This window comes from Lolium perenne, chromosome 5 (assembly GCF_019359855.2).
Source record: "Lolium perenne isolate Kyuss_39 chromosome 5, Kyuss_2.0, whole genome shotgun sequence".
NCBI classification, from domain to species: Eukaryota; Viridiplantae; Streptophyta; class Magnoliopsida; order Poales; family Poaceae; genus Lolium; species Lolium perenne.
This window is the reverse complement of record NC_067248.2, coordinates 249,249,339-249,312,740: the sequence shown is the minus strand read 5'-3', so window position 1 is coordinate 249,312,740 and position 63,402 is coordinate 249,249,339. Positions and strand designations below refer to the sequence as shown.

The following is a 63,402-nucleotide window of genomic DNA, read 5'->3' as shown; positions in this document are numbered from 1 at the left end:
GGATAAAATCAAACGACAAGCAAAGATAGAATTTTTCATTAATCTCTTGGAATAATTACAAGGGCATTACAGTGGAGCTAAGGAAATACGTGTCGCTAAACGACTACTTTGGCGACAAAAGCAAAAGAAACAAAGAAAAAGAGGCATGCAACTAGACCTCCGGCCTTGACGAGCTAGGAGTCGACGCTGGCTTAATCCCGAGATAGGCCAAGATCTTCTTCGTGTTGGGCTTGGCTGCCTTGATCAGCGACTTCCACCTTGATTGTTCTATTTGCTCGGTGTCGCCAACTTTCATCCGATCGATAGTACGTCGATTGTCGGCAACAACCAAGGCGACAGGTGTTTTCAACGGCAACCTTCATATTCTCTTGGCGCATCTTCGGTCCAAGGTCTTCCGGTGTATTGAACATCTTGGCAAGGTTGAGGAAAGTCGCGAGGCTCCTCCTTCTTCGGGAAGAAGTAGGGGAACAATGCCGACAATACTGCATTAGCATTCGATACACCTTCCCGAATCTCGGACCCATGAAGCTCCAGATAGGAAAGTGCGTCAAGGACCGGATCATCGACAGGATTCGTCAGGTCAAAATCCTGGTTTGTTTGGACTGTCAAGGAAACAAAGTATTAGTGACAAGACAAGAAACAAAGATTCTCCTAAAAATAGAAGGGAGCAGTAAAAATTACCGAAAGTACGGCGACTCTGAGTCTTCAGGCGTTTAAGGATTCCTTCTTCACGAGAAGCTTGCGCAGCTTTGTGCTCATCTAAAGCAGCTGTAGCATCCTTAAGCTTTTTCTGCAGTTCCTCGACACCAGCAGCTTTCGCCTTGGCTTCATCAGCTTCGGTCTTGGCTTTGCTAGCAGCGAGGTCCGCTTTCTTGCGAGCCGCCTCACTTTGCTCAAGTTTTCGAGAAAGTGCGTCGACGCGTTCGTTAGCCTCTGCAAGTTTCTCTGTCGAGATATGAAAAAAGAGAGGAGAAAGATCAAAAATCGCGACAAGCACCAAGAGTAAAAAATCAAGGAAAAACAGCAGGTACAAAAGTCGTTACCTTCGGCTCTATTAGCATATTCACGGTACCCAACAAATTGGGAACCGATGCGGAGAAGATCCTTGATCATAGGCTGTTCAACGTGAACACAGAAAGAAAAACATCGGCATGAAAAAGAGAAAAGGTGTGAAAAAACAAAATAAGGAAAATATAGATGTCGACAAGCTTACATCATCTAGGAGCAGAGTCGACGAACTGCCCAACTGAGGGGCAGGTTCAATAATCTTTTCAACCCTTGTCCTTTTTGGCGAAGGAGCAAGGGGGCTTGATGGCGGAGTAGTGGTGACGACGTTTTGTTGAGGAGGCGAGGTTTCTTCTCCTTCAACTAGCGTGTACGAGGCAAGTACGATGCGTGACGTGCTTGTCCGAGGAGCCACGTCGATAGTTGGAACTTCTTCCTCGTCATCGCTAATAATCAAAAAATCGGCGGCATAAAAAGCAAGACAAGCTAAATATTTCGAGTACAAAAATAGAGAGAAATAAAGACGACTTACGAGCTGATGAGGGATTCGGCATAAAGATCGTAAGTTGCCTTCGGATGAGAAGGAACAACTTCTTCAGCCTTAGAGGTGCCGAGAATCTTCAACATCAGTCCTTTTCCTTTTGTTCTTGGGAGAAACAGCGGGAGGAAGGGATTGCGTCGATTCACGGCCCGGACTCAACTTCTTTTTCATGAGAAGCCGCAGATTTGTGAGAACCCGCGATTTCACTTTCACGAATAGAAGAAGCTTGAGTATCTTCGGCAACGATGGCCTGTTCTTCGACTTCTCCACCCTCCCGGAAGAGGAGGAAGGGAAATCATGGTAGGATGGTTCTGTAAAAATTAGTGACCGTAAGGAAAATTAAAAGAGATGACAATATAATGAGGTGCGAGAAAGTGCAAAATAAGGTAAAAACTCGGCAAGACAAAATACCTCGGGGAGTGGATTGGCGGCGCTGTACGGTTCCACGCGACAAGAGGAAGGAATTGGGTCTTTACCCAGACGAGAAAGTCTTCGAATCAACTTCTCCAAGTCCTTGGTAGAAAGATCACCGGAGATTCTGTTGGCGTCATTTTTACCACAATACGTCCAAAGGGGATTTTTGCGAGCACGAAGAGGCTGCACTCTAATCCTAAGGAAGTAGGCTGTGATTTGAACACCCGACAGCTCTTGGCCTCGAGTGTTTTGAAGTTGGCGAATACGGGACATGAGTGCCTCTGTCGCCTTTTCTCTTCCTCGGAAGCTTCGGCATCCCAGGAGCGGCGGCGTTGGATTCTGGCACTTCCGTCAAAAGGAACTATGTTGTGCTCAACAGAGGTGGCGCTGTCTTCGTGATTCTAGAGCCCCTTTTTGCGCCCTCCTTGGACAGAATCAGAAATTTGACGTCGAAATAGTCGACGTCGGTCTGACACAGATAACAACGCCACCTATGTTATAAGTGACGTTGTGGGAGCCATTGCGGCGGAGGCAGAAAATACGTTTCCACAGAGCCCAATTGGGAGGGATTCCGAGGAAACATTCGCAAAGAGTGATGAAGATGGAAATGTGAAGGATGGAATTGGGGGTCAACTGGTGCAGTTGAATCCCATAAACAAAAAGAAGACCGCGGAGGAAATCGTGGATTGGGGTCGAGAGGCCGCGGATAAGATGATCAACAAAACTAACCCGATACTCCATTGGAGGCTTGGGGTAGCTTTCTTCGCTAGGAAAGCGGATGGCGTCCTCCTTCTTCATGAGGCCAAGCCTCTTCGCATATTGGAGTCTTGGTTGGAGATTTTGGATCTCTCCCACTCAAGATCCTCGGCGGCCATCTTGGATTCCGGAGTCTTGTGGCGAGTCGGAACGCGTGCGCGGTGGCATCAACGGCAATGGCGAGTAATGTGTGTGCGTGCGGAAGATCGAGAGAAAGATTGGGCGCGGGGAGAGGTTTTGCGAAGAGGAGCAATTGAGCGGCGCAAGCAGGATGAACGGAGGTTGAAGAAAGGTTTATATAAGAATCGGGTGAAGCAGTGTGCCGTTGGATGAAGAGATCGTGTGGTGAGAATAGATCTTCTAGATACAAGGGTAAAAAGGTATTTTTACTGAGATAGGCGTTACTGTACGTGCGCCGAGAAAAGCGGAGGACGTGTGTCCCCCACTTGCACGACGTGTCAACATGGTGGAAGCAATGGACCCACAGGGCAGAAAAATCACGACTATTCGAGAAGGATGAAGTAAATTTGGTTAAGGGAAGCATGTCGACAAGAAAAGTTAAAAAAGATTGGCGACAGGAAGAATTATTCAATACTTCGGGAGCCTTTGATCAAAAACAAGTTTTTCCCCAAATGCTCGGGGGCTACTTCGACAAAAAGTAAACTTTCGACTATGGCAATATAGAAATTGCGGGAGCCTACAACCAAGCACAAGTTCTTGGCTGTAGCCTCGGGGGCTACTCCCATCGGGAGCGCTGTTCGCGCACCCGAGAGATAAAAAAAGAGAGAGAAGGAGAAAGAGATCATATTGGGAAGTAATGAAAATATAGCGACAAGGTGGATTAAAATGTTGAGCCTACAACCAAGCACAAGTTCTTGGTTGTAGCCTCGGGGGCTACTCCCATCGGGAACGCTGTTCGCGTGCCCGATGAAATTAACAAAGGAAAAAATAGAAAAGCAAGAGAGTATATTTCGAGTTATAATTAACTCTACATATACTCCCATCGGGAGAGCAATATAAGTCATATTTGACTCGATAAAATGTGCCATTCCAACAATGGAAAAGCACTCGACAATATATTCTCAGAACGCCGAAGTTGCGATCAATTTCTGAATGCCGCAAATTTGCGAAGGTAAGACCCCAGATCCGTTCTGCTGGGCGTGGCATCGCCGAAGACTGCGCTCTGCTACTTTTATCCGTATCAACAGATACGAAGAAAAATCCTAACGGACGCGTTAGGTACCCGATAAATTTGACTGGGACTCGACAGAATGGTAAGACCTTAAGCGGCACCTGTCGAAGTTTACACCAGTATCCCGAGATCATGTCTAGGGACGTGATTTTGAAGTAGGTTTTTGCGGATTGCCACTAGAGCAGTTAACTAGTACCTGATCCGTCAGATGAACTAGCCCCAACTACCATTATCCCTGTACAATATAGAATCTTATGTGAAGAAATATAAAAAAGTTAAAGCTTTCGAATAAAAATAAACAGTGGAGATTTTCCCTGATTCTACGATTCAAGCAAAATCTCGGGGGCTACTGACATAGGCATCCCAAATGGGCCTACCGAAGATAGTACCCGGGGTTTACTGAAGGCCCACTACCCGAAGAATAAGAAGATTCGGGAGCCCAAGATATATTAAGGAAAGTCAAGAGTTGTAATAGGAAGTGTTATTTGTAATCTGGCGGGATGAGTTAGAAACCGTCCCGGACTCTGTAACTTGTATAGCACGAATCCCTCGGCTCCACCTCCTATATAAAGGGGGAGGCGAGGGACGAAAAGGGAATCGAATCATTGTCTGCAAACCTTAGTTTTCATATTCGTCGAGTACTTTCCGGCTGAAACCTTCGGGATCTACTTACCCTCTACTTCCAACTAAACCCTAGCCTACAATCCATAGGCATTGACAAGTTGATACCTTGTCACCAAGTCTACGCCGAGGTCGCCATCTACGCTGAGAAATTGCACAAGAAGATAATCAGATTTTGTATGCTAGAGACTCCCCACAACGGAGTTGCGATGTTTAATATTCTGCTAAAAAGCTTGCAAGAATGGAATATTGAGGACAAGCATTGGGTTGAGTCGTACTTGGCAAACTGTATACCTGTGATCCTTGATCCACGGTTCAAAAAAGAATTCATTGAGTTTCGACTCAAGCAAGCCTTTGGATCAAATGCCACTGAACACGTGAGCAAGGTGGAAGCAACCCTCAATGGCCTCTTCAAGGAGTATTCTTCGCAAATGTCAAATTCATCGAATGAGTCATCACAAGGAGAGTATAATGACGAGGTTGGGATGGAACATAATAACCTTGCTGATTGGGACAAGCATTTGAGCAATAAGCAACGACAGCCTACCAATGAACTTGAAACATATTTGAAAGAGGATCTCTTCCCTCGAAGAGATGATTTTAATATTCTTGAATGGTGGGCGCTTCACTCTTCAAAATACCCTGTACTTTCTCGAATAGCTCGGGATATTCTTGCTGTGCCTGCTTCCGTGGTACCCTCGGAATCAGCTTTTAGTACTGGACAACGAGTTGTAAGCGACTACAGAAGTAGATTGAAGAGTACAACTGTTGAAACCCTGATATGTCTTCAAGATTGGTTAAAACATGTTCAGTCACTTGCTCATATTGTGGATGATGATGATCTGTGAGGTGGTATGATATACGAGGAGGTACAACGCTGGATTCTTTCATAGTCTCTGTACTGTAATATTCTTACTTTTTATGCAGCTGTTTTTGCCATGTTTTCATTCAGAGATAGAAGGTGTAGTTGATCTGTTCTCTGCTGCTCAGTTTATCTTTATTTGATCTAAGTTATCAAACCTGCCCTGTTTCTTTTGGCCACGAAATGTTTGTTTTGGTCAGGCATATATTAACTTCATAATTTGGGTCTTGTGTGTTATTTTTACTTCCGGTCAGGCCTTGTAGAGCTTTGTCGCTCAAGTAAAAGTAGGTTCTACAAAAACTTACTTTCGGTTCGGAACACTGGTTCAACAAGTAGTTAGTAAGAAACTTATGTTCAGTGTAAACATACATACAAACATGAGTATAGGCAGCTGCACACTGCACTTTGTAAACTGAGAGATGTACACGTGCTATAGTTTGCATTGATGTGTTTTCTTCTTATATGATCATTTCTTGCTTTCTAGCTTTAGAATAAGGCATTTGTACTGCATGTTTTTACCTGTGCTTCATTGTATTGTTGCTCACCTAGATTTTGGGTATTATTCATTGCCAGTGCTCCTGCTTTGCAGATTCACATATGCATAGTGATTCACATATGCTCCTGCTGTGCTAAATATAATTAGCCATTCATATTATTTTAGGTGTCAAATATGAACATAATGAAGATATTCCATGTTTACCTATTGAAAGAACATCTCTCATATTATGTTTTGAGTGTTTGATGTCAATGTATGTGATACACTAATGGTTGTTTAAGTAGTACAGGGATTACATAGATACATTTGTATGTGTGTTGGATGTGGTCAGTGCTGTCAAAAAGCATTTGCAGAAATGTTCATCAGGCCGGATAATCCGGGCCTGATATTTCCAAAATATCCGGCCCCCAGAATTTCGGCTAAGGACTTGGGGAAATGAGGCTTAGTATAGGGGCCGGATATTTGCCCGGATTTTGTCCCGGTTTTGTCCCAGGGCCGGATAATCCGGGCCGGACATTTCAAGAATATCCGGCCCCCTCGAAAACGGCTAAGGATTTCAGGAAAAGCAGCTCAGTATAGGGGCCGGACATTTTCCCGGACATTGTCCTGGTTTTGTACCAGGAGGCCGGATTATCCGGGGGGGCGGATTATCCGGCCCTAACTTAGGCCGGATTATCCGGCCCCCGGGAAGGCACAACGGCTGGATTTTGGGGAGGGGTATTTATACCCCTCTTCTTCTTCCTTCCCCCTTTGCTCAATCATTGCACAAGAAATCTGCCAAGCTTCACCTCCATTAGAGCCACCTCAAGAAACACAAGATTTGCAAGATCTCCTTCCTCCCCCAACCAAAGCTCTTGATCTTTGGAGATTCGAAGGAGAAGCCACCGATCTACATCCTCACTGAAGCGATTTTCATTTCCCCCTCATTTGTTTGAGGGATCTCATGCTAGTGTTCCTATTTGGTTCCCTAGTTGATTTGTGTTGATGTGTTGTTGTTGATATTGTTGTATTGTTACAGATTTGGGAGCCTCCAATTCGGTTGTGGATGTGTGCCTCAAGAACCTTGTAAAGGCCCGGTTTCCGCCTCGAGGAAATCCCTTAGTGGAAGTGGGCTAGGCCTTCGTGGCGTTGCTCACAGGAGATCTGAGTGAAGCCTTCGTGGCTGTTGGTTTGGCTTGCGTAGCAACCACACTCCTCCAAACGTAGACGTACCTTCTTGCAAAGGAAGGGAACTACGGGAATCATCTCCGTGTCATCGCGTGCTCCACTCTCGGTTACCTCTATCCCATTCTATCTCCTATATATTGCGTAGCTATATCTTGCTTAGTTGATAATCTTGTCATATAGGTAAATTCACTTAGTTGCATATCTAGAGAATTTACCTTTGTATCAAGCCTAAATTGAAAAAGAACTAAAAATTGGTTAGCATCTATTCACCCCCCCTCTAGGTGCGGCATACGATCCTTTCACCTATGTTCTAGCCTTGGGCATTGCTCGAGTGACTATCCTAGACATGTATTACTTTTGGGTTCCCTTTTATTCTCATATACTATACAGTCTATCTGATTTACACACAGAGAAGTTATATTTAGCATGACTCAAAATTTCAGGTGCATTTCCCTTTATTTTAATAAGATGTTTGGAAGGCTCCTGTTCATCTGCTGATGCTGCTCCCTGGTTTCACTTGAAGATGTAGATTCATGCCAAGTTGATCTCAGCTGCTAAAAGGGTGGTATATTCATGAACCGTGGTGACCTCTGTTATTTCACATTTGAACAAGAACTCTAAAATGCTCACAGTTTGTTGTTTCTAGAGGTTATCTCTACTGGATGCTCGTTTTTGTTTTGGCTGCATCAATTCCATGTATCGATATGCCTGCCTCATAGATTGTGCTTAAATTGTTGGACAAGATTATGTGTACCATGTATGTCAGTTGAATGCTTTGGTCATGACCTTGTATCAGTATGCAGACCTCAATTCTAATTTGGAAGATTTGTGTTATTTAATATTATTCTCTGTTATTTATGCCTGTCCAACGAAAAAAGAATCCTTAGAAAAAAATATGTGCAGTACACAAGAAAACTTATATTAGTGATACAGAGTTGTAGAAATGGCTACTGTTATGTGCTACAAGAGATGCACCGTAGAAATAGACTGGCATCAAAGTGGAGCTCGAGCCGCTAGAGCCTGAAACGGAAGCGTGGAGTGGCTATCGCGGCGCCGCAAAGCCGCGCAAAGCCGCCAGAAATGGTAAATGGCTGCCACAAATACAGCTAATCACTTATGTGGCTGAAGCGGCACTCCATTTGTGTCCAGCGGTTCAGCCATTTACATCCTGATGCAGGACGGAGCGCCACATAACAATAGATGATGTATTCTAACAATGTTGCGAGGCAGAGAAAAGTATGAACCACAAGGGTGTACCTGTAAAGTACCCGCCCGTCTTCTCCTACCGTCCACCGGCCAAAATTCCTCTCTACCGTCTTCCGCTTTGTCCACCATGGATGCCGACGGCCCCGCCGCTCCGCTCTATCCGCCGATTGCCGCCGACGTTCCCACCCCCGCCGCCGCTTCCACGCGCCCCACCTCCGACGATGCGTTCGTCGACGCCACCGACACCCTCCCTCATCCGCCGCCCCCTCCCCTCACATCGTCCTCCTCCACGCTCCGCCGCCGCCCGCGCCGCGCCAAATCTGTCAAGGAACCCGATCAGGTGCCCTCCCCCTCGGCTTCCGCCTCCTCCGCCGTCACCGCGGCCGACGAACCCGTCAAGGCCGGGCCCGATTCATCCGAGGCCACAAGCGCGGCTTCCGCCGCTTCCACCGTCGACGAGCCCACCAAGGCCGAACCCGAATCCTCCGAGGCCACCAGCGCAGCTCCCGCCGCCTCCACGGTCACCGCGGCCGACGAGCCCGTCAAGGCCGACCCCCATTCCTCCGAGACCACCATCTTTCCCCGTTCTCCACCGCCCCCGGAAGAGGAATTGGACAAAAAAGATTCTTCCGAGACCACCATCTTTCCCCGCTCTCCCCCGCCCCCGGAAGAGGAATTGGACAAAAAGGATTCCTCCTCCTCCTCGTCGTCAGACGACGAGGAGCAGGCTGTAGCACTGTATCACAGGCCTCCGCCGGCGGGGCCGCCGGGCATGCTCGAGTCCCTGGCCGTGCTCATCATCAAAGCGGTGGCGTTCCAGGTGAGCGCGCTCATCGCCTTCATCACCTTCCCGGTGCGGCTGCTGCAGTGGTGGTACCTCTTCGTCACGGACCCGGTGGGCTCGGCGCGGCGAGCGCACGACTGGGCGCTCGGGGCGGTGGGGCAGGCCACCGGCGCGGTGGCCGCGCAGCTCGGGGGCGGCGAGGGGGTGGGGCGCGTGGCGGGGAGGCTGGCGTGGGGGTCGCTCTGGGCCGTGTACGTCTGCGTGGTCCTCTGCGCGCTGCTCATCATGGCGTTCCTCGGAGGGGGGCTCCTGGTGGGGAAGATGGTGGAGGAGCCCGTTCAGGTGACGGAGACCCTGAATTTCGATTACACCAAGCCGAGCCCCGTGGCGTTCGTGCCCGTGCGGCGGTTGGTGCCGCCGCATCAGCGGATGCAGCTCGAGGTGTCGCTCACGCTGCCCGAGTCGGATTACAACAGGAGGCTCGGCGTTTTCCAGGTACCTTTCTTGCTGGTCCTTGTCATAGTGGTTTGGTATGATCGTCTCTTTGAAATTGGTCTTCGGTAATCGCTATCAAGGAAACAAATTATACTGGATTGAAGTTTTGTCAGATGAAGCGATGATTAGAACTTTAGGGTCCTGCCAATTTCTGTGTTTCATCGTCTAGTTGCAGAAGCATAGATATAGGTTAATAACTGCAACTTTGATGTGCATTCACATGTTCAACTCCAATTTTGTTAGAAAAGAAGCTGCCTATCATAGAAGGTTTATACATTGGGTTCTGCTATATATACACTTAATTTTGAAGTTCATCTGAACTATGCAGTGCGATTCAACCAGAAATTTTGCTCCACCTAATCTTGTTCTGTGGAATGAAAAGAAGTTCTGGTACAGTCTTGTGAAGTTGGGATACAAATTGAGGCGTAGTTAGCGGTTGATGTTTGGTAATGCGCTTACTATTACTGAATTCAGCAAACCGCGTAAATTTCACTGGTTGATGTTTCATCATCTCTTTGAAAATTGTATTACCCTGGGTTTGTAAGTTACACTAATACTATGTAAAGTCCATTATCCAGTGGTATTGCTCTTGACATTTCATCTCTGTCTAGGATGTTATGGGGAAAAAAATTCCTACCACTTTGATTTGTAAAATGTAAATTGGACTATACCTAGATAAACTCTATTATCTAATTTCTCTTTCATTTAGTGCAAGGACACTATGATACATATGTGTGCAAGTTGATTATGAAGAGAACATGTAGCCAAAAATCGATATTTCTAATATAATCCAAGCATATGAGATTATATAATCCACTACAATGGCAATGGGAGCCAGACTACAAAGTAGATATCTGAAATGCAAATCCGTGTTGAATAGGTAAACCAGTGAATCTAAAACATGTTTGGTGGGATAGACATAGTGCACTGTGTGTCTGTGTGTCAGGCTGCCAATGTTAATGGATTGACTCGGCTATGAAGTTCAGTTGATGATCTATTCTCTGGCAGCAGACTCCCAGCAAGCAAACTAGCAACTGCAAGAGCTCAAGCCTTAGTAACATAATAACCATGGTTTGCAGCCAGATTGACCCCATGTTTTCAATAAGACAGACCATTTCTGCTTCTGCAGTTCAACTTTGATGATGAAATTTCTGTCTCTCCAACTGATTGTGTCATACTTTTGAATAGTGTCAAGGCATTATATACCCGGTTCATGTTTTCAGAATTATATGTGTTGCAAGCTCGTCGTGTGTATGCATGCATAATATAGATAGTTCCAGTTGCAAAGCTCTTTATATTAGTTCAATGGATAATCTACAGACTCCCAAAAGCAAACAGGCAACTCCATGTGCCCAAATCTCATAAGGTTTGCAGCCAAATTTGGTCGTATGTTTTTCAACAAGAGAGACCGTTTCTACCTCGACAGTTAAATTTCATGACGAAAATGTCCGTTTCTATCCAGTTCGTGCTTTCTTGATACTTCTCTTCAGAATTATATGAGTTTCAAGCTCGTAGTATTAGTGTATGCACAATAATGATAGTTCAAGTCTCTCCATGTTTAGCAGTATCTGTAGAAAATTGTATCATAGCAAAATATCTTGTATCTCCATCTGATTTCCTTTTTTCCCCTTTGAGTTCAGGTAAGGGCAGAGTTTCTATCTGCAAATGGAAAAGTGGTCTCTGCGACGAGCCACCCATGCATGCTGAAGTTCAAGAGTGTCCACATGCATTTCATAGAAACTTTTTTCCAGAGTTTTTCTCTCTTGACGGGCTACTCGTCAGAATCCCAGGTCATCAGACTAAAAATGAGCGGTATCAAGGAGGCTTTTGAACCAATAACAGGAGTGACGATAATGCTCGAGCAGCGAGCCGAGTTTAGTCCTGGTGCAGGCATCCCGGAGATATATGCTGCATCGCTATTGCTTGAGGCCGAGCTTCCTCTGATCAAGAGAATACTCTGGAACTGGAGGTGGACTCTGTTTGTTTGGAGCAGCATGGGGTTCTTCGTTTTTGAGTTGTTGTTTGCCCTTGTTTGTTGTAGAACTTGTATATTTCCCAGGGGTGGGCATCATGCTGTAGCTCCTTAGGGGCAGCTCATGTAATGTACACTTCGAAATAAATGCAAAGATGGTGTCACGGTCGACTACTAATCATGCTGACGATGCTAGTTTTTTCTTCCACCATGCCTAGCATTGACAGTGCATACATGGTACTATATTCTCGCTGTAAAGAAAAATATAACCAATTCTACTGCTGTAACTCATATCAGAAATGTTTTTTGAATGATGGAAAAATGTTAAAGCATGCATCAATGCTGAACTCCAACTGCGTTTTATACAGCTTCTGTCATGAAACTTCACATCCTCTGAGTAAAGAAGTTCGGGCCCAAGAAGTTATGCCTTTGTTTTTCTTTGGTTGCTGCTAGTACCATGAGGATTAATCATGCTTGTTATTGCTGAGTATCAGATATTCCTTATAATGATGCTTCTGAAAGATCAGTAAGCAGAAATGCTGTTCTTTTGCTGCAACAAGGTTCAATACTTCTGTGGCACGTAGCTCTAAGAGGATTCATTTCAAGCTCAGCTATATCTTCCATTTCAGTGTTAACTTCACCAAGATGCTGTCATTTGATGCAGGATTGGAGTGCTCATGCGCTGTCTGCAATGTAGAATTGGTTGTGCAGTCGATTAATCGATTACTCTGTAGGATATCATTGTCTTTTTTGTTTGGCTGAATCAAGTGGTGAGAATTTTCCTGTATCTTTTTTCCTTTGAACCTTTAATCATTCATTCCTTTTATTGATTGCACGATGGATATTTCTCTTGATTATGGTGTGAATAATGGCATTGCAGTAACAGGTTGTCGCCGTAGCCAGAGTGCAGCCGTGCAAGATGTCAGGAACAGGTATATTTGAGCAGTTGAGCACCAGTTTAGTCATAAATTCCCTAGATCTATACAATTGGTTTACTTTCTGTCCATCGGTACATTCGGAGTGCATTTGTTAAAATTCTTAGTCTGAATTTATTATCAATGATACCATTCTACCAGCGATAGACTAGCAAGGGTCTGTTTCTTCGGTGAGTCTGTTAATGGCATCCATGCTAACAACCACGAGTGAGATCCTGTAATACTGTGTTCGGCGGCTTTAATTCTCTACTGGTTGGAAGGTCAGATTAATCTCGATTAAGATGCTAGATTGGATCATATGCAGTATGCAAGTTGGTAAAGAAGTATTGTTTCATCCACTCAACCAAATAAACAATTTGGTTCTTTTTTTGAGCCAAAGCACTAGAGTATATTATACACGGGGCAAGATTATAAGATCTATTCAGAACAACCATGTTAAAGGGTGGAAATTTCCATATGAGACTCCCAACTTTTTTTTTCTCTCGCCATCTGCAGAACTGACAGTGTATACATGGTACTACTTGATAACCAGTTCCATTGCTGCAACTAGTATCATACAATGTTTTAAATGGTGGAAAAGTGTTCGATCATGCTTCATGCACTCATGCTGAACTATTACTAAGTACTCCGTATATTTTATACAGCCTCTGACGTGAATCTTCCCATCCTCTGAAGTAAACAAGTTCTGCCCTTTTTTTTAATATAACGATGAGCTTTGCATGTGCATAGTTGTATCAGATATTCAGATTACCAACCTCGAAAAAAAAAAGATATTCAGATTACATGTTTAATATGTGTACTGGTGCTTCTGGATGGCCTGCAAGCAGATCTGTCGTTTTTTTTTCTGCAACATGAGTGACTACTCTGTTTCTTTTGACAGCACATGAATAAATACTTTTCTTTTGGACAATGAGTGCACATGAATAAATACTATTGTGGCAGGTAGCGCCAAGAAAATTCTTTCAGATCCAGTTATTCCTTGTAAACATTATAATTAACTTCACCAAAATGCTGACATTTCAAGTGGGGTTGGAACATGCGCGCTCTGCACTGTGTCATTGGCTTTTGCGTCGATTAATCGATTCTTCTGCAGGATATCATTGCTCTGTTTTTTTTCTCGGTTGGCAAAGAATCCTGGTGACCACTGGCATTAGTGGACAAAATACCCCCAGAAGGTTTGTGAAAAGAACTCATAAATTCGTAAAAATTGTCAAAACTATTTAAATTCGAATAAATTATATAAATTCCGTTGAATTTCGTCCTGTAGAAAGTTTTCTCAGCGGTATCTGGAATAACCGGTTTTCGGCGAGAAAAAAAACCCTAGGGCTGAAGAAAGTGGTGAGAACTTTGCTGAATGAAGGCTTGTGCAGCAAAGGTAAACTTGTCGGTTCGTCCGTAGGATCTCGTTGTTTGTTTGGTTGGTTTTCGGCTGAATCAAGTGGTGGGGATCTTACTGTGCATCTGTACCTTCGTCGCTTTGAACCACTGATAATTTGCTCTCTTGCTGATTACACAAGGAATGTTCCCGTAGATTAACGATTTAGAAGTTGGCGTTGCGGTAACCAGTTGCTGCTGGAGCCAGAGGTTGAGTCGTGCAAGATGTCAGGGACATGTAATTCTGCCAGAGCAGTTGAGCCCCAATGCTTAAGGCATGAGCCACAAAGTCATAATACTACGGATCCATACAATCGGACTTCCCGTCCAGCGTCCATCGGTACATTCAGAGTTCACTTTTCAAAATTCTTGGTCTGAATATCTTATCAGTAGTACACCCCTTTCTACCAGCAAAGGGTCCGTGTCTTTGGTGAGTCTGTGGTGGCTTCCAGGCTAACAACCACGAGGTGAGGTGAGACTTCATTGTACTTGTACCTTGCCTGCATCACCAAGAAATAAGATCACCGGGGCCTCTTTCCGTTGAGCTGTAACCCATTCTGCACCGTGCGAGAGGAAGTGGGCTTGCCACCCGCAGCAGAGCAGAGCAGAACGGTGGTTGCTTGCACGGATCCTGAATCGCTCAAATGGCAATATTCTCGTCGCGGTGTCAAGGATGAACAGAAGCCCCGGATCTGCTGCTAGCTATCTGCAGGCTCCTCATGGTGCGAGTGTGCTGTGCTGAAACTCTGGTGACGCTGCCACTACCAGGCCAGCATTCTATGGTCGAGGTGCACTGGCTGCGACTTGCTAGTGACACAGACGCGTGATCTGCTGCGAGCTAGGACCGAGGTAAACACGCCAAATGGTGACTGTCTGCCGATTTCCGGGATAATCAACCTATCGACTTCACCAGTGTCAGTGTGGTTCCCGTAATATATATGCATATTTACGCGAAGAATCTGCAACTGCAACGGCAACATCCAGCTGCAGATCGGCTTAACTCTGCTCTTCTGGATTGAGAGGCCAGCATTAGGCTTGATTAACGGTATGCTGGATGACATCACTACACACTCTACTCAAGTGGGAAAATAAAATTACTGCCGTCCAGTCAAGCAAACAATTTTGCTGCTGCGTAACCATTATCAAACCGAGTCTTGCGTCAGTCCCCACAACATGTTCCAAGTGTCTGCATTTTGTTTTGCGGGTCTAAGTGTATGCATTGTTTGATCCAAATCGTAATCACGTGCTCCCCCGCCCGTTAATCGCTTTAAGCACTAATAATTGCACTCTCAGTAGATAATGCTAAATAATGCTGGATTGTATCGGACGCAACGCAACGAGTGTAAATCTCACGCGCGTGCCACAGCTCACAGGACGCCTCATACAGCAATCATGTGTCTTGTGATGGATGTTCTAGCTAATGCAAGGTAGAATGATCACACCACGGCGAGATGCACATTTGCGGACAGGGCACTCTCCCGTAAACGAGAAGTCAAGTAGGAGCACATGGGATCCTCTCTCTCTCTAACATTACTAATTTCTCCGGATCAATTTAACATGCCCGCACATAGTTAAATAAATTGCTTTGACTGTTATTTTGGTCAACAATATATGAAATATATGTCACCCAAATTATATCATTGGAAACCTTTTTTAAATACGAATCTAATAGTATAGATTTTCTATACATATAAATTTATATTCTATTGACTAAATTAATGGTTAAACTTTATCTTAAACTGCGTGCGCATCTGTTAAATCGATCCAGAGAAAATAGTGTAGATGGGGTCAAGGGATGGAAGAATCAAGACCTGATTTTCCTAATTTAGTACTAGTGCTCTTTTACTAACTTCGGAATCTTATTTATTCATTTATGTATTACTTTCTTTGGTCTTCTAAATTTTGATGCTTTAGCCATCCGCGGAGGCTTTACAATATGGAAGCGGCTATCGATTAACGAGGACATCATCCTAACCTCGGTTGCATCTCGATCTTTAAAATATAGGTGCTACTATTGCTAAATTAGTTCTCACTGAGATGGCGTCACTTCAATCTCAATTGCAACCAATGTGCACCTCTCAGACATGCATCATGACATAAATCCAAATGTTTGCATATTATTTCCTAGCTGCAACATGTGTGCAACTCTTAACATAGAATTAATCACCGCGGGATTCAAAAGTAAAGGGCTTCATTGGGCTATAATTTAATTCTTGGTCGATCGAGAAAAACAATTAATATATGATTTTGATAATTAACCTCTCCTAATTATAAAACCTAGAAATTTGTTGTGTCATGAAATTTACTTCCTAGGTAAAATCTATGCATACTGATTTCGCACACCGGAGCTCCCGACCTTTCCCCAACCTCTCTCTCCCAGGCGATAAGGGAGGCGACTAGGGGAACCTCTTTCCTTCCGTCCGCCGCCGCTGAAGACAGGGGCTTTCTCCCCCTCCTCTCCTCGCCCCGGCGGCGGCGGGTGGGGGAGGAAGCCCCGGTGGTCTTTGGCCGGCGTGTAGATAGGTGTAGGCTAGGGTTTGCGGGCGGTGCTCGGTCGGTGTCGACGCCGTCGCCGCGAATAAAGTTTTCCGGGTCACCGTCTCGGCGGCGCCGTCGTGTGTCGCTGAGGAGCCGCGGATCTAGGCTTCCCAGGCGAGATCGTCGAGGCGACGGCGGGGATCTCGTCGGGGGATTTTGCTTCTCGTCTTCGTCCTCGTCACGTTGGCGTCCCCTCCGCCGCCGTCGGGAAGACGAGATCTGTACAGGAGTTCTCTTCGCCGGCCTCGTCGGGCTGGCGCTGGTCTCGGAGGTGGTGTGGTTCGTGCTGGGCTGCGGTTCCGTGGCAGGCGGATTTGGTGCTGCCTCTCGACGTCGGTCGATGAGGCTGGCCGGATCTCGAGATCGACGACAAGCTCGGGGCTGGGCCCCAACGGACGAGCCCCAACGACAAGGTGAGCATCTCCGGTGCTCCACTATTGAGGTTCTTAAAGCCCAAGTGTGGCAATGGAGCTGCGTCGACCTCGGGCATGGTGGTTTCTGCTGCTCCCTCTCTTGGTGGTCGCCGTGGCGGCGCCGGAGTTTCGGCGGCGGATCGGATCTGGTGCAGAGATCCCCGAGGACTACTCTTTATTTTTTCTCTTTTGGGGGTTCTTTCTGCAAAATGTATGGGCCTACGTGTCCTTCTGGACCGTTCTGTGTCGGTGTATACGTTCTGTGTACTCCTGTTTGATATAATGAAATACGTATGCATCTCAAAACTGATTTCGCACACCCAATTAAAAATCTTTAAAGTTGATGCTTGAATCATCAGAGGTTTGATAAAAAAATTTATCCAAAATAACTATCTGGACTCCGTCCCTTTGCCACATGCACTGAGAGTTGCCTCTTCTTCCTCGCGAACGACGCTATTTTTAGCTTTACTATTCGAATCCCGCCCAATGGTTGTTGTCACAAACATGACTTGAAGTATCGTCACGCCCCTTTCTCGTCTTTGTCTTCGTATTCTTCGAACCTATTTCATTATCTTCCTCCCCATTCGCCTTCATTCTCCTCTTGCCCCGCTCCTCACCCCCTTCGCCTTCCTTCTACCTGCGTTTGGGATTATAAGGCTAGCGTGTGTTTCTAGATTATCAATTTGACCAACATAATATGAATTATACAACACACAAATTATATCATTAGGAAGTAGAATATCTAAACTTTTAATGATACATGTTTCGTAATATATACTTTGTATTTTGTTGATCGAATTTTACAATCTAGAAAAACACGTGGCATTATATCCCAAACGAAGAATCAAGACCTGATTTCTCTAATTTAGTACTAGTGCTCTTTTAACTTCGGAATCTTATTTGTTCATTTACGCGAGTGGTGTTTTAAAACATGGGAGTACCCTATATTTTGAAATGCATCTTACACACATTTTAAACTCCAAAAAATTGGAAAAAAAATCCGCACTTACATCTTCACGTGCTACGAACTCATAAAGTCGTTTCATAGAAAATCGACTTATCATGTGACGTGTGTAAAAAAGACAAAATTCAGTGCTAAAAATAATGGTTTACACAAGATAAATTTTCTCTTTTTTACAGAGACCATAAAAAATGATGGTTTTTCGTAAAACTTGACGAACACACATATATTATGAAGATGTACATGTACAATTTTTTGACACTTCAAAATATGATTTTTTTTGGTAGAGTGAGCGTACGCACCTGGGACTGAATTGAATTTCTGTTCATTACTTTCTTTGGTCTACAAAATTTTGATGTTTTAACCATCCGTAGAGTCTTTAAAATATGGGAGCGACTATGGATTAACGAAGACATCATCGTAATCTCGGTTGCATCTTGATCTTTAAAATACGGGAGCTACTATTGCTAAATTAGTTCCCACTGAGATGGCGTCACTTCAATCTCAATTGCAACCAATGTGCTCGTCTCAGACATGCACCATGACATAAATCCAAATGTTTGCATACTATTTTCTACTTGCAACTTTTGTGCAAGTCTGAACATAGAATGAATCACCATGGGATCCAAAAGTACGGGACTTTATTCGGCTCAAACTTAATTCTCAGTCGACCGAGCAAAATCGTTAATAAGTGGTTTTGATAATTAACCTCTTCTAATTATAAAACCTAGAAACTTTGCTGTGTCATGAAATTTGAAAAATCTATGCATGCTGATTTCATACATCCAACTGAAAATCTATAAACTTGATGTTTGAATCATAAGAGGTTTGATAAAAAAAAAGTTATCCAAAATAACTGTCTGGACTCCGCCCCCTTTGCCACATGCACCTAGAGTTCCCTCCACCTCATGTTGTAGCCTCTTCTTCCTCACCAATAACGCCATTTTAGCTTACAAGTGTTACTATTCGAATCCGTCCACGTCCCAAACATTGACTTGAAGTATCGTCATACCCCACTCAGGTTGTCTCATCTTCCTCGTCCTCGTATTCTTCAAACCTCTTTCATGATCTTACTCCCCATTCGCCTTCCTTCTCCTCTTGCCCCACTCCTCATCCCCTTTGCCTTCTACCTTCGTTCGGGATTATAAGGCCAATGTGTGTTCCTGGATTATCAACTTGACCAACATACCATGAATTATACAACACACAAATTATATCATTAGAAAGTAGAATATCTAAACTTTCTAATCATACTGTACATGCATTAGGAATCTCAATTAATTATTTTCTATTTTGTATGGAATTATTTTACCTTACACGCATGGTAATTCTATTATGTATGGAATTATACAACACAAATTATATCATTGTAAGGAATCTCAATTGATGTTTTCTATTTTGTAAGGCATGATAATGTTATGTATGACTAGATATAGATAACATTACCATGCCTTACACGCAGCACTATACGGTGGGCTGGGACGATACTAGGATTTGCTACGTGTTGTTGTGAACTCTATCTTCATAAGTATCGTGTTGCGAACTCTATGTCATTTCGAACCATGTCTGTAATGCTACTTGTTGTTTGAATCTACGTGCTACGATGTGAGCTATGATGTGTTATATGTGTATGTTCTGAAATTGCTATTGTTGTGTTCAAAACTGTTTAACTAAGGCAAGAATTTTCATGGTTTTAACACAAGTCAACAAGTGGCGCCCCTCACACTGGCGCCACACCTCACTATGTGGCGCCCATGGCATCGGCGCCACATATGTTGATTATATGTCAAAAACATCCAGGGGCTCTGGACGCTTGGTCCTTAGCCGTTTTGGCGAGGCTGTTTATGTGGCGCCCGTGGCATCGGCGCCACACATAGAGCCTCGCCAAAACGCTAAGTCCCAGACGATTTGTCTTACAGTATGTTTGGGCAATTACAAGTGCATGTGTGGCGCCGATGGGAGCAGTGCCACATATCCTGCCACGTCGGAACGGCCCACCAGCTCAGCGTCGAGGGCACCACGTCGGCTGGGAGAGTAGCGCCGAAGGCACGGGCGCCACTCAGGCACGTGTGGCGCCCATGGGAGTGGCGCCACACAAAAGGGTTAGATGGGTGAAATAGTTTGCCGAAGAATCAGTCTGTGCTATAGTTGGAACAAAGGATTATTTTTTGTGTAAATCGCCGCACTGACCTTTATCAAATCCTGCTCTAAAAGGAGAAAAAAAAGAGGGTACGCGCGCTATACGAGTGAAATGCATCAGCAGTCCTCAAACTTACCGGTTATGTCTAAAACTGTCCTCAATCTCAGTACTTGCCTTACCGCAGTCCCCCAACTTGCTCCAAATGTTCATGTACGGTCCAAAGTACAGAGACCAGCGTATACTGCTGATGTGTCATTCCAGGCTGGCCCAAAACATATCCTAATCTGCCACACGTGTGGGTCCCACATATCAATAGTGGAAGAAAAAAAATAAAAACTCAAGCAGCCAGAGAGTATTCAAACTCACGACCATATGCATGGGCCTACTATCCCATACAGGAATGCCACAAAAATTACTATCGCTTGATGTTATAAATAGGGACGCCCCTTTATTTAAAGGTAAAAGTCAACCATTCACTACAGATTCCATCGGTACAGGATCTTCACAAGTATTCATCTTATTAATATATTAAAGCTAATATCCGGACAATACAGGATCTCCACATGTATTCAAATATTCAAGGAAATTTTATATTACCCAAAAAAGGAAATTTTATATCCGTCATTTCCTTGTTACTCAAACACATGTACTATTTGTGTATAATCAAAATCATTTGAAGAGTATATCCATCATTTCCTTGACACTCTAAAATGTATTTTCACATAACGAGTTCATATGCACCCGTGAGTCGAGTTGGATTTCCCGATAAATTGTAGTGTGAAACACCCAATCCAATTGCAAAATCCTAGTTTATACACTACCGAGAACAAGTAGAAGTATGTTTGGGAAGTCATTTACTATATTCTAGTTGTTCTAGTTCATAGGCATTTTTCAAAAAGAACGGCTGGCGCAGTTGCTCAACAACTCGAGAACGTTAAAAGTACCACATAAACTAAGCACGGTATAATAAATAATTAATGTTCTAGTCCCTATTTCAAAGCAGATTGGGTTATAGTGGTTCGCTTGCGTAGTCTGTAGTATCACCGGACGTGAATTCCTGATATCTCCGCATGGCTTGATTTTTATTTTTTTCTTCCACATTAACATGTGGGACCCACACATAAGGCATCTTAGGTGCTGTTGTGGGCCACCTTGGAACACCACTGTGGGACCGAATTCATGCCACATCAGCGGTAGACGGTGGGTCTGTGTATTTTGGACCGTAGATAGACATTAGGAGCAAGTTGGAGGATTGAAGTAAGGCAAGTTTTAAGTTGGAGGATTGTTTTAGACATAGCCGACAACTTCCAGGGCTATTGATGCATTTCACTCCGCGCTATACGGTCGTTATTACCACGTCATTCCCGAGGGAGGTACGGCAGCCCTGTCGCCTGTCGGTGCTCCACTACACACTACCGGACGCGTCCCGGCTATTCTACACTAGACGTGCGTCGCACCCTCCCACTGCCGATGGGACCCACACCCTCTCGGCCCCATCCGCAGTGACACAGAGGTCCTACCCCATTCCCCAGCAGCTGCCTAGTCGCTACCTCCACCTCACCTCACCGCACCAACCATCCGCCGCGCGGCGAGCCTAGTTAACTGCAGCAAGCTCACCGGCAACGGCCTAGCTCAGACCCGACCGGAGCATCCTCTGCCTCAGCTGCCCGCGCGCCGGAGGAGGTCGGGGAATGCGATAGGAGAGAGGCAGGCGGAGCGCGCGGAGATGGTGTCCAAGAGGGGGGGCTGCTGCGGCTGGCTGATCGTGGCGCTGGTGCTGGCGCTGGTGGCCACGGCGGCGGTGGTGGCCATCATGAAGCGGAAGCCCGGGGGCGGAGGAGGAGGAGGAGGCTCGAGCCGCCGCCCCAAGCCGCTCCCCGTCCCCGGCCCGCCCGGCGACGTCGACTCCAAGTACGGCGACTCGCTCGGGATCGCGCTCCAGTTCTTCCAGGTCCAGAAGGGTGAGTACCGCCATAATGCTCTCGCGACTCGACGGTTTTTGCTCCGAGACGTTGCCCGTTTGTTGCGCCGCGCCGGGATCGCAGGCCTGTTTTCTGTGTCGAGTTTGGCCGTGGTTAGATTCAGTCGCACGCCATCCACGCGATGGGTGGTGGAGAGGCCAATTCGCTCGCTTCGGCTGTTCTGCTGCCCTGTGATGAACAATTTCGCACCACCTAGTAGCTACTGCCGACGAAATCCGTGGTGGCCGGCGGTGGTAGAATTTTGGGAATTTTTTTGTGGCCAATTGCTCTGTCCATCACTTCCTGATGATTTTCACTTCAGAGAGTGCAGAACCTGTCCACTGACTGCAAAAGCTCTACTTTTATTGTGGTGCTTTCGTGTTGCTGCCAGTGTGGTCTGTCTTGCAGATTCCACTCAGCTGTTCTCATGTACCTCTGAATTTGAATGCTTTTGATTCGATGCTCCTTTAGCTACGAGGGATTGCTCCTTTAGATGTTCCTGGAATGTCGGCCGAGCAAAATCGCCAACCATTTCTTCTTCTCTAGCACCGATCCATTTCAGAAATTCTGTTTAATTCCGGTTCTCTCCTGCAGCGGGGAAGCTGGTGGACAACCAGATCCCGTGGCGGGGCGACTCGGCGCTGGACGACGGGAAGGAGGCGAAGCTGGATCTCTCCAAGGGGCTCTACGACGCCGGGGATCACATGAAGTTCACCTTCCCCATGGCCTTCACGGCCACCGTGCTCGCCTGGTCCATCCTCGAGTACGGGGACCAGATGACCGCCGCCAAGCAGCTCGACCCTGCGCTCGACGGGCTCCGCTGGATCACGGATTTCCTCATCGCCGCGCATCCGTCAGACAACGTGTTATACATTCAGGTATAGAGCTGTTGTGTACTACTTCTCTGGGTGCAGGTACGGAGCTTAGTGTGCATTTTAAGATTTAATTATGGGTTTATTATTGGGGGCTGACCTGATGGCTGTTCAGTAGAGGGCAGACTTTGGTTGGTACTTGGTAGGGAAGCAACAGTCCAGGTGAGATGTCATGATCAGGACACCTAATATTTAGGAGGCACTCAGCTGTCTGCTTCATATTCAAAATGACACATTTGTTGCGATCCTTGGCTAGTGATCAGACAAGGGAAAGATCCCATGTTTCTTTCAAAAATCTCTTCGAAGCTGAATTCAAGTTGGACTTCATAACATTCACAACAATAAGACTAACTTATTGTAAATGTAAAGTTGACCCTTGATAGTAGGGGATCTCAAGTGTTTTAGTCAACTGCGTTTAGTCAGGGATATTGGGTAGGGTGTAAAGTGCATGATCTACTGAAGCATAGAGCACAATCTAACACTGTAAACAAACTCTTTCCTGAAGAATTATGTTTTTTAGTCTGGTAAAATCAGATCGAAGCATTAGAAAATTAGGCAACTGAATCACTGTTGCTGTTTGTCCATCTAACTTGAACCATCATTTGGGTGGCCAATTTCAGCTTCAGGTGTTGAAAACATGGTTTATTTCTAAGAACAGAAAGCAATAGACCACCTGTCTTTTCGTTTTATCACTGGGGCTAGCTTTTGACAAATTGTTACCTTGTAGGTTGGTGATCCTGATCTAGATCACAACTGTTGGCAAAGGCCAGAAACAATGACTGAGAAAAGGCCGCTCACACAGATTAACCCAAAGTCCCCTGGATCAGATATCGCTGCTGAGGCAGCAGCGGCCATGGCAGCAGCCTCAATGGTTTTCAAATCCAGTGACACTAAATACTCGGATACACTTCTTCAACATGCACAGAAGTTGTTTACTTTCGCTGATACTTACAGAGGCATCTCTAGTGACACCTATCCAAAGCTCCAGAGCTATTATAATTCAACTAGTTATGTTGATGAGCTCCTGTGGGCAGCGAGCTGGCTCTATCACGCCACAGGAGATCAGACGTATCTCAGTTACGTGACTGTGCAAAATGGGAAGGCTTATGCTGATTGGGGAAGGCCAACATGGTTCAGCTGGGACGACAAGCTCCCGGGGACACAGGTTTGCATGCCTTTAGAAGGTTCTCATTATGACCCCCTTCGCCTACAACGATAAGAACCTTAAGTGATCTTTATCTATCCTGTGCAGGTTCTCTTGTCAAGAGTCAATTTCTTTGGATCCAAACAGACGTCTAATGCTGAAAACATGGGGCTCAAATCGTACAGAGACACTGCCGAAGCTGTCATTTGTGGGCTTCTACCCGATTCTCCATCAGCCACTGGTAGTAGGACTGGCGGTACGTATGAAGTTGGCTGTTGTTTGATTTGGTTTGATGAGTCTATGTAGAGATGCTTTATGAAATATATGGGTGCCTTCCATGTTCCCTGTCTGCGTAGAGAATTTCATGATATGCATCACAGTTTTGCATAGTTTCATATATACCAATTGTGATCTCAATGCAGGAGGGTTGGTGTGGATAAGTGGGTGGAATTCTCTGCAGCATGCCACAAATGCAGCATTCCTTGCTGTTGTTTACAGCGACTACATGCTGACATCTCAAACAGCAGCAGTGGAGTGCAGTGGAAAGTACTTTAGTCCAACAGATATCCGCAATTTCGCTATATCACAGGTGAACTACGTGAAACCTTGCAGACTATCTATTCCAGCTAACCATTTTCTTTATCTGTAGTTTGCTGTTTCCGAAGTTTTGCCAAGCATACAGTAAACCCTCTTTCTGTTGACATCATATCTTATTTATTTTTCCATTGTCATATGTCAGGCGAACTACATATTGGGCGACAACCCAATGAAGCTTAGCTACCTGGTGGGATATGGGAGCAACTATCCGCAGCAGGTACACCACAGGGGGGCATCGATCCCCTCGGATGCGAAAACAGGCTGCAAAGGATTCGACTACCTCCACTCGACCAGTCCGAACCCAAATATTGCCACAGGAGCCCTTGTGGGCGGGCCATTTCAGAATGACTCCTTTGTAGACTTGCGTGACAATGCGGTGCAAACAGAGTCAAGCACTTACAACAGCGGCACCTTGGTAGGCCTGCTCTCAGGTCTTGTCACCATGTCGTCCATCGCCAAGACATTCACATAGAGCTTTTTTCAAGTGGCGACCGCTTTCATCAGCCCAGGAAGCATGAACAGTCGAGAGATTTTCTTGGATCTGGCGATGGTAATGCACAGGCATTGAGACGCCTTGCGGTTAGGTGGTGATTAGCAATAGTTAATAGTGCCATATTTTTCTTGCTTGGTTTGCCGGTGTACCTGTGGTAGCTTACGAGTATTGTATTAGTAGGTCTGATTTCATTTGTTGATTCTGAGGTGTTTCCATCTTGGTGGCTTTGTGCCAATCTGTTATGGCTTCCCAATGAGACTTGCATTGGACATGTACAATCACATGTATGCGTTTTTTTTTACTGTATGTTCCATGCATAGAGAAGAACACCTGGCAATTATGCTGGGAAAAGAAACATGTGTTCATAGTGACACAGTATACTCCATGGCTGCTCCCATGTCCATGTGATTAGTGTTTGAAAAGCCACATACCACATGGAAGCACTATGGGAAGAAATGCATCCTTGAGCTTTTTGTGTGACTGTCCAGAACAAATACTGTATCACTTTATCTGCTTTGCGAAGTTTTAGCGTGAATCTTACTTGGAGCCCTTGTTTATTCTGAGTTAGAGCATCTCTCAGTCTGTGTCCCCTTAAAGCAATCCCCAATGCCTTTTAGGACGGACCCTGACATATAACCGACCCCAACCGCGTGCTCCAAAGGGCCATTCCGCCTGGCGCGGCTCAATACGGTATTAACAAAAAACATTTAGTACATGCCCTTATGTTTCTACACCCCGACATAACTTCTGTTAGATCGGAGAAAACTTAACGTCTAAGTTTGGATTGCAGTTTAGCAAAATAGGGATACATGGAAACTGTTGTAGCGCCGACCCTAGGAGCCGCAGCATTGCAACCATGCTGGTCCGATTTGAGTTCCGACTCGAATCGGGAAACCAATGGGCCAGTCCATATTATATAAGGAGGCCGGCACACAGCTCCCCGGGCAGAACGTACAGAAGAGAAGACGCACCACGGAACCCCGGCCTGTGATCATGGCAGCGATGATGATGGTGATGAGCGAGGAAGACGACTTGAGGGCTATGAGCGTGGATCGGTCGTTGGACGAGAACCTGCCGATCTTGCGTTCAGAGATGACAATCTCGCTGGGCGAGATGGAGCGTCAAATGGAATTCCCCGCCAACGAGCGGGACGATCTGTACGCCTTCTCCCAGCTGGATTGGGCAGAAGGCCTCGAAGACTACTTTGCCGCCAAGGAGCCGGGCCTCGCCGGAACCCTACGCTCGGAGGTCATGGAAATCGCTGCCAGCGCGCGTCGCCTGCGAGGCATGTGCCTGACAACGTTGGCGGCGATGGAGGAGGAGGACATCGTCTGCGTGGCCGCAGCACAGTACCTTGAGCACGTGGCCACGTACACGACCCAGGACGCAGCGGTGGCGGCGGGTGCCATGGATCCCGGCGTGCTGCTCTTCGTGGAGGAGTTCGTTGAGAGGGCCGGGATGCTCAGGCGAGGTGCAGCGGAGTTCGGGGGCAAGGTCGCTGCGCAGTTAAGGAAGCAGGCGTCCAAGATAGAGGCGCTGTGCACTGATACGGAGGCTTTGCTGCAGAAGATGGCGTCTTCCTCTTACTGGAGGTCGTGGAGGTGTCTTCCTCCCAGAGGACACACGCCGATGGACCCGACGCCGTTGGACATGACGCCGATGGACGACACGACGCCGCCGTTGGACGACACGACGCCGATGGAAGACATGACGCCGATGGACGACACTACGCCTCTTCTTTCCACCTCAGAAAGATCTGATCAACAATAACTGTAGTAGCATTTTGAACTTGATGTATGATCTGTCATGTTCTTTTTTAGATCCTTAATTGGGTTAGATCGACTTAGTTTTGATCCAAGATTATTGTACTGGACATGATATATATGAGCTGCAGTCATGGTCTTCGTGATCCATCAGCATTCACATTTTTATTTTTTATTTGAAACAAGGGCAAAAGTTTGGCCCTATTCAATTAATTAAAAATATAAATTTTACGAGAAAGTAAAAAGTGCCGAAGTTACAACAAACTCTACTCTCCTAGCATCAAGTTACTCACTTTATCCAAAAATCAAGTTACTCATGCGTTTGGCACCCGCCAAAACCCAAAGTTTGGACTCACATTTAATATTTTCTAGGATAACCGATGTTGGCGCATGCTTATTCTTGAAAACCCCCGCATTTATCTCATTCCAAAGTTCCCACGGAGTAAGAAGGGTGATGGAGGCCAAATCCTTTCGCTTCGTGACGAGTTTCCACCAATCATGGATATGAAGTGACGGCTATCGTTTTAGGTCGATGAAGTGGAGTCCGAGCCAAGGCTTGATAAGCCCCCAAAGCCTTATGGTGTAGCGGCAATTGACTAAGAGATGATCCACCGACTATGTAGTACGCTTGCATAGAGGGCACAAACCGGAAACCCTCACTTCTCCAAACGGTCCGTTGTCCAAAGCCTATTTTATATAGCTAGCCAAGCGAAAAATTTCACCTTGGGAGGAGCCCAAATCTTCTAAAGAGAAGAGCTAACGGGTGAGGAGGTGGTCCCAAGGAATTGGGCATTGCATGTGGATTTAGAAGAATATGTCCTATCATTAGTGAGGTTTCAAGTAATATCATCCGGCACATCCTCATGAGTCATGAAGGTATGCTTCCAACAACTAATTCACTCGCTCGGTGGAGCCATCTGTCTGCGGATGATAGGAAGAACTGAGAGGCAATTTTGTGTCAGCAAGGTGGAACAATTCTGTCCATAAACCACCGGTAAAGACACGATCACAATCTGATATAATCGACAGAGGCATGCTGTGTAATTTGTAGATATTGTCCAAGAACAGACCAGCAATCTTGCTACCGAGTAAGGGTGTAAAATAGGAATAAAGTGTGCAAACCGTGAAAATTTGTACACGACCACTATTACTCCATCATAGCGACCTGATTTGTGAAACCAACCAATGAATCCATAGAGACAATTTCCTAGGCACCACATAGAAGCGGGGCGGTTGGAGCATGCTAAGGTAGTGGACGTGCTCTGGTTTTGCCTGTTGACAAAGAGCAATGCTATACATACGGGAGGAATTTTATGGAATCACATTTACAGGATGATGTGGAGACATATGGTTGGTGCGGGTTTTTTTCACTCCCATGTTTTTACGATCCTGAACCACCCACGAATCACCAGGTTAGTCCGTAAATTTTACGGAATCACATTTACGGGATGACATGGAGACATATGGTTGATGTGGGTTTTTTCACTCCAATGTTTTTAGGATCCTGAACCACCCACGAATCACCAGGTCAGTCCATAAACAATTCCGTAACCAGTTTTCCGTAGGTCAGGATTATTCAAATTGAGCAATGCTACACATACGGGAGGAATTTTACGGAATCACATTTACGGGATGACTTGGAGACATATGGTTGGTGCGGGTTTTTTTCACTCCCATGTTTTTAGGATCGTGAACCACCCACGAATCACCAGGTCAGTTCGTAAACAATTCCCTCGTTAGTTTTCCGTAGGTCTAGGATTATCCAAATTGAGCAATGCTACACATACGGGAGGAATTTTACAGAATCACATTGACGGCATGACGTGGAGACATATGGTTGGCGCGGGTTTTTTTCACTCCCATGTTTTTAGGATCCTGAACCACCCATGAATCATCAGGTCAGCCCGTAAACAATTCCGTAACTACATACTAAATATCTTGTTTTGTTCTATCGGAAAAATGAAGAAATGAACCTAATTAGTAATACTGATGCCGGCTTTGTTAATCCCATAATGCCAGGAAACAAACTGGATCTGTATTTTTACATGGTGGAATTGCTATTTCATGTAAGTCAACAAAGCAGACTCTGGTAGCAACTTCCACTGATCACTCTAAAATAATTGCACTATATTAAGCCTCACGAGAGTGTGTATGGCTTCAGAGTGATTAATCATATCCAAACATCATGTGGTATTGGTACATTAGAATCACCAACAATTATCTATGAGGATAATGTGGCATGTGTTTCTCCAATGCATATAGGATACATTAAAAGTAATATCAATAAACATATTGCTCGGACCCCCCTTCTCCTTTCCTCTCTCCCCTGGTCGTCCCCTGCAGCGGCCGAAGGGGAGAAACCCTAGCCCCGCCTTCCCGCTCCCCCTTCTCCCCTCCCTCCCCTGCCGCCGCCAGCGTGTGCCGCCGGGCAAAGCCCGCGCGGCGCCGGCAGCGGCGGGCTCTCCCCTACCCGGCGCGTGGCGGGCCGCGTGGGACGGCTCTGCTTCATGGCAGCGGTGCAACTAGGCGGAGGTCGGCGGGGCTGGCGCGGCGGCGGCGGCGAGCCGCGTCGGGCGTCCTCTCGCACATGGAGGCGGCGGTGGTCGTTCTTGCTGCCGCGTGGTGGCCGTGGTTGGGCCTGGTGGCCGGGCTCGATCTGGGCCTGTGCGGGCCGGCGCGGGCCGCGGTTTCGGGGCATCGTGGCGGCGCGTGGAGCCCCGTCTCCGGCGTGCTGCGTGGGCGCGCCAGTGGTGGTGGTTGGCCGACAAGGTAGCTCCCTCCTTCGAGTTCTTGCTGGCCGCCGGTGAGGCCGGTGGTGGCCGGCTCTCCTCTTCGGCGACGGTGAGGCCGGTGTGGCTTCTTGCCTCTCTGGTGGTGGTCCAAGCCGGCGTCTGCTTCCCCGTCCATCGCCTCCAGTTCGCCGCGGTGGCATCGGGGGTGCGGTGAAGGACCAGGGTGAAAGCTCTGCCCGGTGCTTCCGGTGCGGATCACGGCGATGCCTGAGGGCGCCACTTCCTTCCTGAAGGCGTGATCTTTGGTCCCAACCGTGCCTTCCCTCTCCTTTGGTGCCAGGGGAAACCCTATGTCCGGTCCATCGGGCAAGGCGACGGAGGCGCCACGGCGTCGTTCTCTTCTTGAAGACGTTGTCGGGGCTTCTTGGGGAGAGGCCGATGTGTATCTGGAGGCTGGACTTTGTGATGCGCTGCCGGTGTTGGCTGCTGGCCAGGGCATGGGGCTTCGAGGCGCTATGTACGACGTGGTGGATGCAACCTAGTTAGCTGCTTCTTCAATTCTGAAGGATCCTGCCTTCTCCTCGCCGACTCTTCTAGGCTCATGAGGGGAGGTACGTTTGTCTGGGCTGCCTTGGAGTCGCGATCGTGCTATGGTGGTGTCTCGCTTGGTTCATGACGCGGTTCGGTGGCTCCGTGCTCCATCTCCTCACCTCTTTTGGTAGGATGTTGGGGGCAGGTCGTTCTCATCGGGTCGTTTGTAGCGGGGTGTTGTAAGCTGCTGGGCTATGTATCGTCTTGGGTGTGTGTGGAGTTGTATCGGCCATCGGCCTCTTCTTCTATGTGATTGATACGTCTTCCAGGACGTATTCTCGTTAATAAACATATTGCTCTAAAACTATTCTTTCCTCATGAATTACAGAAAAATAGAGAAATTGATATTTTCCAAACAAAATCATGTGACAATCTTGCATATTTGTTCACCAAGTCTTTACCTACTACTCCCTTCGTCCCAGTTCGCAAGGCAAAGTTTTCAAATATCTTGGCCCAAGGTGAATTCTCATTGGCTCTAAATTTGCACGTTAAAACATGCAAAAACTTTGCCTTTCACATGCATGGAGTACAAGTGTGCGGTGGTTTCACATACATGGAGTACTAGTGCGTGGTGGGAGATGAAAAGAGAAGTGTTTGCATGCAAAAATGAATTAGTTTACTCCCACATTAAATGCAAAATGTGCCTAGGAGGTGAGAGATTTTGGGACAAATATTTTTTGGGAATTTGCCTTGCGAACTGGAACGGAGGGAGTACTGCATTTCAAAAATGCATTTATGGCATTGGTATGAGATGACTTAGATTTTTTCAAAGTTTAGTGGCAGAAATCTCCGAGAACTGAACGTAGTATTTATCATCCGATATTAGTATATTGAACTTTTTCCTTGTGAGTTTTCCAACGGATTTCTCCTATAGGTTTTAATGATACAATTATTATACCAATGGTATATTGGATTCCTATATTCTCCTTATATTTTCTCCAGGACTTTTCGAGCATAAACTTTGGACAAGATCGGAGATTCTCAAATATTCAAGATTAAGGACTATCAAGATTTTCAAACACTCAAGACACTATGGAAAATTTCAAGACATTGAAGATTTTGTAGACATCCTTGTTCAAGGGGAAGTGTTAGGAAATAATAAGCAGATATATATTAGCGTCAGTTTTAGGATAATAGAGCAGTTAGGACTTTCTATGGGCTAACTCCAGTTAGCGTTGATCAAACGCTATCCTCTCCAAAGAGACATCACGTCTATACCAACATGCATAAGGTTGTGCAAGCCGACTTTGTACACCATCTGTTCAGAAACTATATATATAGGTGAATAGTTCCATCAATAAAGAGAAGTCCAATTTACCCCCTAAACTTGTCTCAAAGTTTAGCTTACAACTCTGAACTTTACTTTGGTTCAACTTTCAACTCTGAATTCTAAAACGGTTCACCCCTTGCATTGTCTTAAGCCGGTTTTTCTTGTCACGTAATGTATTGTATTGGTAAAATAGTGCGTACATGTATTCTATGTCTTTAACTCTTCATCTTAAACTCTATGCTTCATCTTCAACTCTTCACCCGTCGGAATAAAAATGCCTCCCCGTGGCTCGTTGCGCTGCGTGGTGGTTGCCCCGTGCTGGCGGAAAACTGGGTACGATAGGTGATGTAGAGGGTAGACGCCGGGTGTTATTTGTCCGATGGAGGCACCCCTCTATGGTTCCCATGGCCTCGTTCTAGAGAGGAAGAAGACCATGATGAGGCATGAGGTGATCATGCGATATGGAGAGAGAGGAAGTACATGTACCGTGTATGTTGTATGTTGATGAGTTGACACAGTATATAGGGAGAAAAAACGCTAGCTGGCAAAAAAAACCGGTTCAAAACTTGTCAAAAAAGGGTAGAAAGTTTAATTCTGAACGGTTTATAGAATTCATGTAGCACCCTACCTTTTAATAAAGGCAAGATACCTGTGTATAGTGCTATTCCCGGGATCACTGATAGCACACACGTTACAAAATATAGTAATCATTGCAATAGTATCAAATTACTACATCTTTGATCCAGAGGGTAAAGTAAAACCTTACAAATTGCATAGTCACATGGACTAGCTCTGTACAATATTCAGAACAAACACAGCGGAAATGTAAATCATCAATGAGCCTTCATCATCTCCATGTGCCACAGGCAGTCATGTTGGAATGTAGACTCGAGATCCTACCAAGTACTTCTCCTCGAAAAATCCTGCACGTTTGAATATGCAGCCCCACAAATGGAGGTCAGTACAATGATGTACTGGCAAATGACACTTATATGGTGGCAGTTTTTGGGCATGACTATCTACATGATATTTGGCAAGTGGAGTTGAGGCAAATTTGCATAAAGCCAATTTTATCATATATTTTATTTAAAACAAAATATTTTGAAATCCTTTAAATGACATTATGAAATCAAACCATGGTTAATCGTCCATGGGTTTTAGAATAATCACATGGTTACATCTCCCATGAGTTTTCAAAGGTTGATCAAATTTTAAATACATTCAGAAAACAATGATGAGATTCCTCCGTACATTCGCTGCCTAGAAGCTCAAATTGTCCATAACCGGGGACACGGCTAAGATCTTAGGTTTTTAACTCTCGAGAGGTTGCGCTCTTTACCCATAATTCGCAACCAAGCCTTTTTGCCAAAATTCTTCATCTTCATTAAGGCCAGAACAAGGTCACCACGAAGCTTTTCTTTAGTAGCCCCTCTACCTACCGGATCCGCCCGTACCCTGAAACTCCACCCACTGGCGGTACCCTAGGCGAGGTTTCCCACCAAGTACTTAGCTAAGATAGAGCCCATAATGTATTGTGGTTGCACTGGAAGCTATCTAAAACAAGGGCGACATAATAATCTCTTTAATCCTGGGTGGCCATCCACAAGTGAAACTCGCTGGCTTAAAACCCATTACAGGTAGTAAACCCCCGCACGATCCTCTGATGAAAACCAGAGGTGCAGTCCGGAGCAACCACTATTCAACTGCGCACTCTCAGGCACCCACCCGTCCACTGGTCCATCCCCAGGGATCGGAGCCCTGAGCAGCCGCCCACCACTCAAACAATCCACCCAGGCGATTCATTAAGGTTGTTAATTTTAATTCTCAATACTCACAATCTGAAACAATCAAAAACAGCAGTGGCATTTTGTTATTGCTAGGCATACTAAGAGTACTAGCAATGGTTCAAGGGTGGCTACACACTACTAGGGTTGATGAGCATAGCATAACTTTTGAAAATAAAACTCTACCATGCATACTAGTTTGAAAAAACACTAATGCATATATAAAATAAGTAGGATTTGAATGTCACTTGCCTTTTTGGTAGTCGAAGCGCGTTCACTTCTCTTATTCAAAATACGTGCCTCTCCGTACGAACTATAATATAAAATATAGCACAACATAAACACACCATTCAGAAACAACAAAATCAAACAAGACGACAATCGGAAATCGCTCTATGGTACTAAGGTGTGGCATGAGGTCTGGCTTGCAAGATATGGCGATGATAGTTTGGACGGAAAGTCACATGATTAGAAGGAATTGGATAATCTAAGATATAATTGAAGAATATTTATGCTTTACAAAAGCATGAAAAGAATTCGGAACGGCTTATGTAAATTGAGTCACATAGGTGAAAATAGTGCAACACAAATACTATTGAATAAGTGTGACAACAATTACTCAAAACGGTATAAATTACACATAGGCTTGGGTATGGAGTTGTGATATATTGAATTACTCAATTAACTCATTTGTAAATTGATTAGATTTAAACTAAGTCAAAGGAGTGAATGAAAATGAATTTGGATAAACACGATATTGGTTCAAGGTCAAGTGTCTAGTGGTATTGATGTGTGGATGTGATCATGAGTTTCACCTTCACAAAAGAATCATGTTGAGAAAGAAATATAGAAAACAATAATGGATATATAGTCAAATTCTCATTTTTTAATTTGAATATTTGCAAAGCGGTTCAAATATTTTGGACGGTGGTGCTATAGGATGAAGTACTGTAAAGCAAGGCTTATGCAATTGACATAGTGTGACAACACTTATCAGAATAGCACAAGGTCACACATAGCATTGGATATGAACTAATGATATATTGAACTACTCAAGTAACTCATATGAAAATTGAATAGTTCGAACTACGTGGAAGGGTCGAATGGCATGCGATTGTATAGACATAAATGATATCGGGATTTGGTTCGCGGAGCCTAATGGATAACAAAGGTTTATCTCATGTGATATGGGGTAGAGTATCTCCACCCTATTAAAGCAAGGTAAAAATCTAAACTAGGACATGTCACACTTTACTCAAATAACTGAGTTATTTGAATAATCATGAACCAGACAACCAGGGGTAAGCTATGCATTATCTGTGAACATGATAAAGATTTATAACTGGTCTTGGGAGATGGGTATGATCATAAAGATCGTTTGACTAAAGGAATTGAAACCAGTTATATGACTACACTTTTCGCGAAAAGTTATTAGAAAAAGTTTTCCGGATGGAAGAACTTTCTACACGGAAGTTGTAGAGAATTCCATTACAAGCGTATCGCCAGAAGAATCTTTCGGAAAAAGTTGGTATGATTTATTTTATAGACGATGTTGCAGATCAAAAGGATACCGCGAAAATAAAGTATGCGAAACTGGCATTGCAAAATGTCTAACATGATCTACGTGATTTGCCGATTCCAACGGTATAGAGTTTATCGAAATCCGACGGATAAAACTTAAGATATGAATTTTACAAAACTAAACATAAGTGGTTGCAGTTATAATGGTGTATGAAAAGTTGTCCGAACAAGTTGCTCGGATGGAAAAACTTTCTACATGAAACTTGTAGAGGATCTAATTAGAAACTAACGGAAGAACCACTATTCTAAACGGAGGTGTGGATCTAAGGAAATAAAATTGCGAAGTTACGTACAAGTGCGGAAATAGATTTATTACCAGGCGAGAAATGCGTCGAGTCGCCAGCGTTTCGCCAAATAGCGTTGGCGTTGCTGATGTTGCGTCGCGTGTCGCGTGTGTACGTCACAAAAACAGCAGCGTGTGCGCGTTTCCGTCGGCAAGCAACAACGTGCGGCTACGTGAGGGAGACAGAGAGGCGCAAGGCCCTTTGGTGTGCCTTTGGGGCTGCTCTCACGGGAGTTTTTTTTTTTTTTTTTGACAGTAAACAGCGCTTTATTGATCAAATCATATCATTACATATAGTTTATATAGGCTGTAGATTGAAACAATTTTCCTCAAGGAGGCGAGGTGGGACTAAGAGAAAAGGAAAAAGGCGGCGGTGCGGGCGTGCGTGCGCGCTATGGGCGTGGGCTGGGAAGCGGCCTGAGCGCTGGGGCGGGTAAATCCTATACACCGACCAGGTCGGCTGCTACCGCGCGCCGCACACCCCCCGCGCGCGGTATGGGCCGGCCTGGTCGGCCCAGTTCGCCTATTTTTCTGTTTTCTGTTTCTTTTTTCTTTTTTCTTTTTTCTTTCGTTTTTCTTTTTTATTTTATGTTTCTTTTTGTTTATTTTTATTTTTATTTTTTGTTTATTTTCTGTTTATTTTTATTTTTGTTCAAATTTGAAAATAGTTCAAATTCAGTTTTTTTCAAAATTGGAAATTGTTCAAAATTTTAAAAATATTCAAATTTGAAAACCGTTCAAATACAAAAAATATTCAAATTATAAAAGCGTTCAAATTTGAAATCCGTTCAAATTTGAAAAATGTTCAAATACAAAAAATGTTCAAATTATAAAAGCGTTCAAATTTAAAATCCGTTCAAATATATAAAGCGTTCAAATTTCGAAAAATGTTCAAATTCAAAAAATGTTCATAACTAAGAATGTTAATTTTGAAATAAATTTACAAAATTTAATAAATGTTCAAATTTAAATTATGTCTATATCCGAAAATGTTCAAATTTCGAAAAAAATTAAAACAAAATCTGAACATTTTAAAAATTTCGAAAAACAGATTTGGAAATTTTGTTCACCGAAAATATATTTTTTTAAAGTTAAATATTAAAAAAGAAAAATATTAACAGAAAAGAAACAGCAAAAAAAAAGAAAAAAACGTACCTGCTCTTAATGGGCTGCGGCCCAACCGACCGACCTGGTCGGTGGGGTGTGCGGTGGCCCGTACACACCGACCAGGTCGGTGTACAGAACCTCCCGCTGGGGCGAGCTGGCTGGCGCGGGGAGCTGGGCCGGGGCGCTGGGCCAGGCGGTGGCTTGCTGGCTGCCGCTCGCGCGAGCTGGGCCGAGCGGCGGCTGGCAGGCCTGATTCACTTTTTTTTCTTTTTTTTTCTTTTTTTTTATGCTGAAATTGGAAATACACTTTGGGGCTTCAAATAATATCGGAAAAATACAAATGAGGTACCGTTAGATTCGTTACAAAAAATACTTCAATATGAGACTAAATTTGAAATAAAAATATAAATTTTATAAAACCAAAATTTGGCATACATGTCTATGTGGCTATATTGCCTTTTTAGGGTTTAAACCATTATCTCAAATAAAATATTTTATAAGTTTCAAAACCTCCGAACAAAATAGAGCATTGTTGGAAAATCTTTTGAAAACCAAGTTTTATGAAAACTCTATATTTTGCAAAAACCTTTTTAATATCCCTTTGTGAAAATAAGATAATCATTATATACATTTGGCCTATATGTGTGATTTTGAAAACACTTTAAAACCAAAAGCCTTTGAAAACACTATTTTGGAATTAATCTTGTAAATAACCTTAAAAAGTTTTAATTCTTTGTAAATTTTCAATCAAGTTCAAACAATCAAGCATTAATTTTATTTTTATTTCACATTCCAAAATTTAGAAAATTTCGGGATGTGACAATTCAGGGTTGAAGATTGAACCAAAGTAAAGTTGAGGGTTGTAATCTGAACTTTGAGACGAGTCTAGGGGGTAAATTACTTCTCTCATCAATAAATACTACTCATTCATTTCCAATTTTTGTTACTTCTCATTAATAAAAGATCAAGTTACATGAGTAAACAATAAAAGATTAAGTTACATGAGTAAACAAATGTCGGTGTGCCACATCGACTAGGAGACATCCCGTGCTATCTTGAACTAAGATCCGCCGCATACCGTCGATGAAGTCTATGAATAAGAACAAATCCACCACCTTTCGACCGACATCCTCGCTCCAGAGCATCAACCTCGTCTTGGTCCCTAACGCGTCGTGGATAATGACGAACGATGGTGACGCACCGAGAAACAGATCTCGCCAGATCCAAAGAAAGACGAGAAGACTAAGACACCGATTTGAATGATCCACAAGCACACGATGTCATCAAATTCAAGATACCACTGTAAAGATCACCATCGGTATGGGAGTGAAGTTGAGGTAGATTTATTTACTCGAACGCCGCTCCCACCATCCAACGACGCGCCACATCACACAAGTCTTAACTACAAACCGAAAGAACGGGCCCCCTTCCCCTCCTGCCGCAGAGCGGCAAGCGGATGGAGAGAGGGCTAACGCCCACGCCGGTGGTGATTTGGGATCTGGATCGCCGCCGCCTATCGGGAGACGAGAGACGAGCTAAGCGGTTCCAGAGTTCTGAATTTTGTTGTGGCCTGCCATTCTACCCCTGGTACCGGTCACAGTCCAAAAAGGTAGAAGTTACGCACCAATGGTGGATTGGCGGTGCTCATTGTAGCCCATCCACGGCCGATCTGTTCTTCAGTTATGAACGGGCGTTTCTCCGGAGCCCAATGGCGCGAAACGGCACGGCGGTTGGACGCATCCGCAGTCTCCAGCATAACCGCTCCCCCTGCACATTTCAAACCACGCGCCATTGCCCTTCCCCGTTCCATTTCATCCTCTCCAACCCACGACGAATCCAATCCATTCCATCCGGAAGGAGATAGATCCATAAGGTAATGATCGTCACATACTCACAGGCAACCCACATATGTTTGCTGCCTATTCGTCGATACAATCGAGCTCCGGCGAAGCACATTCAGTGTTTCAGATTTCACCGCCTTCTTCCTTTGTTCACGATTGAGACATATTGCTCTTGATTATTCCGTATGATCCGGCTCGGTTCAGTGCCATGGATAGATGACCATTCTCTGGACCTGCACATTGGTCTCTTTTTGTCCAACAACCGTGAACTTATAAACATTATTATCTTGCATTACAGAGTTTTGGGATTCCCGGTTATAGAAGATGGCGGTGTCGTTCATCACTAGGCTACTGACGTGAGTAGATGTGCCCAATTCTGTCCAAACCAAGTCTTTCGATTCACCATGAATTCTGTCCAATTCTCTTTTGCTCTTGCACGCAGCCTGGCCCTCGGGTACGCGTACCCGGCGTACGGCTGCTACAAGACGCTGGAGCGGCACCCACGAGAGATCGAACAGCTGCTTTTCTGGTGCCAGTACTGGTAAAGCACATTGGTATCTTCTTCCCATCGCTCCTCTGAAGAATGTCATGCTTCTGAACCTCTGTTGGTGATGCAGGATTCTGGTGGCCTCGCTGACGGTCGTCGAGAGGTTCGCCGACGGCGCGGTGTCGTGGCTTCCCATGTACGGCGAGGCGAAGCTGGCGCTCGTCGTCTACCTCTGGCACCCCAGCACGCGAGTAAGCATTGCAGCCCACATGAAGATCAACGTTCTGAAACCCCCGGTTCAGTTCAGTATGTGACTAACTCTGAATTGTGGAATTGGATGGGGTGTTCCAGGGCGCGGGGCACGTCTACGAAGGCTACCTCCGGCCGCTGCTGGCGAGGCATGAGGCGGACATCGACCGTGGCCTGCTGGAGATGCGGACCAGAGCAAGGGACCTGACGGCGTCTCAGCTGAAGGCGGCAGCCGCCGTCGGGCAGAGGTGGCTCGTCGAGATCGTCAGTCGTGTCACGTCGCAGCTACAGGCCGCAAGATCAGGCCTAGGCCAGGCAGGCGATTTACATTGATTAGGATCTTGGCGAATCAGAAAACTCACTTTCCACTTCTATCAATCTTTGGGATCTTAAGTATTGGTAAATTGTTCAATTGTTATCACCTGACCGTCTCCTGCGCATGGATGAACCAAAAACGTGACAGCAACTAACTTCTCGTAGCATGTTCAACACCCTTTGATGGAACTAAGGATCTAAACAAGGACAGGACAGCAGTTCAATACAATTCCCGTTGACAGAAAAGTCAAGCATCATCTGAAGAGGAAATAAACTAAAAAGCTGTCGACTTTCAAAGTATTTTTTTCAATGTTAAGGAAATCGGTAATCGTTAACTGCTCGGCCGGTTTGGGAGTAGAGATTAATCGGAATTCGGACGATTAACTGATTTAATCGGTCGGCTATTAATCGGTGCAACCTACACAAATTTGCACTTAAAACAATTTATATAAGAAAAATAATAGTATATGAGCCTCTATATGTCTCTCCCTACTTCTTTAAAGCCTAAAATCCTAGAAAAACTAGTACGCTTCTCCTCCATGACCTAATATTTAAGGTCAGGAGCGAATCAGGATCCACTAGCCGAAGCCGCGTTCCTTCCTTCCACTTCTTCTCCTCTCACCTCTGAAGTTTATATTCTCCCACCACCTACCTAGGGTACGACCCCTCTTACACCTCAACCACCTAACCTATTGAAGGCATCCTCCAGTTCCTGGACGAGCTCCTCATAGTGATCGAACTCCTGTATCTGAGGTCTGGAAAACTATGAGTAACTGGTCTGGAAGGGCAAGAAACTATTTGGCAACAGTAGAAACGAAGCTACTGGAGGCTGCAATCAAGCGGGAGCTTCGCAAAATCTACTTTATTGGGGAGGGGTAGCGCCTATATTAGCGATATGCATTGAAAATGTTGTAACTTTTTTTGACCAAGTGTGGTAGTTAATCGGGAAAATACCTAGTAATCGGACTTTCGGACTGATTAATCGGGCTAAAGGATTAATGCAAGAGATTAATGGTAATCGACACGGTCAAGCCCCTAGTAGCGATTAATCGGCCTAGTAATCGTTGAATCAGCCTAGTTTTTGAACAGTGATTTTTTTAAAGCTCTACACTAGGTTTCCCCATTGCGTATTTTTTCTTTACATATACAAATAAAAGAGTATATAAATCTAGAGCTAAAGTTTGGTTACATAATTCCTCACAGAATTTGGTGCTGATAAAACTAGTCCAGAATCCAACTAATCAGGGAAGGTAAATTCAGCTATAACACCAGGTACATCTGGAGAACACCCAAAATCTACTTTCAGCCAATATTTGTATTTTCTCATCAGGCTTCCAACAAATGGAGATTGTTTCTTTTTGCACAATATTATGATGACATTAAGAAAGAAGGAAACACTTTCAGCGGGAAAAAAACTAAACAGAAGAAGCTAACACAATGAAATGTAAATATCCATACAAAAGGTTAAATAGCAGGAAGGCCTGCCAGAGATTAGCCTAAATCCGTTTAGAGCAGCCCTCACAATTATTGGATCAAGTCGTGGCTACAACAAACCAACAGGATACATGCTCAGTCAGCAAAGCCAGATTGCTACCAAATGTCAATGTTTCAGGGGTTATTTTCATGATACTAGGACTGTGACAAAATGGGGAGAAGCAATGGCAGTTTCCATCTTGGTGCTAATTTCAGGCTGACAGGTGGATGTGGAAGCTTTGTTGTTGCATCAGGACTTAGCATCTGCTCACATAGTCGGCATGTCAAGCGCTTGAAGTACATCTTTGAACTCAAAATCCTGTGTTTCTTTGTTGAATCGCTCAACAAGCTTGTACCGCACATCATTCAAGTAAAACGAGTGAGCAGTCTCTAAAAGACACTTCGCCTCTAAATCAGTTAGCTTACTGGTGAAGACAACATCTCCTCGGACAAGAACTGTATCCTTGGTTTCTGCAAACTCTGTGTAATGAGTGACTGTGTAGTAGGGACTTGCTTGAGTTCCTCTAGCTTTGTAGTCTTCAAGTCCTGTGAAGATCATGTGTGGCAGCTGGACTGCGATGTTGAACGACAAAGCATAACAAAATCAGCTTAAAATAAAACAAAACGCAGAGAACGCCTACAGATGGATTTGAACAAACAAATGGCCACGCTGACAATGACATGTTTTTTTTCAGATCTATAACTCCATAACTTTCAAAATGAAATTCAGCAATAATGCTAACGAAATTTTAGTTGCCGCTGCCTTGCTGTCTTGCATTTGTAGAGACTAAACTAAATACAAATATGAACAGCATCAGACATAGAGACTAACTGTAACCTAGCAGACCTATACATTTGGATGGGTGTTTAGTTGTGATATATTTAGTATTTACTGCAGCTCAGCATAAACGAGTATCCATTGGTGATAAGCCCCAAGGTTGGCACCATGATACAACATGAATACTAAGTTGAATTTTCATGTTCAGATATACTTCATGTTTATCGAGTTTCATTTGGCGTGAGGGCATAAATTTACCATACTTGATAGGGGAAATCGGCTTCATGACACTACAAATTCATGCCATGTCCTCTGTCAGGCTGTCACGTGAAGGCTTTAGCTGGTGCAGCCAGCAGCAAATATTAGGGAATCAATCTGCATCCTTTTAATTTAATGGGATCTTATCTCTAGAGTTAGTTTCAAAATTGTTTAGTCCTTTCCAAGTTTGTTAGGATTCTGGCCATAGGCCCCAAGTAATGTACGTGGGCTATATAATGTCTGCCTCTAGACCCTTAAGGGCAATCAATAAATGATCAGATATATTATCATCCTTCCCATGTTAATTCTCCCCTGCCTCTTTGTGCAACAACACCTCCATGGCTGGAGTTGCGCAGTAGAGTACCAGGGGTTCAGTCTTCAGTGTAATATCCCACTACGTGACACAGACTCGGAATTCTAACTTTGCTAAAGCAATCTAAAATGGTGGCTTTTGTCCGAATAGACCATGACATTATAATAGCACTATCTGGCTCAGGATAAGAGAGGCTGTGAGAAAAGTCTGTTGTATCCGTTGTGTTTGACCTTCTGAACACGCTCATGAATGTTTATTAGTCTAGAGACTTAATTGTTTGTGAAACATTATGCCATCCATTCAATCAAATACGCATCATTTAGTCTATGTGCAAAATGTGTGTTGTCATACTTGCATATAATGTTGCCTGTGTACTGTGTCCATCTATTAATTTGTCAAAAATTGTACACATAAGGGTAAGACGGAATTTTCACACATTCAATCTCCCCTCCCGAGCCATATAATGCTATTATACTATGTGGAGTGCGTTATGGCAAACTGACGCAAGTAAATACATGTATTTAGAGGTTGCTTAGCTATGGAAAGGAAAAACAGCCACTAAGGCTTATGACAATCCAGTATTGCAAAAGAGTTGAGTAATAACCTTGCATAAACATGGTGGTATATCCACTTCCTCTCCACAAAGGAATAACAAAATATCGGCTACAAACAAAATGAAATTAGTTAACAAATAAATAACCATGATGATACAAGAAAAGCTTCAATAAAAAATACCATGTCGCCGATCTTTGTTCCAAGAGATGGTAAAGCTTTGATTTCATAGATGCACCTATATGACCTCTTCCCAAGTGGTACTAATGTTCCAGGAAAAGAACAATGAAATAAATGTTATGTCAGGAAGGATACAAGTTAACAATAAACATCCAGTTATCAGCATGTACATTTAAAAAGAATGATTTAATGTCAACAATATGCGACAAAAGACTTTTAGTGAATGGATAGCAATCAAGCGAAATCAAAACTTGTTTTTGCTGCTTTTCTGGATTAACACTTTAACAGGACAATATGTGAGAGACAGTGGTAATCAAGTTAGCTTAAACACAGAAGTTCCTATAGAAGACATAACTACCTCCCCATCCCTAATGCAAATCATATATGGCGTTTCATATGATATCAGACAGTAAGGTCAAAGAATATCCTACTTATTCTGCTATTTTCTAACCAATTATTTGCCCAAAAACAATCTTAAATGTAAATTTAGGGTCGTATGAGATATATACCATTCTATATACCAGCTAGCAAAGTACTAAACAGCAACCCATAAATATCCACCCCCCTTCCCCTTTTATTGCATTCTTTACCTATCTGCACATATAACACATCTTATTCATCAAAACCCTTAACTTCTATGGATAATCTATTTTCACCTTGAAAACCTCAATTGAGATACAAGTGTACACCCAATGAGGAAATCTGCGCTAATATGTGAAGCATTGAGCAGTAATTGTGGTCCGGGCACTTTGAGGGTGCAAGGCACTAAGAGTATATCCCATGGCCCCAGATTTACAAATAGTTCTTTTATTTAGTTCCCTTGCATTGGTGGCATTTAGTAGCCCATATTTGGCGTCAGCCGCGTTTATGATGCCAGTGGGACAAGTTTGCCATGTTGCTAATATCTTGCAACTAAAATCTGCTTCTCCTCTGGATAAAACCATGTGGAAAAGCTTTTTGTACGTTCTTTCATAAAACATCCTGCTTTATGCATGATATCTCTCTTCAGGTTGATCTTTGGTTCCTAGGAAAGATGTAGAAAAGTGCAACAATTATTTATCTACTGAAACTTTAGTTCTTTAATTCGGCAGTTTTTCTATTGAGTATGCTATGACATCACAGTGACTATATGGCTAGCAGTCTTGGCCTGGCCAGCTCATTGCTGCACCCTCGATCATTGAAAATGATCTAGGAGTAGCAAATATCCTAGAGAGCTCAACACATTTGAATAGATTATTATTGGTTTAAGAGAGATGCCTCTTTTCTTTTCTTTCAGATCAGGTACCTTAACAAGGGTTTGTCAGTGCTTGATACACTACCGCAAGACAAGCCAACAAATTTGCATGCTTATCGACAATAGCAATCAGACAGGATTTCCTCAATGGCAGTAAACAAAGGGGATAAAAAATGCACACGTCTGAAGAGGAAATTGAGAGGGGGAGAGGGCACTGACGTCATCCCAGGCGGCGACGAGGTGTTCAGGGGAGAGGCCCTTGGCGCGCTCGACGTCGAGGATGGATCCGAGCGTCTTGGGTTCCAAGGGGGTGAAGCCGCTGGCGAACTGGGAGTAGCCTCTGCGCGGCAGCCAACGGGCAAGGTCGGCCGGCGCGGCGCCCGCCTCCGCCGGCAGCCGCGGCGCGGTAGGGACGGACCAGCCGCCACGGGAGGGTGCGGGGATCCGGAGTGGTCCGGCGGCCGCGGAGCGCAGGAGCCGCAGGGGTAGCCGCCGCCACATGGCCGGAGACGGAGAGCAGGGAGGCTGGTGGTGGTCGAGGGTTATTCAGATGCTGCTACTGCTGTCTATTCTGCGACGGGTGCCTCTTCAGTTAAGAGCATCAGCCCGAAAAAACTCAAAATGAAAACACCAAATTCAGTGCAAGGAATTCGAAACGGCGCGGGTAAAATTTAGCGATGATCATAGTTCTAGATGACATAGATGCTCCGATTGAGCATACATACGTACATAATTCTTAAAATTGAAAATGTAATTACTGGTACACCGGCAAGCGCAACCTAGCTAAGCAAAATGCGGCCTATATGATCTATGGCGCGCGGCGGTGCCGGTGCTGGTGGAGATGGTCGGCGGCGTGGAAGATCTTCACGCGTCGTCCTTGTCAAGCTCGACTATTTCGAGCTTGACGCGGGACGCGGGCTTCCCGGCGGGCCGTCTCGTACTCCCTGACCTGGCGGACGGCGTCGGCTTCCTCCCGGCGGAAGCGCTGCCGAGCCTCAGCGTCGCTGATCGCCTTCGCCTGAGCGAGGACGGCCTCCTCCTCGTCGCTGCCGTGGACGTAGTCCCCGGCGGAGATGGTCGGCGAGCGCGCGGGGACGAGGTCGTCCTCCTCCTCGCTCTCCGCCACGGGCAGCCGCGGTGCGTGGCTCGACTGGCCGGAGGAGGAGCCCTCGCCGGCGGGGCCGTAGCGAGCGAGCTTCCCTGGGGGCGTGAGCCCCCAGTTCGTCCATCGGCGAGCGCTCCTCTTCCGAGCGCCCTCGCTCTTGTTCCACTTCCGCCGCTCCGCGTCGGTGCGGAAGACAGGCGGATGCGGCGGTGAGTCGCCGCCGCCCAATCCCGTGGCATGGCCGCCGGATCCTCCACGAGAAGCCATCGCGGGGCGGCGGGCTTCGGATCGGTTGCTCGTGCTACGTGGATTGCTCGTCGGAGCTGGCGACTAGCGGCGGCGGGAGAGGAACGGTGGAGGGGAGTAGGGTTTGCAAACCGAACTCCCCTCCGCGAACTCTTTTAATACGGGGCGTCCGCTCGATTTCTCGGGCCTCTGGACCGGGCCGGCCCATGTATTCGGGCGATGTTCTGCGCGCGTTTCGGCCCGAACCCGTAAATCCGCCGGAAAAGTTCAGTTCCGGCGGGATTTACGGGCTCTGTTAGAGATGCTCTAATGGACGGCTACGACTGATCGACTATTGAACCTTGTTTTTTTCTTTCTTCCAAGAACAGACTTCAGGTTCAGAGTTGACAAGAGGCAGTGGAAGCTTTTCTAGATTCATCCCAATGTCTCATCGAGTTCACCCCCGCCAACATTTACATCGCAGCACACTTGTTCCAGATGTTACAGAAACGCCTCAGTGTTCATTCCTGCTGTGTTAAACGAGACGCACGCGTGAACAGCGATTGATATGCAGAGATCAGGAGGTCTCAGAGCATCCCCACTCGTTTGGGCTCCCCACGCCCAAATCCGGACGAAACTACCTCCGGATTGGACGAAATTAAGGCGTGGGGAGTACCGTATTTCCAGTCGTCCACCCGGAGTTCGGCGGATAGAGTTTAAATTCAAACAAACCGCCGTCCCGCGCTACAAGTACGGCCAGATGATCGGCAAAAGGAGCAAAAGGATCAGCCACAGATCGGCGATCGGAGGGAAATTACACGGAAACAGTTTCCTCACACGTCGTGGCCGAAGAGGCTGCGGCGGCGGATGATGAACCAGCGGCAGTGGACGTCGAAGCAGCCGCAGTCGACGAGGTAGATGGTGAGGCAGACGAGGTAGGAGCCGGCGGAGACGACGAAGGACTGGCCGGCGAGCTCTTTTCACCCTCTCCGCCCTGGCGCTTGTTTCCACGTCGCGCCGTTGCTCGTCCGCCGCCCACTCGGCGTTCGACATGCCCGGCGGCTTCGTCTTCTTCGCCCGCATCTTCCTCGCCGGCGCCTTCGGCGGCATTGTGGTGGACGAGAAGACGAGGAGGAGAGTGGTGGTGGACGAGAAGACGCCGCCAGGAACTGGAGCTGGAAGACGAGGAGATTGGGGGATTTCGGCGGGAGAGAATGGGGATATGCAAGCAAATTGGAGGGAATGGGGATATGCAAGCAAATTGGAGGGAAAATCGACAGGATTTGGTTTTCCAGTCGCCGACTACACGGGTCCACACGCCGTTTCGCGCCAAAATCTTTCGTCCGGAGTCCCCGAGCGCGCCCCGGGGGGGCGGGGGTGGCGTGGGCTCGCCGGATGGATTAAGGGCCAAATCCGGACGAAAACGAGGAACCGGGGGCGCGACTGGGCCGAATTTCGCCGTCCGGATGGAAAAAACGTCGCTCGGGGGCCTCGTCGGGGGGACGAGTGGAGATGCTCTCACACTCATGCATGACGCGTCAACAGCAGTTCAGGATCCGGATGCAGGTGGACAAGTCCACCGAATTGCCCACGTTGCCTGCATCAGCCGCACAAGCAAATTGCCTGCACAGCCCAGCAGGTTTTGCAGGACCGCATTGCTTCTTCGGTTGCTACTTCAGTTAAACCAGATACTGCTTGCATTCAGATGGCTCTGATACTTTCTATAAGAAACAATCTGCGAGCATTTGGTGTGCAGTTCATTAGTGCTTCCTCTGTCTCTGAATCTTTGTAGCCACGATCGTCGGCCAAGTGAATACACGAATCGCACACTCAGACATAACCAAAACACTATGTCTCCCAAAATTCACAGATTTTCGTCGAATACAAATAGCAAATCTGAATACCTTGGCTTCTAAAGCACAAAATGCTAACACTAATGAACAAGCAAGTATCCTCTTCAAGACACGCATGTTTTAGGACTACTGATGCATTCTAGAAAAAAAGAAGAAGGAATCAACACATACAAATGCTACTTCCAGGACAATGAAACCAACTTACAGTAGTAAACTAGACCACACAAGTACTCTCAGCGTTCATAGACACTGCCAATCAACCAACACTTCTCTATGACAAAATCTGAAGTTCCAATGCATCATACACTGCCAAACAACCGACACTTCTCTCTGACAAAATCTGAAGTTCCAATGCATCTGCAGGCCATACGATGCGTCTAGAAGGTGGATCCATCCTATCTGAAGTCCGAGCGCTGCAATATCATCAGAAGGGATTCAGAATTCATATAATTACCATCTCGGCAAAGGAAGTGACAGCGGACGCTAACACTATGACAACCATAAATTCAGACCAACTTTGAGAAAATCTCTAGGATAGGTACCATGTTTTTACAAAATCTCTAGCAGTGAGTAACAATACTTTCACAGCCAACAGCAGTTACGCACGCCTTCGAATAGCACCAGTGAGATGGCACAACCTGAAAGTATGTAGCTCTAGCTCGAAAGTAGCAAAGTTTGAACCAAGCAGTTGTGGCCAACACCACACGCGTTACCCAAGGTAACAGGCCAAGCGTATGGTAAAATGCAGCCACAGATATACAACTGGGCAATTATCTCCTAGGAAAATACGTTGGCCAAGCTTTACTTGGTTTGCAGAAATACACAAACAAACAAACAAACAAAAACCTTGGCAGGCTCAATAAAACATTTAAATCACAGTTATTCCAACGACATCCTTACTTCGCTGTTCAAGAAATACTCCGGTGTTGATTCGTGCTACTTTAAAAAAAAAGATGTGGAAAACAAAAGAAGGCATGGTGGAATATGTCATGGTATAAAAAGATCGGGAAACCTTAGACAGTGCCATGAACGCCAACAACAGTTCAGGAGCAGCGGGAAATTTATACTTTAACAGCTGTCAGCATACGTTGAGGGGAGTTCTGCCTTACAAAAGTAACAGCACCTAATAATCAAGAGATGAGAGATGGCGCGTATATAAACGGACAAATCACAATCCGAAAAGGTTGATCATCAGAAAAATGATCAAACTGAACATGCTATACAACCTAATGATGATCCAGATATAAAAGTAGGGAGGTTTCTCCCAAGCCAGTGAAGTTTCAAGGAAACAACAGGGCAAGATACATACTAATAAACCGGTACGCCAGTCATAGTTTGGAAGTTGCCACACCAGAAGAATACGTTGTTCAAAAAAAAAAAAAACAGGTCAAGTTCTAGCTTGTACGGCCAAATGCAGCCCCAGATAAACAACTGGGCAATTATCTCATATAAGATAATGTATCCAGAAAGCTTTACTCAGTATACAGAAATACAAGTCATGGTTCCAATATTTCTTTAGAACATCATCAAGCGCAAGGAATTGATTTAAAAAATTGTACCGAGTAATGATGCATGAATATCACCTATTTACATTCCTACGTTTCTGTTCGGAGCAGTTAATATCGTTAAAACGCCAGTAATATGTCACTAATGCGAATCCAGAGCAGCCATGCAGAATAACTTAAGGTTGTCTTCCAATCATGTCTACTTCTAACTCTAAGAATCACTGCCCAGTCCCAGTTCATCAGAACAAAATAAACAGCTAACGCAGGATTCGTGTAAACGAGATTAAATAGCTTTCTCTTAGCCTCCCTCTTGACAAGGAACACAGGAAAAGAGCGTCCTATGGTGTCAAAGAATCGCACTACAGCAATGGTCATGATGTCATTCTCCAGCTCTGTGAGCAATGTGATGATGGCAGAGCAGGGTGCAACTATTCAGCTCATGTACAACTGCCAAATCACTAACCTACAACCAAAAAAATAAACATCTTGTGGAACAACACATTTCAATACCTTCAACAATCACCACCAGTCACCAGAAGCCATTTTTGTAACAAATGCAATCAGTTGTACCTCTGATCATCCTACAAAAACAAAAAACAATATACAAGAAAATGATGTTCTTACTAATTCATCAATAGTTCACATTCCATAATTTCAACACATTGGAATATGAGAATAAAGAATCAGGTACTAACTTTGTACCCGCAGCAGCCTGCATTTCTTGTACCAGCAGAAATGACTCATTGCAATGAAAATCTTAAGCATGCCTTTCAAGGGTTTAAGTTCATGTCAACTGTGGATGTCTCCTTCAAAAAACTGATACCTTGCTGGGAGCAAATCTTTGTGCTTATGGTATATCCCTTGCCTTGAAAAGAGAGATATCAATTGGGAAGTAGTTGAAGCTTCAAGCAACATGCTCTTCCCATCAAGTATGGACATATAACTGATGGCCCTGACTATTTCACCCTTTTTCAGTAACTTTCTGATAATAACATTTAACAGGTGAGAGTTAGGAGGACAACCACTCGTCTCCATTGATGAAAATATACTGTGAGCTTCTTCTACCAATCCTTTTTCTATAAGGTTTGATATCATCGTAGTGTATGTTATAACATTAGGTACCAATCCCTTGGCTGGTATTGCAACAAACAAATTCTTAGCTTGCTCTATTCTCCCAACATTAAACATTGCATCAATTACAGTAGTGAGAGTTATAATATCAAACTTAAGGTTCATTGCTTGCAACTTGTCGAACAGCATGACTGCTTCATCTGCACAACCATTTTTGGAAAGCCCACTGAGAATTACATTGTATGTATCAATGGACAATCTCAATCCACTTTTGACCATCTCATCGAACTTTTCCTTCGCAGCAACAGTTTTACCAGCCTTAAATAATCCATCCATTATGATGTTATAAGTAAGAGTATCCGGTTTAGCTGCCATACCTAACATTTCTCTGAATAGAGTCAATGCAGCATCCACCATTCCTGCTTTAAAGTATCCATCAATAAGTGTACTGTACGTAATGGTATTAGGCTGAATGCCAACCGATACCATATCATCATGTACCCTGCATGCTTTCTGCATCTTGCCAACTAAGCAGTATCCACCAATCAGTGAAGTGAACATGATAACATCGGGCTTCTCACCTATATGTATCATAAAGTCAAAGATATCTTGTGCATCTGTCACTCTTCCTTCATTGCATAGGCTGTTTATTATTGACTGGAAGAACATAATGCCAGGATAAAGGATGCCTTTTTCCTTCATTTCATGAACCAATTCTTTAGCTCTCACTAAATCACCATGTGTACAATAACCCCGAACCAGGCAGCTATAAGTCCTTATATTCGGGGGTACCCCCATGTTAATCATCTGGTTGAATTGTTCAATAGCATCATTCATCCTACCATTTCTGCAAAACGCATCTATCATGGTTGAATAGGTTACAACATCCGGCTGCACTCCCTGCTTGTGCATGTTTTCAAAGATAAGAAGGGCCTCATCCACCGATCCACACTTAGCATGTGCATTAATCAATATGCTGAACACATATTGGTTAGGTACAATACCTTCTCCTATCATCAAGTTGTAGAGATTATTCATGTCAACAAGGCGTCCTTCTGTAGCGTACCCATGAAGCATAGTAGTGTATGCAACGATATCAGGTTTGAGGCCCTTGAGAATCCCACAATCCAGAATTTGTCTTGCTTCTCTGCTTCTTCCACGCTTGCATAACGCACCAATAATCGAGCTATATGTCACGGCATCAGGAACAACGCCCTGCTGTACCATTTCATTGAATAGGTTGCTTGTTGTGCTGAATTTGCCCTCCTTTAAGAATCCATGGATGACCGTGTTATATGACACCACGTCAGGGGAGCAGGCAGCTTCTTGTTTTGCCATCATCCTGAGCAGGTCGAGTGCATGCTGGCTCCTACTATCATCACATAAGCCTTTGATAACTGTGTTGTATGAGATGGCATCAGGCATGCAGCCGAGATGCGGCATCCTGTGAAGCAGCACGTCCACAGCCTCATCTGTCCGCTTTGCGTGGCAGAGGACCTTGAGGAGGGTGTTGACGATAAGGTTATTTGCCTTGAGGCCCGCCCTGAGGAAGCGGCCGAAGAATGCGAGCGCTAGGTCCGGCTGCCGCGCGCGGCAGCAAGAGTCGAGCAGGATGCCGTACGTGCGGACTGTGGGTGGCGCCACCGGCGTGCCATCGCATCGGGGCATGCGGTTGAATAGGGCGACGAGGAGGGAGAGACCGTCCCTGCAAGCTTGCGCGCGGGCGACGGCGACGAGGAAGCCAGTCAGGGCGCGCTCCGGGACTGGAGTGGCCTGCAGCAGCAATTCGTCGAACATGTCGTGTGCGTCCTTGGGGCTGAGCGTCCCGGAGCGGGCGCGCTCCGTGGCGGCGGAAAGGGCGACGTGAGGAGCTTGGCGTGAGGGCCGCGAGGTGGAGGAGGAGCGGCGGCGGAGGAGGGACGTCGGAGCGGTCGAGTAGAGGCGAGACATGGGGCTCCTGCTTGTTGGCCGTGCGAGACGGGGAAATTCAGCGGGGCGGCGTGAGGGCTGCTCCGGCCAACCGCTCACAACCAGGAATGGTGTTCACCAGAAAAATGTATCCTTTATGGACGAGTGGTATCGGCGGCGGCGTGCGTGGGCCGGTGACGGGGAAGATGGCGGCGATTCGCCGGAACCGCGCGTCGTCGGGGCGAGTGGTACGAGGGAGAGCGGGAGGGGACGAGGTGGAGGCGGAGGCGAGCGGGAGAGGTCGTCGAGAGAGGGAGGAGAGTCGCGACGGCGACGAACCTCGCGACGGCGATAATCTCTCAGTTTGGTTCGTTTTTTTTTTCTTTGAGAAATAGCTTCGGTTTGATCGACGGATATACTGCCTGCCTGCCTGCGCTGATGGGCTGCTGCTGCCTTCGTGGCCCAGTAGGTGATGTAAAATAAGTGACCACCGGTCATGCCAATGCCATACATGAACAATTTGCAAACTTCTAAAAAATATACATGAACAATTGCATACACATATAAAAAAATACTACTCAACACCATCTAAAATAAATCAAAACAAATAGATCTAGATTATAACATTGCAATATAAATAGTTCATCAAATGGGGCCTGCGCCGCACCTTTTGGCTCGTTGCGCGCTACTCCATTGGGTCGGTCTAGTGTGGGTAACTCATGAGCGCGTGGCAGAAGTGGACTCGGCAGTCTCATGGGAAGCTACAGTCCATGACGACCCTCCTATTGCAGATCTAGGCCGTTGGCTCCTACCCAAGAGCAAGCAGTGTGGCATGAGCTGAAGTAATCCTGATGGATGATGCTAAGCGTATTTCGGGGGCTAGAAATAAAATATTCACTTGCTTGTACCGCTTGAAAGCATTTCTTTCTCTACACCCACGTGCAACTCCCCACGTCCACAGGAAAACCACGCAGAGAAAACCCACTCATCGACCCCGGCCGATGAATGTGCTTGTAACATGGTTCACGAACCGCCCTATCAGTCAAAGCTCCGCTGAGAGACATCGCCGGCTCGCAGCATTGGCTACCATAGATGGTAGCTCCATTCCCTGCCACTACCAGGCACTGGCCATGTTCGAAGCATTGCCACTTGCGGCTTGTAGCACCTCCGACTACGGCTCGCATCACCACCACCGGCTGCTCGTAGCACCTATGGCCATGGCTCGCAACACCACCAGTGGCTGCTTGTAGCACCTACGATTGTAGCATCTCTGCCAATCCGCTAGTAGTGCCTTCATCTATCACTTGCAAAATTGCTCGATACAGTTAGTAGAAACACCGGCGGCCATTGGACGCGCATCGCCGCACATTGATGTTGGCAGCATCGACGCCCGTCGCTGGCAGCACCACCGCCTGCCGCTGCAACACCATCCCGTGACGTCCTGAACATGGACGACACGGCTGTCAACACCACCGCCTCGCCCACTCAGAGCATTTGACTCCGGATAGCGGTAGCGCCTCTCCTCGCAGCCCTGACACAGCGTCCTCATGCCGGAGCCCGATCTCGTATCTGCAGTGGCCGCCCCATCGAAAAGCAGCACTGTTGTCCTTGCAACATCGTCACCGTCATTGAGTCCCACATCTGAGCGGTTCAGGGTAGCGAGATTGGAGATGAGGAGGGCGGCGTCCGGCGAGATGGGGAGCAGTGGTGCGACGTGCATCGACATAGAGGAATTGGCAGCGCGTGGGTGGGAGAGTAAAGAGGCACGCCGCTGCCGGAGTGGTGCGGTGGTCGAAGCCATTGATGCTTAGGTGAGAGAGAGCCGAGAAGAAGAAAAGAAAACTAGAGGAGGAGAGAAGTCGGTTCTGTTTCTCACGAAATGGATGCGTGTCGCGCCTAGGACCACGAGAAATCCCCCACCTGTACAATACTCCGTCTATTTTAATGAATAAGACGCCCTCATCTTTTATGTTTTATCTTTGACCAAAAGTTAATCTATGTATATGAGAAATATTTAATATAAAATTAATACAATTAATAAGTAGTTATCAAATACAATTGTAATAATATCAGTTATATACTGCATAGTAATTAAGATTCATTTAAATTTTGACAAATCTTAAATAATCTTCACGTGAGGGAGCGAGTACTAGCATTTTCCAATCGTGATTCGTTTGTTCGACGGGCACCTCGGGATCAAAATACTCCTGCTCTCCTCGGGTCCGTTTCAGGTTCAGAGTTCAGACTCGAGTCGGAAATCCAAGGCGCCAGTCAAAATACTCCTGCGGGCCTAAAAGAATACTACTGGGGACCTTGGTAGGCCTGTGTCGGGCCCGATTTCCGGTTCCGAGTTTTGACTTAAATCGAGAAATCGCAGGGCGGAGTGGGTATATAGCACTAGTGGAGAAGAGACCTTTGCTCACAAGCAAATGTCCCAGTGCAGAACCAAATCGGGACCAATAGGGGGGCATTGGTCCCGGTTCGTTTTGCCCAGGGCGACCCCATTAGCTGGAGCCTGTCTAGTAGTGGTCTTTGGTCCCGGTTTGTACTAAAAACTGAGACTAAAGGGTCCGCGGCAGGGCGCGGTATGCCGTGTCAGGCGTGGGAAACCTTTACATGCACAAGACACACACCCCCCCCCCCCCTCTGGACCTGGTTTGTATTACAAACCGGGACAAAGTCCCCAATCTGGCTATATAACCTTGCCCCTGCCCAAGTGTGAGCCACACTTGGCCATTTTTTCACTTTCTTCACAAGAGGGGTGTATTGCTCTCCTCTCTTCTTCACATGCACAAGAGGGGTTCGATGAAATGCTTAAGAGGATTTGCCACTTGAGTTTACACAAATCAAGCCACACTTAACTTGCTTTTTTCTTCTTCATCGAGGTTAACAACTTTATCCTTTTCATCTGTAATTGATAAAATGCATGTGTATATATACATCGTGATGTTCTGTAATGGTTTTGATCAGCTTAATTATATCATGCAGATGAATCGGCAATGGATGTACATTGACCGACGGTTTAACGAGTTCACTTCGGGCCTGGATAATTTTATGGCCGTAGCGGAGGCAAACAAACATGGTGGCTTCATGTATTGTCCATGTGTTGACTGCAAGAATACCGTAAATTACGCTCACTTGAGTCTCATTCACAGCCACCTTCTGCGATCCGGTTTCATGCCCAGTTATTATTGTTGAACCAAGCACGGAGAAAGAGGGGTTATGATGGAAGACAATGAAGAAGAGGAAGAGGATGATGACGGTTATCCCAATTTCCCTGAATACGATGATACTGCAGAAGGCAATGAAGACAATGAAGTAGAAGATCAAGAGGCACCAGATGAGCCTGCTGATGATGATCTTAGTCGGGCCATTGCTGATGCAAGGAGAGAATGTGAAACTGAAAAGGAAAGGTTGGCCTTCGACAAGATGATAGAAGATCACAACAAATTGTTATACCCAACTTGCGAAGATGGCCATAAAAAGCTAGGCAACACACTGGAATTGTTGCAATGGAAGGCAGAGAACGGTGTCACTGACTCAGGATTTGGAAAGTTGCTGACAATAATTAAGAGGAAGCTTTCAAGGGGTAACGAATTGCCCGCCAGTACGTACGAAGCGAAGAAGATTGTCTGCCCTCTAGGATTAGATGTGCAAAAGATACATGCATGCATTAATGACTGCATCCTCTACCGCGGTGAGTACGAGAATTTGGATGCATGTCCGGTGTGCACTGCATTGCGGTATAAGATCAGACGAGATGACCCTGGTGATGTTGAGGGCGAGCGCCCCAGGAAGAGGGTTCCTGCCAAGGTTATGTGGTATGGTCCTATAATACCACGGCTGAAACGCTTGTTCAGAAATAAAGAGCATGCTAGGTTGTTGCGATGGCACAAAGAAGACCGTAAGAAAGACGTGATGTTGAGGCACCCTGCTGATGGCTCCCAATGGAGAAAAATCGATAGAGAGTTCCCAAACTTTGCATAGGATGCAAGGAACTTAAGGTTTGGTCTAAGTACAGATGGCATGAATCCTTTTGGAGAGCAGAGCTGCAGCCATAGCACCTGGCCTGTGACTCTTTGTATATATAACCTTCCTCCTTGGTTGTGCATGAAGCGGAAGTTCATTATGATGCCAGTGCTCATACAAGGCCCGAAGCAACCCGGGAACGACATTGATGTGTACCTGAAGCCATTAGTCGAAGAACTTCTACAGTTGTGGTCCCTAGCAGGTGTACGTGTGTGGGACGAGCACAAGCAGGAGGAATTTGACCTAAGAGCGCTGCTTTTCATAACCATCAATGACTGGCCTGCTCTTGGTAACATTTCAGGACAGTCAAACAAGGGATACAATGCATAGCACGCACTGTTTACATGAGCTCGAAGGTGATTATTTGGAAAAATGTAAGAAGGTCATGTACCTGGGGCATCGTCGATTTTTTAGGACTACCCATCCCGTAAGAAAGAAAGGCAAGCATTACAACGGTGAGGCTGATCACCGGAGGAAGCCTCCCCATCGTGATGGTGTTGATATATTTGGTATGGTCAAGGATCTAGATGTAATATTTGGAAAGGGTCCTGGCGGACGGTCTGTTCCGAATGACGATGCCGGACACGCGCCCATGTGGAAGAAGAAATCTATATTTTGGGATCTACCCTATTGGAAAGTCTTAGAGGTCCGCTCTTCAATCGATGTGATGCACGTGACGAAGAATCTTTGCGTGAACCTGCTAGGCTTTCTGGGCGTGTACGGGAAGACAAAAGATACACCAGAAGCACGGGAGGACCAGCAACGTTGGAAAGACCCCAAAAAGCTGCATGAGAGAGTTAAAGGGCGTCATTACTCCAGCTACGCTCTTACAAAAGCAGACAAGGAAATATTTTTTGAATGTCTGAGCAGTATCAAGGTCCCGTCTGGCTTCTCCTCCAATATAAAGGGAATAATAAATATGGAGAAGAAAACATTCCAGAACCTGAAGTCTCATGACTGTCACGTGATAATGACACAGTTGCTTCCGATTGCATTGAGGGGGCTTCTACCGGAAAATGTTCGACTGCCCATTGTGAAGCTATGTGCATTCCTCAATGCAATTTCTCAGAAGGTAATAAATCCAGAAATTCTACCGAGGTTGCAGAATGATGTGGTCCAATGTCTCGTTAGTTTTGAGCTGGTGTTCCCACCATCCTTCTTCAATATTATGACACATCTCCTCGTTCACCTGGTCGATGAGATTTCCATTCTCGGTCCTGTATTTCTACACAATATGTTCCCCTTCGAGAGGTTCATGGGAGTCTTAAAGAAATATGTTCATAACCGTGCTAGGCCAGAAGGAAGCATCTCCAAGGGCTATGGAACAGAGGAGGTCATTGAATTCTGTGTTGACTTTATTCCTGACCTTAAGCCGATTGGTGTTCCTGAATCGCGGCATGAAGGGAGACTAAGTGGAAAAGGCACGCTAGGAAGGAAATCAATGATATGTAGGGACGGGATTTCTTTGACTCAAGCACACTACACAGTTCTACAAAGTTCCACCTTGGTGGCTCCGTATATCGGTGACCACAAGAACTTTCTACGCTCCCAGAACCCGGGGCAGTCGAACGATTGGATTAGATGTGAACACATGTCGACTTTCGGCGGTTGGTTGCAAAAACATCTCCTGAATAACAAAGATATTGAAAATCAACTGTACTTGCTGGCCCAGACACCATCTTCGACTATAGTTACTTTCCAAGGGTACGAGATAAATGGGAATACATTTTACACGATCGCCCAAGATAAAAAGAGCACCAACCAAAATAGTGGTGTCCGATTTGATGTAATAATGAATGAAGGCCCAAATGACACATATTATGGTTACATAGAGGATATATGGGAACTTGACTATGAACCTTCTTTTAAGGTCCCTTTGTTTAGGTGCAAATGGGTCAACAAAACAGGAGGCGGGGTTCAGGTAGACAAGTTGTATGGAATGACAACAGTGGATCTCAACAATCTTGGGTATAGAGATGAACCATTCGTCCTAGCCAAGGATGTGGCCCAGGTTTTCTATGTGAAGGATATGACTACCAAACCAAGAAAAAGGAAACATAAGGAAACAAATACATCAAACGATGAGCCAAAGCGCCACATAGTTCTTTCTGGAAAAAGAAACATCGTGGGAGTGGAGGACAAGACAGACATGTCAGAAGATTATAATAAGTTTGATGAAATTCCACCCTTCAGAGTGAACATTGATCCAAGCATCAAGTTAAATGATGAAGATGCTCCATGGTTACGGCCGAAGAAGATTAAATGATGAAGATGCTCCATCATCAAGTTAATTGAAGAATGTTCATGGCACAAATGAGTATCTCAACATGGCAATCAATTTCCCATTTATTTTTGTGTAATCATTTAACTGTATGTAAGATATTAAAAGTGGAGATGCGCCACGGGAGATTTCCCAACCCTTTCCCCAACACTGTTAGAGGAGATGTAGTCGTTCAGGGGCTTGCAGGGAAAAATTCCAAGGCGCAGTTTCTGAAGATGTCGTAGGGCGTGTGCACCAACGACATCTTCGAGAAACTGCACCACGGGAGATTTCTCAACCCTTTCCCCAACACTGTTAGAGGAGATGTAGTCGTTCAGGGGCTTGCAGGGAAAAATTCCAAGGCGCAGTTTCTGAAGATGTCGTAGGGCGTGTGCACCAATGACATCTTCGAGAAACTGCGCCACGGGAGATTTCCCAATCCTTTCCCCAACACTGTTAGAGGAAATGTAGTCGTTCAGGGGCTTGCAGAGAAAAATTCAGAGGAGCAGCTTCCGAAGATGCCGTAGGGCGTGTGCACCAACGACATCTTCGAGAAGCTGCGCCACGGGAGATTTCCCAACCCTTCCCTTCATCCATGGGAATGAAACTCTGCTTGGCTTGTTGATCTGCTTGGCAAGGCGTATCGATGCTCCTTTTATAGGCACGGCACCTCTTCTACTTTGTCTTGTTCCTTCGACAGGGCGTCGTGCGCTACATGCTTTATCTCATCGAGCACTGCGTCCACCCATGCGTTCTTATCTTGCCGACATCTTTAGTCCCGGTTGTACCCACCAGCCGGGACTAAAGGTTACCCACACGTCCTTATCCCACCGACAGTTTTGTTAGATGACAAAAAAAGGATCTTTCGTCCCGGTTGTACCCACCAGCCGGGACTAAAGGTTACCCACACGTCTTTATCCCACCGACAGTTTTGTTAGATGACAAAAAAATGATCTTTAGTCCCAGTTGTACCCACCAGCCGGGACTAATGTTTTCGGCGCCACTGCGTTCCCGCCTATTTTTCTTCCCGCGCTTTCCACTGCTTCCCGCCTCTGTCCTCTCGCCATTTTTTCACTATATATATGTAGGCTTGGCTTCCATTTACATATCACATCTAGACTCATATCTGCAAACCTCATCACTCTGTCCCATGGCTTCCATCGTATCTCTAACCCTCCGGGAGGCGGAGGCGCTTTGCGCGTCGAACTACCCCTGCCCGCCGGGCTACCGCGTCCCGACCGGCTGGTTGCTGAGCGTCGGAGGCGTACCGGTCCCTCCTGTCCCTCTAGGTGTGGCGCGCGAGATGGCCATCACGAACCACTACTACTTCGAGCTCACGCCAGAGCAGCGGAGGAATCCCCAGTGGCATCCCGACTACAGCCCGACTTGGGAAAGCTTCTTCATCAATCGGCGTGAGAGGGCGCTTGCCAGGCACGAGGAGGGCGGCCCGCCTCCTTCGAACTTCAACGAGGCCGGCCGTCGGCTGTGGTGGCGCGGACGGACTCTCTAGGGCGTCATGGCCTACCGTGGCCCCCGCCTACGCTACCCTCAGTCCCAGCCCACGTGTGCTCTCCCGCCGAGGTTCGACTACCGCGACCCCGATGCCAGCGACGATGATTACGACGACTACGACGACTACAGTGGCGAGTACTATAGGGCTAGGCACGAGTATGACTGAATGACTCGAACAGTCGAATCTGGCCATGTATCTTAATTAATTTTCAGTTGAGCTCTGTACTTTAATTCCATGTATCTGGCGGAAAACTTTTCTCATCATCAGCGTCTGCCACAATGACTTTATTGAAAATACAATTAAAATAGATAAACAACTAGTCTAGTCGATCTACTCGTCGTCGGAGGTTGTCTCGGTCCAAATGTCGTCCCACCGAGGGTTGTTGTCGGCCCAAGTTGTATTCGGGTTGTCGAGCTCGAACATGGCGACGGCCCGATGGTGGCGCCTGTTGGACCTGCGATGTGCCCGGAGGTCAGCGAAGAACGCGTCGGTGTTGTCGACGTCGTTGGGGAACTGCGCCCTCCACTGGCGCATCAACTCCTCGTCGTGCTCGGCGATGGCGATCCGGCGCTGCACCTGGCGGAGGCGGCGACGGTCCTCGTCCTCGACGAGGCACGGCGTCGGCGCGAGGAACTCCGCCTCCTCTAGCGATTCGACGTCTGGGAAGTTCATGTCGCGCAGTGGCCGCCGAAATCGCCATGCGGCCGCATCGTAAGCGCGCGCTGCTAGCTCCGGGGTGTTGTACGTGCCGAGGGTGAGCCGGAAGCCACCGACGCGCATCTCGGCGTAGAACCTACCGTTCGGACGCGCTCGGACGCCACGGAAGCCGGACGAGCCGCGACGGCGCGTGATGTCTACGCACGCTTCTATTCCTGTAGACAGTGTTGGGCCTCCAAGAGCAGAGGTTTGTAGAACAACAGCAAGTTTCCCTTAAGTGAATCACCCAAGGTTTATCGAACTCAGGGAGGTAGAGGACAAAGATATCCCTCTCAAGCAACCCTGCAATTAAGATACAAGAAGTCTCTTGTGTCCCCAACACACCTAATACACTTGTCAGATGTATAGGTGCACTAGTTCGGCGAAGAGATAGTAAAACACAGGTAATATGGATGAATATGAGTGGTAATAGCAATCTGAAATAAATATGGCAGCAAGTAAACATGTAGCAGAACTTGTTGGAAACGGTGCCAGAAAATAGCTTGCTGGCGTGGGAGGCAATTCTCTGTGGTGTAACTTTTCTATTCGGAAACAAGGCCTGGGGATCCTACTTTTACTAGTGGACACTCTCAACATTGATCACATAATAAATAACATCTCCTCACTTGTGCTACATATACTCTTGTTTGATAACAAACACCATTCATTGTGTAGGGCTACAAGAGCTCCCTCAAGCCGGAGTTAACAAGCGCCACAACATTCGGTGTTCATATTTAAGTAACCTCTAGAGCATAATAGACCGTTGCAATTTAGACCGAGTACTAACATAGCATACACACTGTCACGTTTAAGCTATGAAAGGGGGAATAGATCACATCAATACTATCATAGTAATAGTTAACTCCATAATCTACAAGAGATTACAATCATAACCTACGCCAAGTACTACATGATGCACACCGTCACCTTTACATCATGAAGGAGGAATAGACTACTTTAATAACATCACTAGAGTAGCACATAGATTAATAGTGATACAAAGCTCATCATATGGATCTCAATTATGCAAGGCAATTCATGAGATCATTGTATTGGGGTACATGAGAGAGAGATTAACCACATAGCTACCGGTAGAGCCCTTAGCCTCGAGGGAGAACTACTCCCTCCTCATCATGGGAGACAGCAGCGGCGATGAAGATGGCGGTGATGTCGATGGAGATGCCTTCCGGGGGCACTTCCCCGTCCCGGCGGCGTGCCGGAACAGAGACTTCTGTCCCCCGAATCTTGGCTTCGCGATGGCGGCGGCTGCGTAACTTTTCTCGTCCCGTGGCTTATTCGTATCGAAGATTTAGGTCAGGGAGGCTTATATAGGCGAAGAGTCAGAGTCGGAAGGGCCACGGGGCCCCCTCACAGTAGGGGGGCGCGCCACCAACATGTGTGGAGGCCCTGGGCCTCCCCTCTGGTGCCTCTCTGGTGTTCTGGAAGCTTCGTGGAAATATAAGATCGTGGGCCTTGATTTCGTCCAATTCCGAGAATATTTTCTTACTAGGATTTCTGAAACCAAAAACAGCAGAAAACAGGAACTGGCACTTCGGCATCTCGTTAATAGGTTAATGCATCAAAACGATATAAAGTATGAATAAAACATGTAGGTATTGTCATAAAACTAGCATGGAACATAAGAAATTATGGATACGTTGGAGACGTATCAGCGCGGCGGCATCCCGACGACGAATGAACGGAGGCGACGGCGACGTGTGGTTCCGCGCGCACGCGGCGCTTTATAGCACAGCGGCGCGGCAAGTTTGGCGACAGGTGGCGCGGGGAAGCGGCGGGGCGTGGCACGTGGAAGCGGCATCTACACGTCGCACGCCGGCGGGGGCGGGGCGAGGCACGTGGAAGCGGCGGCGACAGGTGGCGCGGGGAAGCGGCGGGGCGTGGCACGTGGAAGCAGCATCTACACGTCGCACGGCGGTGGCGGTGGGGCGAGGCACGTGGAAGCGGTGGCGACACGTGGCACGGGAAGGGACACGTGGCACGGGGAAGGGACACGTGTGGCACGGTGGCGGCGGTGGCCAGTACATGGCGGTGGCGGTGGTGGCCAGTACACGGCGGTGGCGGTGCTGGCCAGTACATGGCGGTGACGGTGGTGGCCAGTACACGGCGGTGGCGGCGGTGGCCTGTACATGACGATGGCGGTGGAAGCGGTGGCCAGTACACGGCGGTGGCGGTGGCCAGTACACGGCGGTGGCGGTGGTGGCCAGTACATGGCGGCGGCGGTGGTGGACACGCGTGGCACGGCGGTGGCCAGTACGTGGTTTCTTTTTATTTGAAATAAGACGGGAACGAAATTTTTTTAAAAAATTGGCTAAAGGCCTATTTTGCGCGCGCAGCGAAAATCGCAGCAAAATAGGCCTTTAGTCCCGGTTTGTATTACAAACCGGGACCAAAGGGGGCCTTTGGTCCCGGTTTGTAATACGAACCGGGACCAAAGGGGGGTGCAGTATATAACTGCTCCTTCGTCTCCGCGCGGAGATCAATCGTGCGGAGACGAACGGGACGAGGCCGCCAGGTTGCCCAATTCGCCACCGCCCGCCGTCGCCGTCGCCACCGCGCCCGCGCCCCCTCCCGCCGTCGCCACCGCGCCCGCCGTCACCGTCGCCACCGCGCCCGCGCCCGCCGTCGCCGCGGCCGCCTCCACCGCGCGCCGCCGTCGCCGTCGCGCCCGAGCCGCGCCGCGCCGGGCCCGCCCACCGCCCGCCACCGCCACTGCCGCCCCGCGGCCGGCTCCTCGCCGTCCGCCGCGCCCCCGGCCGCCACCTCGATCCGCCGGTAAGCGCCGGCGCCGCCCACCCCGCTCTCTTCTCCTTTTTTTATTCAATTGTTAGATTAGTTAATTTGTTAGGTTAATTGTTAGATTAGTTAGTAAAATAGTTAGTTAGTGTTAGTGACGTGGGCATTACCCTTCGGCTAACCAATGTTGCCATATCCCGTATTTCCTAGTTGGAGGCCCATGAAGGTACCCGATGGCAAGGTGGGCCACTAGGATGGTGCAACGGAAGATTCCTTGAAGTACAAGACGCGGAAGGAGCCGAACAAGGAAAGTTTAGAGATAGATCTACTGTAAACCTAGTCGTACTCGATTATACCTCTTGAGACCTGGCTTCCTATATAAAGGCCAGGAGAGGGGCTGTCGAGGGGAACAACCAATCTTAGCGATTTTAGCCAACAGAAGCTTAAAGATAGGTTACCCTAGTACTTAGCCATCTCGACGAGATCTCAGCCGAACTATTCGGCACCCCATTGTAACCCATTATCATCATAATCAAGAACAGACAGGCAGGACGTAAGGGTTTTACCTCATCGAGGGCCCCGAACCTGGGTAAATCGCTCTCCCCGCTTGTCTGTGAACCGATGTCTCGTGTCAGCTTGCAGGATTCCATCAACCCTAAGCCCCTATCGGAGGGCATTGCCGAGGAGCACCCTCGACAATTGGCGCCGTCTGTGGGGACCGTGTCGGCACAAGATCGGTCATCGGCAGATCTA

The 63,402-nt window shown here is 46.3% G+C and overlaps 6 protein-coding genes across 6 annotated transcripts; 4 read left to right on the top strand and 2 right to left on the bottom strand.

Annotated features, from left to right (window-relative positions):
- The first annotated feature begins 4,738 nt into the window (after positions 1-4,738).
- Positions 4,739-5,377, top strand: LOC139831802 (zinc finger BED domain-containing protein RICESLEEPER 2-like). The gene has a single exon (XM_071821135.1). The coding sequence runs from the start codon at positions 4,739-4,741 to the stop codon at positions 5,375-5,377; it is 639 nt and encodes a 212-aa protein (XP_071677236.1).
- A 2,870-nt stretch (positions 5,378-8,247) lies between these two features.
- Positions 8,248-11,689, top strand: LOC127302616 (seipin-3). The gene is made up of 2 exons (XM_051333108.2): positions 8,248-9,539; positions 11,180-11,689. Exons 1-2 carry the CDS (start codon positions 8,271-8,273, stop codon positions 11,624-11,626), a joined length of 1,716 nt encoding a protein of 571 aa, XP_051189068.1. The 5' UTR covers positions 8,248-8,270; the 3' UTR covers positions 11,627-11,689.
- Positions 11,690-21,443: 9,754 nt separating this feature from the next.
- On the top strand, positions 21,444-25,324 carry LOC127302615 (endoglucanase 24). The gene is made up of 6 exons (XM_051333107.2): positions 21,444-21,833; positions 22,428-22,711; positions 23,433-23,870; positions 23,958-24,105; positions 24,272-24,438; positions 24,589-25,324. The coding sequence occupies exons 1-6, from the start codon at positions 21,599-21,601 to the stop codon at positions 24,916-24,918; spliced, it is 1,602 nt and encodes a 533-aa protein (XP_051189067.1). The 5' UTR covers positions 21,444-21,598; the 3' UTR covers positions 24,919-25,324.
- Positions 25,325-38,215: 12,891 nt separating this feature from the next.
- LOC127298344 (HVA22-like protein i) lies at positions 38,216-39,048 on the top strand. The gene is made up of 4 exons (XM_051328229.2): positions 38,216-38,247; positions 38,334-38,432; positions 38,509-38,629; positions 38,730-39,048. The coding sequence occupies exons 1-4, from the start codon at positions 38,216-38,218 to the stop codon at positions 38,958-38,960; spliced, it is 483 nt and encodes a 160-aa protein (XP_051184189.1). The 3' UTR covers positions 38,961-39,048.
- Positions 39,049-40,372: 1,324 nt separating this feature from the next.
- Positions 40,373-44,311, bottom strand: LOC127302614 (uncharacterized). The gene is made up of 4 exons (XM_051333106.2): positions 43,950-44,311; positions 42,500-42,579; positions 42,369-42,427; positions 40,373-40,988 (listed from the first exon to the last, which is right to left on the bottom strand). Exons 1-4 carry the CDS (start codon positions 44,229-44,231, stop codon positions 40,684-40,686), a joined length of 726 nt encoding a protein of 241 aa, XP_051189066.1. The 5' UTR covers positions 44,232-44,311; the 3' UTR covers positions 40,373-40,683.
- A 2,586-nt stretch (positions 44,312-46,897) lies between these two features.
- On the bottom strand, positions 46,898-51,776 carry LOC127302613 (uncharacterized). The gene is made up of 3 exons (XM_051333105.2): positions 49,114-51,776; positions 48,929-48,999; positions 46,898-47,326 (listed from the first exon to the last, which is right to left on the bottom strand). The coding sequence occupies exon 1, from the start codon at positions 51,437-51,439 to the stop codon at positions 49,208-49,210; it is 2,232 nt and encodes a 743-aa protein (XP_051189065.1). The 5' UTR covers positions 51,440-51,776; the 3' UTR covers positions 46,898-47,326; positions 48,929-48,999; positions 49,114-49,207.
- Positions 51,777-63,402: the final 11,626 nt, after the last annotated feature.

What these genes read in the sequence shown, in the direction of transcription:
- LOC139831802 (XM_071821135.1), top strand. Translation starts at nt 4,739, where the DNA reads ATGTTTAATATTCTGCTAAAAAGCTTGCAAGAATGGAATATTGAGGAC.
- LOC127302616 (XM_051333108.2), top strand. Translation starts at nt 8,271, where the DNA reads ATGTTGCGAGGCAGAGAAAAGTATGAACCACAAGGGTGTACCTGTAAA. An exon ending in GGAGGCTCGGCGTTTTCCAG is followed by an intron (nt 9,540 to 11,179) that starts GTACCTTTCTTG and finishes CTTTGAGTTCAG; the next exon opens with GTAAGGGCAGAGTTTCTATC.
- LOC127302615 (XM_051333107.2), top strand. Translation starts at nt 21,599, where the DNA reads ATGGTGTCCAAGAGGGGGGGCTGCTGCGGCTGGCTGATCGTGGCGCTG. An exon ending in CACTGGTAGTAGGACTGGCG is followed by an intron (nt 24,106 to 24,271) that starts GTACGTATGAAG and finishes ATCTCAATGCAG; the next exon opens with GAGGGTTGGTGTGGATAAGT. An exon ending in GCAATTTCGCTATATCACAG is followed by an intron (nt 24,439 to 24,588) that starts GTGAACTACGTG and finishes GTCATATGTCAG; the next exon opens with GCGAACTACATATTGGGCGA.
- LOC127298344 (XM_051328229.2), top strand. Translation starts at nt 38,216, where the DNA reads ATGGCGGTGTCGTTCATCACTAGGCTACTGAC. An exon ending in TTCATCACTAGGCTACTGAC is followed by an intron (nt 38,248 to 38,333) that starts GTGAGTAGATGT and finishes TCTTGCACGCAG; the next exon opens with CCTGGCCCTCGGGTACGCGT. An exon ending in TCTGGCACCCCAGCACGCGA is followed by an intron (nt 38,630 to 38,729) that starts GTAAGCATTGCA and finishes GGGGTGTTCCAG; the next exon opens with GGCGCGGGGCACGTCTACGA.
- LOC127302614 (XM_051333106.2), bottom strand. Translation starts at nt 44,231, where the DNA reads ATGTGGCGGCGGCTACCCCTGCGGCTCCTGCGCTCCGCGGCCGCCGGA. An exon ending in TCGTCGCCGCCTGGGATGAC is followed by an intron (nt 42,580 to 43,949) that starts GTCAGTGCCCTC and finishes CTGGAACATTAG; the next exon opens with TACCACTTGGGAAGAGGTCA. An exon ending in GAACAAAGATCGGCGACATG is followed by an intron (nt 42,428 to 42,499) that starts GTATTTTTTATT and finishes TTTTGTTTGTAG; the next exon opens with CCGATATTTTGTTATTCCTT.
- LOC127302613 (XM_051333105.2), bottom strand. Translation starts at nt 51,439, where the DNA reads ATGTCTCGCCTCTACTCGACCGCTCCGACGTCCCTCCTCCGCCGCCGC.